Source organism: Myotis daubentonii, chromosome 12 (assembly GCF_963259705.1).
Source record: "Myotis daubentonii chromosome 12, mMyoDau2.1, whole genome shotgun sequence".
In the NCBI taxonomy this organism is placed as follows: Eukaryota; Metazoa; Chordata; class Mammalia; order Chiroptera; family Vespertilionidae; genus Myotis; species Myotis daubentonii.
The window spans coordinates 34,509,750-34,570,697 of NC_081851.1; the positions used below are offsets into that span (position 1 = coordinate 34,509,750).

The following is a 60,948-nucleotide window of genomic DNA, read 5'->3' on the forward strand; positions in this document are numbered from 1 at the left end:
AGAATTGGGCACAGCTCAGAGAGGGCTTCCAGCCAGGAGTAGCAATATGCCATTCTCAGGGAACGAGTGACACCTATTGCACTGTACTGCAACTGACCTGGAAAATCAGAAGTCTTCAAACCAGCCATGACTTATATACAATTTTAGTCAGGCACAAGATGTCATTGCAAAAATAAAAATTAAAAACAGTCAGAGTATTTTCCTTGGAAAAGTCATGATTTTCACACATTTAAAAATAACTTTTTCTTCATGTTCAAATGTAATGCAAATTAATTGTAGAAAATAACTATCGTCCAATAAAATCACTATCAGCACATAGTTTAGAGGCACTAACCCAGAGAATGTCATCATCACTCACAGTTCATTCTTCTTCTTTATTTTCTTTTCATTTCTTCTCCTCTCTCTCTCTATGCATATTGTGGTTTTTTTTAAAGGTAAAAATTGCCCAGCTGATGCAGCTCAGTTGTTGAGCATCTCCCTATGAACCAGGAGGTCCCTCGTTCAATTCCCAGTCAGCGCACATGCCCAGGTTGCAGGCTTGATCCCAGTGTGGGGTCTGCAAGAGGCAGCCAATCAATGATTCTCTCTCATCATCAATGTTTCTATTTTTCTCTCTCCTTCTCCCCTCCTCTCTGAAATGAATAAAAATATATTTTATAACAGGTAAAAATTATTCGTCAGGGATAACCATTGCTAACAGTTCTGTGTGTACTATTCCATACACTTTATGACTATGGAAATATATATTACAAACTCATGGGGAACTGTGGGACGTTTCAGGAAGAGGCTATTAGAAGGAACCTAGGGCTTGCACTAGGTGTTTGCAGGAGGCTCTAAGGAAGCAGGGCTTTGCTCTGGGTGGGGTTTTGCCAGGAAGTGGGGTAATTCTATGAGTGGGTGTCTTAGTAAGTCTCATCAAGACAGTGGGACGACTGGAGCAGGTGAAGGATTGGTAAAGCAGCAGCAGCCACTCCTCCAGCCAGGACAGGTGGATGCCTGGTCATTTTCGTGGTTTGGACGATGTTCCTGTTTTGTCTGTGTGCAGACATGATTATGGAGTGATCTTGTTTTTTCTCAGTCCATCACATCCCAGTGTGTCCTTAGTAGATGCTGGTGTCTTGTGAGGTGGGAGAATGCCAGGGCTGCAGACACTTTGTTTTGTCAACTAGGACACCTGGGAATTGCAAGGTGATCACAATCTATGAGGACTTACAGTATTACTAGAGGCCCGGTGCACAAATTCATGCACCAGTGGGGTCCCTCAGCCTGGCCTGCGGGATCAGGCCAAACCAGCTCTCTGAAATCTCCCTAGGGGTCCCACATTGCGAGAGGGTGTAGGCCAGGCTGAGGGACCCCACCAGTGCACAATCAGGAAAGCGAGAGTTTGGCAAGCCAGGGGGGAACTGCAGGAGGGCTCCAGGGAATGTCCGGCCCATCTCGCTCAGTCCTGACTGGCTGGACCCCAGCAGCAAGCTCACCTACTGGTAAGAGCATCTTCCCCCTGGTGGTCAGTGCACATCATAGCAAGTGGTTGAGTGGCCTTAGCATATCATTAGCATATTATGCTTTGATTGGTTGAACAGCCAACCTGATGACCAGATACTTACCATATTAGGCTTTTAATATATAGGATGATGAAATCACAGGCAAATTGCCTAAATCCAGTAAATCTGAGAGGCTATAGGTTTTGTTTGTTTGTTTTTTAATATATTTATTGAGTTTTTACAGAGAGGAAGGGAGAGGGATAGAGAGTTAGAAACATCGATGAGAGAGAAACATCCACCAGATGCCTCCTGCACCCTTCCCACTGGGGATGTGCCCGCAACCAAGGTACATATCCTTGAATGGAATTGAACCTGGGAGCCTTGAGTCTGCAGGCCAATGCTCTATCCACTGAGCCAAACTGGTTAGGGCAGAGGCTATAGGTTTTGAGTGTGATAAAATATTAATTTGGTGGCTATGTGTTGGGAGAAGCTACCTTAGGAGAAATGGCTTCTTCACTTTAGAAGAAGCCATTCAACTCTACCCTTCTACAGCTAGTTCTGTTCCCTCAGTCTATAGGCTAGTTCATAATGCAGACATCCAGACTCAGTTAATTTTAGAAATGCTGATATTAGTTACATTAGACATGAATATTTCTCTACAAACTCATAGAGGCCAAAAAAACATTACTTTATTTCTGTGAATCAATTTAACCTGAACTCCCAGTCACTTCAGAAGGAAAATATTTTATCTCAGGCATCTTGATGGTGGCCGTCTTTCTCCCTAGAATTGAATATGAATTCATGGGACTCGTGTGGCTCCCAGCAAAGGACAGAAGAGTCTGGGTCTGCTGACTGCTGCTGCTGAGAAGCTCATTCTCCGAACCACTCAGCCAATGGGCAGGCAGCTCCATCCTTTCACACTAAAGTATGGCATTCTTCGCCCTCATCCTCAAGGTCCTGACTGTCTCCAGCATCCACCCCTCCATCCCACAGAGCTTGTGTCACTTCTGGAGAAACAGCGTGGAAACACAGCACAGGTCTACGTCACTCAAAGACTAAAACAGCCATCCCCACTCTCACCTCAGGCAAGGGCCACTTCTGCCTCCTCGCTTCTTATAGAGGAAGGAATAGGAGCTTACCTATCATACGTGAGTAAGCATGTCTTGAAAGGAGAATACTAAAAATGTGTGTTGACTGTTTGCATTCCTGGGCTTGCAGGGGAGAACTCTAGGAACTCCATCTGAGGCTAATTGGAGCCCCTCACTTGACAGATACAACGTATGCCTATGCAGGCCTGAGCTTTCCCCAGGAGCTCTCTGCCTCAGCCTCTGACCAGAGAAATCTAACCAGCTTCCTCAACACTTACCCCTCAGAGAGTGCCTAGTGTGAACCTCAGTCCTGGAAGAACTTTATTGCCAGCCTCAACTCAAAGGACTTGCTTGAACCTGAGGGTGAGATGTTGGTCTTTGGATCCAGCATCAGTTGCTGATTCTTCCTGCCCCCAATCATGGTTCCAGCTGCAGGTAGTGAAAGCCTTTAGGTTGTGATCCAGCACTGCCAAGTCTCAGAGTGCCAACTCTGTCATAAATGAGGAGTGCCACACCCACCAGTGGGCAGGGCCAAGATGCATCTGTAGCCCTAAACCCCAGTTATTTCTCCACAGGGCCTGGAGCAGCCCTCTTAACCTGAACCCTGGCCCGATCTAACCTCCTCAGGAAACTAGACGCTTCCCTATTGTTTGCCATTCCCCACCTCAACCAGGACCTGTTGAGGCTAATTAACCAGGTGAGGCTAATTTGATGTATTTTTAAAAAATATATTTTATTGATTTTTTACAGAGAGGAAGGGAGAGAGATAGAGAGTTAGAAACATCAATGAGAGAGAAACTTCGATCAGCTGCCTCCTGCACACTCCCCACTGGGGATGTGCCCGCAACCCAGGTACATGCCCTTGACCGGAATCAAACCTGGGACCTTTCAGTCCGCAAGCCGACGCTCTATCCACTGAGCCAAACCGGTTTCAGCAACCTGGTGTTTTAAATCAGTCGAGATGAACCTGTCTGGAACCACACCTGTTGTCTACTGGTCACACAAGTTGCCATGTCACAGAGAGGCCTGTCCTGGGGCGTCCCAGGGAAAATTTTAAAACTGCAGGAAGATTTCTTGTACTTTCATTGCTAGTTTTTCCTCTAGTTGATAAAAAAAATCTTTCAAAATTCCAACTTTGCCTCTGCTACAACCAAAAAAGGCAAGTCTTATCACTACACCCTTGAGACAGGCAGGACCTGCGTATGGTTTGTTGCAGCCATGACTGCCTCCCCTCTGACAGAAGCAGAGTAGCCAGGACCGCCAGGACCCAGCAGATACCAAAAGGACTTTTCCCGCCATCATTGAGGCCACCATAGAAGTCTGGGGAAAGGGAGGGACTGGGGGTCGCCAGGGAAAAAATGTGAGTTGGCCTCCTGTTGGGTTAGGCCAGTGCTGTGCTAGAGCTCCCTTGGCTCATACGAACCAATAATGAGCATCTCTTTCTGGCTCTATTTTCAGTAAGGCGATGTGGGTAGCAGCAGACAATGATAGGAGTGACAAGCAGAGGGTATCAGTTTAGGGATCAGGGACCAGAGCCAAAAACAGAGGGGAATTTAAGAGGGAGGGCCAGGAAGTGAGGCACAAGTCCTGTCTTCACTCTTCTTTACCATGTGAAGCCAGCCAGGTCTCTGGCTGCCAGAATCCTCACAATTGTCCCTGTAGGAATCCTGCGCCCTCCTTCAGCTCTCTTCCCTTCCCACATCCCAAAGATAATGCTATTGCTCACATGATTTCTCTAGGGGCTGGCTTCACATTCCTGAGCTCTCACTCACTCTTGGGGCTTGAACTTTCCAACTAAGAGGTGATTTTCCTCACTTCATGTCTATCCCCATCATTCCTCATTTTTCCTACATTCCTCATCCCGTTTTCCTCAAACCAGAACCACTGCTCAAAAACTGAATGCTCAAATCCACCATGATTTCATCCAAGCATGTCAAACTCGTGGCCAGCGGGCTGCATCATGAGTTTGATATGTTCTGAATTCCTCCCCTCCCCCCACCCTTGGAAAACTCTTCTCCTCTCCTCCTCAGAGACCCCAGACCCCCCTGACATCTCCCCATCTCCTTTCCTCCCTCAAATGGAATTAACACATAACCTTGAAAGAGTAAAATGAGGACAAACACAAGAACACACACCTTCCTCCATTCCCACAGAGAAGGACTAATAAGGTCACTAGGGTCAGACATCTGAGGATTACAATAAACCACAGGCCCTGTCTCCCATGGGCCTTATACACTGACTGCTAAGATCTGGCCAGAGATGACATCTGTGTGAGGCTCCATCCACCAAATGGAGCTTAAAGTGATACATGTGTCATGGTTACCATTTGGTTAAGCTATATGATTATGGCAGAATAGTACAATTTTTAGACAGCCACCTCTACCTGGTATACATAGTGCTTTATTGTTTATATGTTCTCATTTAATCCTTGTAGCAACCTTGAGGTAGGTATTATTATCCCCACTCTACAGATGAGTAAACCAATGTTCCTAGGTAAGATTACTTGCTGAAGATCATACACTTATTAGGGCATAGCCACTGATAAGTCCAAACCCAAGGGGACTCTTTTGGGTAATTCACAGGCTGCCACCAAGGAAAGTAGAGCTGAAAACGTCAACTGGGAAGGGCTGGATCATTCATAGGAGCACAAAGAGGGTGAGGAGGGTTCTCCCACCAGGGATGAATGAGGCACATTTACAGGCCAAGACCAGAACTGAGCAGGAGAAGCCTAAAGCAAGTGCGAGCCGTGAAGCTGGAAGAAGTCTTTAAGTTTAGTGAGAGTTGATAGTGTCTTCAAATATGCACAGAGCTCAGCTTCCAGGGTCTGGAGAAATGAGATGGCATCCAGGAGCTGCAAGTCCAGGGGTTGGCCACAGAGCAGGTGGGCCGAGGCAGAGAGCTGCTGTCAACTGGCACCATCTCAGTTTGGCCAATGGAATCATGACTTGGGGGCAGTGGTCCTTTAACTTTGTTAAGGTATTGAGAATCTGAGGAAAGCCATAAAACGTTGCCCCCTAACGCCCCAGAAAAACACAGACACACATATACAGGCAACATTTTGCATATGATTTCAGGGAGTCCATGGACCCCCACTGGAGAACTAACTGCTTTAGGGCAAGGGTGTCAACCTGAGTAAAGTCACTGATACAAAATTATCTTTACACTGCTTGTATTTCCTGACTGTTCCCATTTTGTTGTTCCCTAATATTTAGAATGTTGTGAAATTTATTTTTAATGGGAGCCAAGGAAAAGGGGTCCAGCCTGCACTCGAGCCAGAGAAAGAGAGCAGCTGTGCATGGCAGTGGTGGCAGCCAGGAGGCAAAAACAAACTGAAATATGGGGTCACCTGTCCTGCTACCCTTCCCACTCAGAAGGCCTCTTTGGGAGTGTTTCTCAACTCAAGAGAAGGGTGGTGAGAAGTGATTGCGGGAGTGGGGGTAGTTGTTTATTTCCTTTTAGAAAGCCATTCCTTCACTGGCTATAGGGTCTAAAGTTCTGCAGTCAATCCCCCACCCCAACCTTACCCCTCCTTACCCCGATGAATACACCTGAGCAACAGCCCTGTCATTCATGCACATTTGGCAGGTGTCCTATGAACACTCTTATACACATGCTCTTTCATGGAAGAAGGAAAAGTGGGGTGGAAGGGGATCATGCACTCTCCACAGAATTAGACTAACTGGAAGAATCAGCAAAACCACTCCAAGGACTCAGTGCACATTAGCTTCCAAGCACCTCCATAGCCCCTCCTTCTGGCCAGGGTCCAACCAGAAGAAAAAGTCATAGTTATGTCCTATGCCCCTCCCCAAATTTATGGGCCCAAAATCATGGGCCAGGACTGAAGGGGTTACCGGGGTTCAGAGAGCAGGGATGGGAAAAGCCCTGATTCACTGCAGAGAGAAGTTCTGATCTCTCATGGGAATCAGGAATCAGGACACAGACAAAGGCCTGGCCTGGAACCCATCTAGGACCAGAGAGGGCTGACACTGAAGTCAAGTGATCACTCAAAGGCCAAAGAGAACTCAGAGGCCATGATGGTTTTCCAGGCCCCGTGACCCCAACATCTCAATGGTCACTCCATTCCAGTGACCCCAACATCTCAATGGTCACTCCATTCCAGTGGCCAGTCATGCACTAGTGGTCACTTTCCCAGCCCTGGATTGGTGTTTTATCACATGTGGCCGGAGGAGCCCCAGTTAACTGATTATGGGCTAGGCTCGGGCAAGGATCAAGCATAAAAGGTGGAGGGAAGCCACCAAAGCCACTGCCCCTCTTGCCTACAGCCAGAGGCAGCCGCTCATCTTCAGGAGAGAGAGGGAGGATCCTGGCTGTGGCTTGTGGTCCCAGATGGCGGCGCCCCCGGGTCCGAGCCCACCTTGTTTCTAGCCAGAAGTTCCCTCTGTCGCTGTTGCTGCTGATATCGACATATCAGGAAGAGAGACAGGGATGCTGCAAGAACCCCCAGTAAGAAGCCACCCAGTCCAGTCCCCATAGTGAGGGACCGTCTCCAGGGGACCAATTGGCTGCCCCATACCAAGCTATAAGCCGCTACCACACGGGCAGCCCCTCCCTCCTGACATTCACAAGAATAAGCACCCATGGCCCCTGGGGTTACCACCACCTCAAGCCCTTCCTTCCTGGGGGTAAAAGCAGTCACTCCACTGGGCTGGTGCCACACACAGGATGCCCAGGCTGAGTTTGGGGAACATGGCAAGACCACATGTGCAGCTGTAGCCACAAGAACTTCAAACACTACAGGGTGTTCTGCAGAGAAACAGCAAAGGCATAAAAGAGAGTGAGACTATAGTCCGGGGGGTAGAAGGCTGATGAAGAGAAACATACAGGAATATCAGATTTGAGAAGGAACCATGGGGGCAAAGCTAAAAGGAGATTCCCCAAAAGGGTAAGGCCCAGGTCACTGGCTACCATATCCTCCAGGATCCAACTTTCAAAGTGGGTCCAAAATGGACAATTTTCTAGCCTCTTTCCACCCAACTCCACCCACATTTCCCTAAGCCAGACAGACCTCCAGGCTCTTTAGGACACAAAGAAGAGACATCCGCTGACTCTATGTCTTGGACCAGCCTACAAAGAAGAGAATATTTGATAAATCCAGTGTCAATATTCCCTTCTATACTCCTCAGTGCCACAGAACATTCACTCACTCGTTATATCTCCCATTATCTCATTAATCACTCCTGGAATTATCAGTCAACATTCTCATCATTAAAATTTCCCCCAATACTCCTCATGACAATTAACATGTCAAATTCTACATATGTTCTAGCAGACCATAGAAAATTAAATCTGCCCTAGGTCTGTTGGAAGAATGTTTGGTGGTGTGCTTTAAAAAAACATTGGAACCTTCCAAGAAATATGGCTGACTGTCCACACCATGAGATTTCTCTGGAAAAAAATATTAAAACTACATGGTGGTCTGGGTGTTTTTTTTTCTGTTAAAAGAAAGTGAGGACTTCTCTATGAAAGTTAATCAAAATTCTGTGAGGGTCAGTGAGATGACTTTGTTTCATAATGCTGCTCATCTCTATATAGGAACTGTTTCATCAACAACTGTTGGTACCTACTGGCCTCTAACAGATCTGTTACAAATCATACAATCTTGGTACTTTCAGGATTTCAGTGGGCTGTGTCTGACAGAAGGACAGCAAGACAGGCTGCTTACTCTGAACTTCCTGGCACCACTACCAGAGGGAGGGAGGGAAGCCAGGGAGACCTCTAGTGGGCTGTCAGTGAAGACCAGGTGGAACACACAAAGCTTCAACCAATAGTAGATTCCATTTGAGTGTGAATTCCTTCAACATGAATTGGAGCCCCTGAAATAAGCTCTGAGACTAGTATGAATATGTTAAAGTCTCTGGGTAAAACCAAGTTTGCTTAGTCTAGCTGACAGTGGGGAACATGGGAAGGCCATAGATGTGGCTATAGCCACAGGAACTTCATGGTCTATGTTTTCTCCCTTATATGAATTAAGGTATGAAGGGTAGAGTGCACAGAAGTACCAGCTTGGTCATTTCTCACATTACTAAGAAGTATACTGGCATGTATGCATACCCCACATCCTACACACACATAGATATATATGTGGAGGAGACCCCAAGGCTCCAGTACACAGGATATCCAACACCAATTAAATTCTTATTTTAATGAATACTAAAACAATAAAGGAAAGAATAAAGCACTTGTTTTCATGTGAGATGTGTCAAAGTTCTCCCAAGAGAAACTAAAATACCAGATCAAAGTTCTTAACCAAAATCAATTCCCAAAAAACAAGTACTTTTACTTCTAAAATATTTGTAAGATTGGGATTTAGTAATATGCACAAATATACAGTAAATTAACTGGGCTTCAAAATAGGAATTCATGAAGTCAGTCTCAAAAAATACTTTCCAAGCAATCAATTAAAAATTACTCATTTGAAAGGAATCTCAACTAAAGATTAAGAGACTTAAGAAACATATCAACCAATTACAACTGATGGACATTATTTTGATCCTGACTTAAGCAAACTATCTTTAAGTATATGCAATTGGGAAAATCAGACATTGATTAGATAGTTGATGACATTGAAAAAGTGAGTTTGCAGTATGATAATGATAATATGGTTACATTTTTTAAAAGCCTTTCTGTGTTAGAGATACACACAGAAAGATTTAGGGATGAAGCGATATGATGTCTAAGATTTTCTTTAAACAATTGGGAGTGAGTGAAGATAGTGATCAAGCAAGACTGGTCAGTTGGTGGATGTTGATGCTGAGTGATAGATACATGGAAATTCATTATACTATATAGTTTTTGAATGTTTGAAATTTAAGAGAGTTCTTATCTGATACAGATATATAATGAAATATTGTAGATGAATATAATGTTAGGGATATGCTTCAATGTGGCACATGATTTTAAGTGAACTGTTGAGTGGAAAATGGATGATGGGATTCCCAAATGGACAAAGCAAGACCAATTTGGAGGTTATTGGAGTAATCCAATTAAGAAATAATGATGGCTAGGAAAAGAGTGATAGCAGTAGAGAAGGAAAGAAGTTGCTGTGGACAGAGGATATAACAGATGGAGCTAGAGTCAGTACCAAGCGCAATATAGTGTGGGCAATTTCCGGCTTGAGCAACTGGATTCACAGAGGTCCCTTCAGAGAACCATATGAAAGAACGAGAAAACAACAGTGCATGCTAAGACCTGCTAAATTTCAGCAGTTTATAAAGCATCCAAGTAGGCAGTTGGATAAGAAATTGTGTAGCTCAACTACAGATACACCTGTAGTTGTCAACAACACTCAGTTGGTGTTGAAAATAATGGGAAGAATATCACCTAGAGAGTGTGTAGATGTGTAAAATGATAGACTGAACCATGAGAAATATCAAAATTCAGAAAATGCATGGAAATGAATGAGTAAAGGGAGATGGCTGGTGAGACACGGAGGAAAAGTGGAAGAATGCAGAGTCCTAGAAGGCAACAGGAAAGAGTATTTCAAGGCAGGAAGGAGGGAGTGTGCATCTGTGGAAACACTTCTAGGAGCTATTATAACATGAAAACTGAGCAGTGTATGGCAACATGAAAATCAGTCACATGGTCTTGGGCGGGTCCAGCAAAGTGGCAGTAACATGGATAAGGCCGCATAATGGACAAACAGATGAGTTAGTAGGGACTGACAAACACAGTGACACTAAAAGAAACACACATGGCTGCATGAACAGATCAGAAACAGGCAGATATATGGAGAGGTCAGAGCTCTGTGACAGCAGGCAAGAGGCCAGGGCAGCCACACTCACCCTCCATGCTCGTCAGCATGGGCCACACACGCATATAGCCGGAAGCTCCAGGCACAGACAGGGTCTTGGGCCAGGATGCACTCTGAGCAGCTCTGGAGACGTCCACAGTTGGTTGTGTTCACTTGTATTACCTCATTATGGGAGCCAACCAGGAGCCAGCTCTAGAGAAAGTGAGTAAAAAAGAGGACTATGCTGCATCTCCCAGATTTCGTGGTCACAAGCTAGCTCAGATGTCTCCCCACCAGACGCCCCAAAATCTATGACTCACTTGACACAATTTCAAATTCTCAACTGGCTGTGGCTCTCGGAATAAGGCCAGATCCTCAAGGACACTGAGCTTGGCTCCAATCCGCACAGCTCTGTGGAGGTGTCCATCCTCTAGGAAGCAGGCAGAGGGCACGACACAATGACACACTGTACCTGTGCCTGGGACTCTCAAACCTGTAAGTATACAACCCTCTCTTTGACAAACGCATGTGTGCACGGGATGGGCAATGTACTTGGCTCCTAAACATACCTGTCCCCAGGTAGAGCACATCATACTCTTTCCCTGACAGGCTGGCCACCCTGTGGGCCACAACTCTGAGATAGACTGTATCTGTAGTGATCAGCAGGGAGTGGCCATCAGCTGGAAGCACTGGCCTGTACATGAGGGGGTGATCCCGGATGAAGGTGAGCACATGGTCAGGCAGGAAGAGTGATGAGTTAAACTGCTGGAATTTCGTGTTATTAGCGATACACTAGGGAAAAAAAGGATAGGTGACAACATTTCCCAGGGGCCCGGAAGTATCCATGATGCTTACTTGGGCTCTTGATCTAATGAGGCGATTCTGCCATGGGGTGAAGAGCAGCCCCAGACCCCTTACCTCTCCAGGTCTGGGCTGGGGTACCTCACTCTCCGTGACAGGCTGTCCCCTGTTGCAGACATCTTTCAGCTCTCTGAAGGGACCATTAAGCACTGTCCGAATGTCTTGTGGTCGGAAGGAACAGACAGCCGAGATGGAAGCCTCCTCCCTGGAAGAGACACAGGTTGGAGCCAGATATCAGAAGAGCATTAGGGAACAACTCACGCCCTGTCAAATGAGATGACTCATAAGAAATGCATAGGAGCCATGCAGCCGGCTCCTGGGAGAAGCCACCCCCTCTGTAAGAAACAGAACTGAAAGGTGCCAGCCCCATGTATCTCCCACCCTGTAATTCTCCTCCACACCAGGACCCCCTCACCACTGGGAGAAAAAGATGCCATAAAAGAGGGGGGCCTCCACTCCAGTCTCAGGTCGAAGAATAGCCATGTCCTGCAGGACACTAGAGGCCCGGCCATTTACAGACCCTGGACACCGCAGGTCAGCCCTCAGAAAGGTCGTCCACCTCTTTTGGAGGATCCTCCGGCCCCCAAGGTCTCCCTGGGGTGACAAGAGCATGGGCATTTCTCTTTAGAAGACAAACATTATAGCGAGAATGTAGAAACCAATACAAGTATCCCCAGACAAAGACAGATGGAGAGACAGACACATAAAAATTCAATGTAGAGATACAGAGTTAGCAGTAGGAAATGATACATGGGTAGATAGGGTCAAATGACGGGGACTAAGTTCATTGTTGCACTTACGAAGTACTATACTATGTGCTTTACATACATTATCCCATTTAGGCCTCAAACAACCCTTAAAACTAGGCATTATCAATATCCTCATCTATAAGGATGCTAAAGAACCTGCCCCAAATCACAGAGGCAGGAAGTAGTGGAGCAGGGTCTGGAACCCAGGTCTGTCCACAATTCCCACCTTTCACCTCTACACCTCCTAGGTATACTGTCACAAGGGTAGTCATGGAGTTAAAGGAGCTAGAGCCCTTTCCCCATACTGTTCAAGCTCCCAGAAAATAAGTCAAGACAGGGAAAATGGAGACAGAGGAGAAATGTAAAGACGGAGACCCAGAGAAGAAAAGACAGAGACCAGGCAGAGCAAGAGACAAGAGACAGACAGCTGGATTGAGAGTCTCACCGCACACACACGGGCCACCCGAGGAACTTCAAGGTGCTCGTATGAGTCAAAGGCTTGAGAAGTCTCCGTAAAGAAGAAGTAGATTTCCTTGTCTCCATCTTCATCTCCCCACTCAGCTGGCCTCAAGGCCATGGCAGCAACAAAGGCTGGATCTGGGGAGACCTGTGGCCTCAGATCCCACAGACTCAGTGTGGGGCCACCCAGCCTCCACCCACCCTCTCTGTCCCCAGAGTACCCCTCTTCCTCTCCCCACCTTCAAACCAGTATTCCTCTGTCAGAATCCAATCCTCAGCAGGGCCCACAGTCCGGGAGATAATCGACTCTGTCCCCAGGAAGTTTCTCACAGTGGCAGCATAGAGAACCCCCCCTGCAGGGAGACAGGGAGGAGATGAGCTGTGAGACCTGTTGAAGGAAGCAAAAGGGGTCACAGGCAGAGCAGGGATAAAGCAGGGGCAGGAAGCCTCAGGGGCTGAAGGCCCATTAAGTACAGGGCACTGCTAAGCACAGGAGAGGATCCCCTCATTTAAAATCATCCTGGATGGGAGAAACCAAGATGGCGGCATAGGTAAACACTGAAATTGCTGCCTCCTACAACAACTTCACAAATACAACAAAAAGACAAAACGGACATCATCCAGAACTACAGGAAGGCTGGCTGAGTGGAAATTCTACAACTAGAAGGAAAGAGAAAAGCATACTGAGAGTCAGGAGCTGCAGAAGTGCAAAGGTACGGAGGCTCGAGAGCAAGCGCGCGCGCGCCCGTGCCAGCTGTCTTTTTGAATCGGGAGGGAGTCACAAGCTCCCGACTGCTCTGAACTCCAGCTCTGGGAAGTCTCTGGGGACCCAGGACTCATACGGGGAGAAACTGGACTGTCTGGCAGCAGGCAGAACTCGGAACTCGAGGGCGGCTTTCCCTCAAAGGTGATTGCAGCAATTAAATTACCAGGACACTGAGATGCTAGGCCCCTTAGGGCAGGGCTGAGGATCTGCCATAGCTGCTTGCTCCGCCCTGTTGATTCCTTGAGACCCCGCCCCACCCAGGCTGCCACAGAGGATTTTGCATATGAATGCCCTGGCCCTTTGCAACCTGAAAATTACCTAACAAATTACAGCTGAGCCTGACAGACCCAGAACTTCCAAGAGAAGGCCCAAGGCCCCACAGCAGCTTGCATTGCTTTACAGCTGGGCCTCATCTGGGCACCTCCAAACTCCAAAAAAAGAAGGGGAATCTGCAGATCTTTTCGTAGCACCTGCTGGGTAACCTCAGGCAGAGACTAAATTAGCACCTCCTTAGATCCAAGAGCCAGTGTACCCAGTGGTCAGAGTGGGACCATCCAGATTACAACTCCTCAGATCCATAAGGGACACACTCAGGGGGCAGACTCAGTGAGCACCAAAGCCCCACTGAAGCAAGTCTTGCCCCAGAAGGGTGTCTTCAGCACAGAAGTTCTCCCACTGCAGACACAGCTGATTCTCACTGCCAATTGGCCTGGAGGTCAATTCCTCCCAGTGATACCTACAACAATCAAGGCATAACTACAACAAGACTGTGCACAAAGCCCACAAGGGGGTGCACCAAGAGTGTCCCTCTCAGGTAACTGGGGAGGCTGAGCCACTGGGCCCTATAGGACACCTAGCACACAAAACCACTCTACCAACACAGGGAAGCATAAAAAATGCGGAGACAAAGAAACAGGTCACAAATGACAGAAATGGAGGAAAGCAAAAGACTGGATATAGAAAGCAAAACCACGTTTATAAGGTTTTTCAAGAATTTTCTGGAAACAGCCGATAAATTTAGTGAGACCCTGGAGGATATGAAAAAAGACCAACTAGAAATTAAGCATACACTGACTGAAATAAAGAATAATATACAGAGGTCCAACAGCAGACAAGAGGATCCCAAGAATCAAGTCAACGATTTGAAATACGAAGAAACAAAAAATACCCAACCGATGAAGCAAAAAGAAAAAAGAATCCAAAAATATGAAGATAGTGTAAGGAGCCTCTGGGACAACTTCAAGCGTACCAACATCAGAATTATAGGGGTGCCAGAAGAAGGGAGAGAGCAAGATATTGAAAACCTATTTGAAGAAATAATGACAGAAAACTTCCCCTACCTGGTCAAAGAAATAGACTTACAAGTCCAGGAAACGCAGAGAACCCCAAACAAAAGGAATCCAAAGAGGTCCACACCAAGACACATCATAATTAAAATGCCAAGAGCAAAAGACAAAGAGAGAATCTTAAAAGCAGCAAGAGAAAGAAAGTCAGTTACCTACAAGGGGATACCCATACGACTGTCAGCTGATTTCTCAACAGAAACCATGCAGGCCAGAAGAGAGTGGCAAGAAATATTCAAAGTGATGAATAGCAAGAACCTACAACCAAGGTTACTTTATCCAGCAAAGCTATCATTCAGAATTGAAGGTCAGATAAAGAGCTTCACAGATAAGAAAAAGCTAAAGGAGTTCATCACCACCAAACCAGCATTATATGAAATGCTGAAAGGTATTCTTTAAGAAGAGGGGGAAGAAAAAGGAACTCTTACCATTTGCCACAGCATGAATGGAACTGGAGAGCATTATGCTAAGTGAAATAAGCCAGTCAGAGAAGGATAAATACCACATGATCTCACTCATTTGTGGAATATAATGAACAACATAAACTGATGAACAAGGACTGATCCAGAGATGGAGAGGCATTGATTGGACTGTCAGGCCTTGGAGGGAAGGTAGGGGAGGGTGGAGGCAAGGGGGAAAGATCAACCAAAGGACTTATATGCAAGCATATAGGCCTAACCAATGGACACATACAACAGGGGGGTGAGGGCATGAGTGGGGGAGGCGGTGGGGGGTAGGGGGTAACATGGGGATAAGGACACATATGTAACATCTTAATCAATAAAAAATATATTTAAAAAAAATCATCCTGGATATAAAGTGCTCCAGGGCAGAGTGGGGAACCAGTGTTTAGAGGAAAGTGACAGAATGTTAATGTATATGAAGGGAGAATGAAAGCTGCCCTAGTATCCTGAACAGTGTGGCTCAATGGGTGAGCATCGACCCATGAACCAGGAGGTCACAGTTCAATTCCTGAGGAGGGCACTTGCCTGGCTTGTGGGCTTGATCCCCAATAGGGCACATGCAGGAGGCAGCCAATCAGTGTTTCTCCCTCATCATTGATGCTTCTAGCTCTCTCTCCCTCTCTCCCTTCCTCTCTCTGAAACCGATATATATAGAAGAAAGATACCCTTGTGGAAATCAGGCTGTTTGGTTGGTTTGCTTGTGTTGTCTTTGTTTTAGGGATTTCTCTACCCTGTAATATGCTAATTATACTGCTACTCTCCAGGAAGGAGGTTTGCTTTGCAGCAAGTCCTAGTCTTACTTAAGTTCTCCCCCTGTGGTAAATGTCTGAAGGAACTAGCATTCTTTCTGAACATTAGTGGGTGTACACTGCTCTGGAAGTAGTCACAACTTTAGGGAATACTCCATCATTTGGGGAGTTGATCAAGATGCAGATTCCTGGGAGAGAAGGGAGTGGTGCAGCTCTGGGCTGAATGTGAGAGCATTATAGCCACTTGGAGTACCACTGCCAAGGGCTCAGACATGAGCCAGATAAAATGATTTGGGGGCGTAAAAGGTCACAACCCCCTCCTCAGATTTTTGTGTATCACAGGGGACGGCAGTTCTGGGGAGAACAGAGTGGCCTTACTTTATCACTTACTACATACAAGGCACTGTGCCAGGTTTAAGCACATCAATGCCCCCAGGAACCCTCATCTGAGTCTGTTTAATCAGGTGGATACCAAGAGGTGGGGATGCACAGACGTGTGCAGGAGCACAGAGGACAGCCCAGCCACATCTGACTGGGTAGCAGTATCTCAGAGGTGACACTTGAGCCAGGTCTGAAGAATGAGCATTTGCCAGGTAGAAGGGCTTCAGGGAGGACCATAAACATGTGGGAAGGAGAATGTCATGTTTAGGTATGTGGGCTACTCCCCAGGCTGAAGTGCCGATGGGATACAGGAGCTGACAGGCAAGCGAGCAGAGGTGCAGTTGGAGGTGCAGAGATGGGCACCCAATTATGATGACTCTGCTCTGCCAAAACCAGGAACGTGGACTTGATCTTACAGGTAACACCAAAACTGCAGAGATTTTCTTGAAGACAGGTGACTAATAATCAGTTTCAGTTTTTAAGAAGATAATGCTACTTACGAGGCCATTCACACAGTGCAGGCAAGAGTAGAGTGCCTGAATTAAGGCAGGGGCAGAGGAAATGAAGGGACTGGACTTGGGAGATATTTCTGAGGTAGAGTCCATTAACAAGGTTTGAAAATCAATGGAGAAGATGGCAGTGGAATAGGCAGATGCTTCCCAAGGCTTGTCCCGGAGCAAACAGAATGAGCAGCTGAAACTAAGAACACCCATCCCGAATTGACAAAGTATACTCAGCTGGTGAGACAGTTTGCAGCTGGGAAGGGCAGAGTTCCCCTGGAAAGGTAAAAACCAGGGATCTGGGCAGGAAAGTTTGCCAGACCTCCGAGCCCAGAGGGTCAGAGGGAGACCGCGGGACACACAGCTGCGTCTCTTGGGACAGGCACAGCCCCTGACTGTGGAAAGGAGATCCACGGGACTGTTGGCGCCTGGGGATTTGATATCTGGGTTCCGTAATTACGGAGGACTGAGCCTAAAGGGAGCAGCCTGAAGCGATGACCAGACCACACAGTGCCGGTAAGAGAGGAGCTTACAGAGACTCAGCCTTCCCCGTTTCTACAGCCAGCATTTATTTGTTTGTTTTCTTTTTCTTTTTTTTTTTTTTTCCTGGATCTTTATTTTATTTATTTATTTTTTTAGTCTGAACATTTATTTTTTTTTTATTGCTTAAAGTATTACAAAGAGTATTACATATGTCTCCTTTTTTCCCCCCCACCCTTGACAATCCCCTGGCCTCCCCTACCCCCCAGTGTCTTATGTCCATTGGTTATGCTTATATGCATGCATACAAGTCCTTTGGTTGATCTCTTACCCACGCCCCTCCTGCCCTCCAAACCTCCCTGGCCTTCCTGCTGTAGTTTGACAGTCTGTTCGAGGCAGCTCTGCCTCTGTATCTATTTTTGTTCATAAGTTTATAATGGTCTTTATTATCCAGAAATGAGTGAGATCATGTGGTATTTTTCCTTCATTGACTGGCTTATTTCACTTAGCATAATGCTCTCCAGTTCCATCCATGCTGTTGCAAATGGTAAGAGTTCCTTCTTTTTTATAGCAGCATAGTATTCCATCGTGTAGATGTACCACAGTTTTCTAATCCATTCATCTACTGATGGGCACTTAGGCTGTTTCCAGATCTTAGCTATGGTGAATTGTGCTGCTATGAACATAGGGGTGCATATATCCTTTCTGATTGGTGTTTCTGGATTTTGGGGATATATTCCTAGAAGTGGGATCATTGGGTCAAATGGGAGTTCCATTTTCAGTTTTTTGAGGAAACTCCATACTGTCTTCCATAGTGGCTGCACCAGTCTGCATTCCCACCAGCAGTGCACGAGTGTTCCTTTTTCTCCACATCCTCTCCAGCACTTGTCGTTTGTTGATTTGTTGATGATAGCCATTCTGACAGGTGTGAGATGGTACCTCATTGTTGTTTTGATTTGCATCTCTCGGATGATTAGTGACTTTGAACATGTTTTCATATGTCTCTTGGCTTTCTGAATGTCCTCTTTTGAAAGATGTCTATTTAGATCCTTTGTCCATTTTTTGATTGGATTGTTTATCTTCCTTTTGTTAAGTTGTATGAGTTCCCTATAAATTTTGGAGGTTAGGCCCTTATCAGATATGACATTGGCAAATATGTTTTCTCACGCAGTGGGCTTTCTTGTTGTTTTGTTGATAGTTTCTTATCAGCCCCAACCAATACGCTCAATTAATATTTGACAAAGGAGGCAAGAACATACAATGGAGTCAAGATAGTCTCTTCAATAAGTGGTGTTGGGAAAATTGGACAGATACATGCAAGAAAATGAAACTAGACCACCAACTTACACCATACACAAAAATAAACTCAAAATGGATAAAGGACTTAAATATACGATGGGAAACCATACAAATACTAGAAGAATCCAAAGGCAACAAAGTCTCAGACATATGCCGAAGCAATTTCTTCACCGATACAGCTCCTAGGGCATTGGAAACTAAAGAGAAAATAAACAAATGGGACTACATCAAAATAAAAAGCTTCTGTTTGTTTGTTTTCACTGAACTCTGTTCATAGGACATTTCGGATACAGACACTCACCCATGCTGAAGAGCGGGAGAAGGTGCGGAAGAGTGGAATCTGGGAGAGGCTAGGGAGAGAAGGGGGTCCAGGAGAGGTGGCAGCAAATTGAGTGCTGAGTCACCCCAGAGCCCAGGACTTGGGCAGCCATTTTCTCCTGAGGATATAAGGATAGGCCCCAGGCAAGGAATACAGCCACACCCAGATTCCACCCTGAATGGGATGAAGGATTAAAATAATCTGATTAGTCCCTGGGAGTTAACAGGGTCTGGCCTATAGAGGAGCTTTTAGTCCCAGCAACAACAACAACAAAAATCACAGACATTCCAGAAAACTGGGATCTTAAGACAGCCAATGGAATGACATTTCAATTTTTCATTTTTATTTTTTTATTATTATTTTGTTAGATTTTTTTTTTGCTTTTTTCTTTGTTGCTCTTTTTTCTTCTTCTTTTTCTTTTTTCTTTGTTCTCCTTTTTTTTGTTTGCTGCTTTATTTCCTACTTCTTTTCACATTATTTTTTCGACCACGTGAGCAGCAGACATGTGAGCAGCATGCTCTTGTCCAAGGAGCATCAGCCCCGTGAGCAGCCTGCCTCAGGCCTAAGAGCAGCAGCCTCATGTGGCCTGCCCCTGTCCAAGGAGCAGCAGCTGTGTGAACGGCCTGCTTCCCCGTCCGAGGAGCAGCAATCACACGAGCGGTCCGACCTGTCCAAGGAGCAGCAGCCGAACGAGCAGTCTACCCTACATCTGAGGAGCAGAAGCCCTGCGCAGCCCGCCCCCATCCGAGGAGCAGCAGCTGTGCACAGCCCGCACCCTGCACTAGTCCGAGGAGCAACAGCTGCTCAAGCATCTTGCCATCGTCCAAGCAGCAGCAGCCATACGAGCAGCCTGCCCAACCCGAGGAACAGCAGCTGTGTGAGCAGCCCGCCCCCATCCGAGGAGCAGCAGCAGCCCACCCCGGTCCAAGGAGCAGCAGCTACACGAGCAGACTGCCCACGTCCAAGGAGCGGCAGCCCTGTGCAGCACGCACTGGTCCGAGGAGCACAGCCACAACAGCCTGCACCTGTCCGACAAGCAGCAGCCAGGTGAGTGGCCCATCTCCGTCAGAGGAGGAGCAGCCATGCGTGCAGCTCACTCCCATCCAAAGAACAGCAGCTGCACAAGCAGCCCACCCCCATACGAGGAGCAGCAGACTTGCAATCAACCTGGCCAAGTCCAGGGAGCAGTAGCCCCACAAGCAGCCCACCACATCAGAGGAACAACAGCAGCATGCAGCCAGCCCCCATTCAAGGATCAGCAGCCACATGAGCAGTCCGCCCCAGTTCAAGGAGTAGCAGCTGCGTGTGTAGCACGCCCCCATCCAAGGAACAGCAGCCTCATAATTGGCACACCCTCTGTCTGAGGAACACCAGCTGTGTGTGAAGCCTCCCCTCACCAACCAAAGGAGCCACCACAGCTGTCAACAGCACCCACCCGGGGAGCTGCTGCCAACTAAGGAACAGCTGCTACCACAACCACCCGAGGAGCAACCACAGCCTGAGGAGCCACTGCCACCCAAGGAGCACCCCCTGAAAGACTCAACAACTAGATATGTTGGTGAGATCAAACATGGATAGACAAAGAAACCCCCAAAGGAAAGAAAAGGAGGACTCACCAGAAAAGCAGCTAAGAGAAACAGAAGCATGCAACATGACGGAAAAAGAATTCAGATTAAGGGTCCTAGAATGCATAAACCGGATGGAGGAAAAAATCAACAACTTCTGCAAGAATCAAGAAGAAACAGATGAAAAAACAACAACTTATGCAAGAATCAAGAAGAAACGGATGAAAAAATCAACAACTTATGTAAGAATCAAAAAGAAATGCACGAAAAAAAAATCAATAAATTATGTAAGAACCAAGAAGAAATGAAGAGTGATATAGCTGCAATAAAAAACACCACTGAAAGTTTCAACAGTAGACTAGGAGAAGCAGAGGACCAAATTAGCGAATTAGAAGACAGGGAAGTAAAACACAGCCAAACTGAACTGCAATTGGAGAAAAAAATTAAAAGACAGGAGGAGAGCCTAAGGGAGCTATGGGACAACATGAAATGAAACAACATACAAATAATAGGGGTGCCAGAACAACAGAAAAAGGAACAACGGTTAGAGAACCTATTTGAAGAAATAATATAAGAAAACTTGCCTGAGGTGGGGAAGAAAAAAGGCACACAAGCACAGAGAGTCCCAAACAAGGTGAACCTGAAAAGACCCACACTAAGACACATCATAATTACCATGGCAAATGTTCAGGACAAAGAGAGGATCCTAAAGGCGGCAAGAGAGAGATGGAAAGTTACATACAAGGGATCTTCCATTAGATTATCAAATGATTTCGCAACAGAAACACATTAGACCAGAAAAGAATGGACAGAAATTTACAAAATGATGCAAAGCAAAGGACTGAATCCAAGAATACTCTATCCAGCAAGGCTATCTTTCAAAATTGAAGGGGAAATAAGAAGCTTCACAGACAAAAAAAGGCTAAGGGAGTTTATCACCACCAAGCCAGCAATGCAAGAAATGCTAAAGGGACTAGTGTAAAAAGAAGAAATAAAAAGCTCAGAAAGAAAACAGCCACAAAAAATAGAAATGGCTACAAACAAGTACCTTTCAATAATAACTTTAAATGTAAATGGACTAAATGCTCCAAGCAAAAGACATCGAGTGGCTGAATGGATAAAAAAACATGACCCATACATTTGCTGTGTATAAGAAACCCACCTCAGAAGAAGGGACTCACACAGACTGAAAGTGAAGGGATGGAAAAATATCTTTCAGGCAAATGGAAATGAAAAAAAAGCTGGGGTAGCAATACTTATATTGGACAAAATAGACCTCAAAGTGAAGGCCATAACAAGAGATAAGGAAGGCCACTTCATAATACTAAAGGGATCAATACCACAAGAGGATATAACCCTGATAAACATATATGCACCCAATGCAGGAACACCCAAATACATAAAAAAAAACTCCTGAAAGATATCAAGGGAGAGATCTACAACAATACAATCATAGTAGGGGACTTTAATACACCACTGACATCACTGGATAAATCCTCTAGACAAAAAATCGGCAAAGAAACAGCAATCCTAAATGACTCACTAGATCAGATGGACTTAATTGACATCTTCAGAACATTTCACCCCAAAGCCACAACATATACGTTCTTCTCAAGTGCTCATAAGACATTTTCAAAAATAGACCACATGTTGGGTCACAGACAACGTCTCCCCAAATTCAAGAATATTGAAATCATACCAAGCATCTTCTCAGACCACAATGGCATAATATTAGTAATAAACTACAATAAAAACAACTCAAAATACTCAAACACTTGGAAGCTGAATAGCATGTTATTAAATATTGATTGGGTTACCAATGAGATCAAAGAAGAAATCAAAAACATCCTGGAAACTAATGACAATGAAAACACAACAATCCAAAACCTATGGGACACAATGAAAGCAGTCCTGAGAGGGAAGTTTATAGCTCTACAGGCCTATCTCAAAAAACAAGAAAAAATGATAGTAAATCATCTAACTCTACAACTCAAAGAATTAGAAAGAGAGCAAGAAGAAAAGCCCAGAGTGAGCAGAAGGAAGGAGATAATAAAGATTAGAGCAGAAATAAATGACATAGAGGAAAAAAAAATACATAAAATCAATGAAAGCAAGAGCTGGTTCTTTGAAAGGATAAACAAGATTGATGAACCTCTAGCCAGGCTCACCAAGAAGCAAAGAGAGAGGACCCAAATAAACAAAATTAGAAATGATAGAGGCGAAATAACAACAGACCCCACAGAAATACAAATGATTGTTAAAAAATATTATGGACAACTCTACTCCAACAAACTAGACAACCTGGAGGAAATGCACATATTCCTAGAAAAATACAACATTCCAAAACTCAATCAGGAAGAATCTACAAATCTCAATAGGCCAATAACTATGGAAGAAATTGAAGAAGTCATCAAAAAGCTTCCAGCAAACAAAAGCCCAGGACCAGACAGCTTCACAGGGGAGTTTTACCAAACATTCAAGGAAGAACTAAAACTTATCCTACTCAGACTATTACAAAATTTCAAGAGGAAGGAACACTTCCAAGCTCATTCTTTGAAGCCAGCATCACCCTAATACCAAAACCAGGTAAAGACAACACAATGAAAGAGAATTACAGGCCAATATCCCTCATGAACATAGATGCCAAAATCTTCAACAAAATCTTAGCAAATTGGATCCAGCAGTACATCAGAAAGATCATACACCATGACCAAGTTGGATTTATCCCAGGGATGCAAGGATGGTAAAATAGCCGCAAATCAATAAACGTGATACATCACATAAACAAATTGAAAGAAAAAAACCCACATAGTCATATCAATTGATGCAGAAAACGCGTTTGACAAAATTCAACACCTATTTTTGATAAAAATTCTCAGCAAGGTGGGAATAGAAGGATCATACCTCAACATAATGAAAGCCATATATGACAAACCCACAGCCAATATCATACTCAATGGACAAAAACTAACACCATTTCCCCTAAAAACAGGAACAAGACAGGGATGACCCCTCTCACCACTCCTGTTCAACATAGTACTGCAAGTATTAGCCATTGCAATCAGACAAGAAGAAGAAATAAAAGGCATCCAAATTGGAAAAGAAGAAGTAAAACTGTCTTTATTTGCAGATGACATGCTATTATACAGACAAAACCCTAAAGACTCCATCAAAAACTATTCGACTTAATAAATGAATTTGGCAATGTAGCAGGATACAAAATTAATGCCAAGAAATCTATGGCATTTCTATACACGAATATTGAACTTACAGAAAGAGAGATTAAAAAACAATCCCATTTACCATTGCACCAAAAAAATTAAGCTACCTAGGAATAAACTTAACTAAAGAGGTAAAAGACCTCTTCTCAGAAAACTACAGGACATTGAAAAAAGAGATAGAGGAAGATATAAACAGATAAAAGAACATACCATGTTCTTGGATTGGTAGAATCAACATCATTAAAATGTCCATACTACCCAAAGCAAACTATAAATTCAACGCACTTCCAATTAAAATACCAATGGCATATTTCACAGACCTAGAACGAGCTCTCCAAAAATTCATCTGGAATAAAAAAAGACCCGAATAGCTGCAGCGATCCTGAGAAAGAACAAAGCAGGTGGGATCACAATACCAGATATCAAGCTGAATTACAAAGCCACTGTTCTCAAAACTGCCTGGTACTGGCACAAGAACAGACATATAGATCAATGGAATAGAATAGAGAGCCCAGAAATCGGCCCGAACCAATACGCTCAATTAATATTTGACAAAGGAGGCAAGAACATACAATGGAGTTAAAATAGTCTCTTCAATAAATGGTGTTGGGAAAATTTTACAGATACATGCAAGAAAATGAAACTAGACCACCAACTTACACCATACACAAAAATAAACTCAAAATGGATAAAGGACTTAAATATACGATGGGAAACCATAAAAATACTAAAATAATCCAAAGGCAACAAAATCTCAGACATATGCCAAAACAATTTCTTCACTGATACAGCTCCTAGGGTATTGGAAACTAAAGAGAAAATAAACAAATGGGACTACATCAAAATAAAAAGCTTCTGCTCAGCAAAAGAAACCATCAACAAAACAACAAGAAAGCCCACTGCATGGGAGAACATATTTGCCAATGTTATCACTGATAACGGTTTAATCTCCAACATTTCTATGGAACTCATACAACTTAACAAAAGGAAGATAAACAATCCAATCAAAAAAATGGGCAAAGGATCTAAATAGACACCTTTCAAAAGAGGACATTCAGAAAGCCAAGAGACATATGAAAACATGTTCAAAGTCACTGATCATCTGAGAGATGCAAATCAAAACAACAATGAGGTACCATCTCACACCTGTCAGAATGGCTATCATCAACAAATCATCAAACAACAAGTGCTGGGGAGGATGTGGAGAAAACGGAACACTCGTGCACTGCTGGTGGGAATGCAGACTGGTGCAGCCCCTATGGAAGACAGTATGGAGTTTCCTCAAAAAACTGAAAATGGAACTCCCATTTGACCCAATGATCCCACTTCTAGGAATATATCCCCAAAATCCAGAAACACCAATCAGAAAGGATATATGCACCCCTATGTTCATAGCAGCACAATTCACCATAGCTAAGATCTGGAAACAGCCTAAGTGCCCATCAGTAGATGAATGGATTAGAAAACTGTGGTACATCAACATGATGGAATACTATGCTGCTATAAAAAAGAAGGAACTCTTACCATTTGCAACAGCATGGATGGAACTGGAGAGCATTATGCTAAGTGAAATAAGCCAGTCAATGAAGGAAAAATACCACATGATCTCACTCATTTCTGGATAATAAAGACCATTATAAACGTATGAACAAAACTAGATACAGAGGCAGATCTGCCTCGAATAAACTGTCCAACTACAGCGGGAAGGCCGGGGAGGGTTGGGGGAAAGGACTGGGGTGGGGGGTGTTAAGAGATAAACCGAACAACTTGTATGCATGCATATAAGCATAACCAATGGACATAAGACACTGGGGGGGTAGGGGAGGACAAGGGATAGTGATGGGCAGGGAAAAAAAGGAGACATATGTAATACTCTTTGTAATACTTTAAGCAATAAAACAATAAAAAAATAAAAGTAAAAATAAATGAATATCAAAAAAATAAATAAAAATAAAACAGTGGCTGACATGCAGAAAAAAAAGAAAAAGAAAATCAATGGAGTATGAGGTGTGAAAGAATGGGATAAAGTGTATCTCTAAGGTTTCCTGCTTAGAAGATAGATGATAGTAGATGGTGATATTATGAACCAGGGAATGACAGGAGAAGGCCCATAAAGGAGGTGGCTGGAAAAGAAATGAGCTTAATTGTTGGACATGCTAAGGGTGAAGAACCTTCAGGAAATATGGTCACAGATATTGGAAGGCAATCCAACAGAAGGAGTCAGGCAACCTGGCCACGACTGGCTAACTGGGAGTCATGCTTAAGTCATGATGTTAACGTCTTAGACAGGAAAAGCGAGAAGAGAGCCCTAGGATATCACCCTCTAAGAGGAGAAGCTACTGAAGGCAACTCAGAAGACCAAGTCAGAGAGGATGTTGAAGCAAGAGAGGCTAGGGTGCCAGAAGTCAGTGCACAGAAACCCCAACAGGAGCCATGGGGCTCAACCACTTAGAGTAGCTTTAGAGTAGAGCCACTACAGGGAAAACAGTCATGACAGAGCAAAGCTGCATGCCTCAGGCACCAGAAAGATCACCACTATTTTTAAAAAGTTATGCAGAGCAAAATAGAGTAAGGAACCCTCAGAGGGCAACAGTAGAGGGTTAGAAACAGTGGAGGAAATGTAGGAGAGACTATACTCTCTCTTGTGATTTGTGATTGTGATAAGAATCTAAGCATGTTGGAGCCAGGGAGTTTTGAGTTTAAACCCTGAATGCTTGCTTACAGGTAGTATGATCTTGGGTAAATTAACCTTCCTAAGCCTCAGGTTCCTCAGAGCAGCGCTGAGGCTTAAATGAGATAAACACAGAGCCCAGGTAGGGCCTGGCCCAAGGCTAGCATTCAATACATGTTGGGGATAGCTCCTTATGAACTCTCAAGGGGCCATGTGCTTCAATTGTTGCCTGAGGTGGAGGGATTATAAAATGGATTTATTTCCTTGCAGTAGTTTCAGGAGGGAGTAACCAGGTTTAGGGCACAAGTCCTGGTACCAAATGGAGCAGCAAATAAGCCAGTCCTCTGTATTTCCAAGGGGAAATAAAAGTTGATAAAGAAGTCAAAATTGGAATGAAAATTTCCCTAAGAGTGTTGTAAATAAAACACTCTAAAACCAAAAGTCTGGTAGAAGTTGTGTCATGGATAACCTGAGAATGAGAATGGAGGGAGATTTTGTGGAGACAGTTATAAACATGTTGATAGCATGGTTTGTGGTACCTGTGTGTGTAGACAATCATAAGTATTCTGCAAACAGTAAAGGACCTCTGTTAACCATGCAAGGACCCAAGGATAGATAAAGGTAAAGGGTTCAAAACTTTCTAAGAGATCATCAAAGGTACTCAGGAACTCTGGATCCTAGATTGCTGAGGATCACACTCAGGATGGAATAGCGGAGGATCACTGACACTAAGGGACTACAAAAGGGATCAGACACTTTGGGAGGAAATAGTAGGGTTTCAGGTGAACCAAGGAACTTGCAACAGTCTTTCAAACACAGAGAAAGCATAGCGACCATCAGTTGATGAGGGCAAAAATCTACAGAGGACACAGGATTACCCCATGTCCTAGATTCTCCAGGACAGTCTCACTTCCAAATATTTTGTTGTACTATCCATATCCCTGAATGTGCAGTTTTTGGTGGATTATTACTGAATAGGTCAAGTCAGTAGACATTAAAATATACATCTCCTACTGGCAAAAGATGATGTGCAAAAGAGAAAGATGCCCACAGTGTTGAGTTTAGGGAAAAAGCTGGTTAGAACAAAACACTGGGTACAATTCAACCCGACGTTTAAAGATATGTATACATGTCTATAGATGTAGCAACAATTGTTGAAGGAGCTATAGCTCTACAGTGTTAGTGAAGTTTGTTTCTGACTAATGAAATTATAAGTGATTTTAATTTTCTCCTGTATACTTCTTGTGTTCACTGAATGGTTTTTATAGTTAGCATCATTTAATTTTATAATACAAAAAATGGAGATATTTTCATTTTGGTAATACAAAAAAAAAAGAATGAAAGTTGCAAAAGATGAAGAATCACAATTATTTGTGGAAGTCGATCCACCTCTCTACCTGCCCAGATGTAAGCCTGTGAGCACAGGCTTCCCAGATGTGTTAGAACATAACACTGATAGACTAGGGTAAGTGTCATGGCAATGAATATTTCATTCCCCTGGGATTTCAAGTTTTCACTTTCTTATCAAAATGCTCACCTTTAGAGATTTACAATAGGAATTATCATTCATTAGCTTTAAAACAATTTTAAACAGCCCTAGCTGGCTTAGCTTAGTGGATAGAACATCGGCCTGTGAACTGAAGAGTACAGGGTTCGATTCTGGTCAAGGGCACATGCCCTGGTTGTGGGCTTGATCCCCAGTGGGGGACATGCAGGAAGCAGCCAGTCGATGATTCTCTCTCATCATTGATGTTTCTATCCCTCTTTCCCTCTCCCTTCCTCTCTGAACTCAATAAAAATATATTTTAAAAACAAAAGGATTTTAAAAATATCCTGGCTTTCCTACCTCCACCTCCTTTTCTTCTCATGATCAGAGCTTTGCAGGTTAAACAGCTGCTACCCAAATAGTCTACATTTCCTTATCTAAGGACTGGGGCAGCTAGATAATTTTCTTTAAAAACACAGTCTATTATCAGGCCATAATTAGGTAGTTGGAGATGTGGCATTTACCTTTTTTTCTGTTGACCTGGCCCTATAGCTGTCCTGTTTCAGTGTGTGAATGCTAGCCTTGGGGCAGATACACCTGGATTTAAGAGGTGGACTGGCAGCACCCAGTGCATCTGGAACGTTTGCAGTATTACTTGGCAGATACAATGATACAAGATGCAATGAGACCAAAAGAAAATGATATAAACTCAGGACAGGTTCCTAAAGAGAAAGAGCAAAGCTCCCTCCCTCTGCTCTTCCTGATAAAACCCCCTCTTTTTTATAATAGGATGTGATAGGAAGACCAGAGATGACTGCTATCTCTAGCTTAGGTACCTGGGTGGGTAAGCACTCAGCAGAGGGAACACTGATGAAGGAGCAGGTTTGGGGGAGGTGAGTGAAAATGATGAGCTTTGGAACATGCTGACTTTGAGACTTCTATGGGACATTCAAAGGAGATGTCTGGAAGGTAGTTGGAAGTGTGGTCAGTAGCTCCAGATAAGGTCTGGGAGGCATCAGGAGGCAGTGAAAACAGAATCCACAGGGCTGGTTGAGTTCATAACCACACAGAATGAGAACAGAAGAGGATCCTGCATGGAAATCTAATGAGCCCCAACATTGATGAGCAGAAGATAAAAACACTACAAAGGAGATTTGGAAGGAACTGCCGATGTTTTAGGCCAGGGGTGGGCAACCTTTTTGTGATTGTGTGCCAAAAACAGCAAAATCTCTGACTCAAAATTCTTCTGCATGCCAACCCTAATTTTTTTGAGAACATGTTATGCCTATTTGATATCTCTCAAGGTGTACATATGTGGAGAACCTTGAAGAAATAATAAAATTCATTCGAGTGACAAAAATACAGTATATGATGATGAAAAATACATTTATTTTTTAATGTATACATGTACACTGATCGTCTGACAGAAAACTTTATGACTCCGTTTGATATCAACAGTGGAACTTTTGCTGCTGCATCACTGATGACAGAGATTTTACATCAGGTTTATATTTTGTGACCTTCAGAGATATGCACGAGCTACTACTTTCATCCATCAGGCTACTCCTATTATGAGACTTTAACAAAATTCATCACTGAGAACAAAGATTCACAAGCACATGTGGATGAAAACATGGAGAGTAACGCTGTTGCAAAGTTTTGTAAACAGAAACAATTTTTTGGACTGGCATTCCAAGTCCTCAATAGTTCGTTGTTGACACTTCTCTCTGGTACTCCTAATTGTTTTTTTCAATGTTTTCCAAGTCAACTCTAAGGTCAATAAATTTCTGCTTCCAAATTGAACTACTCTGAAATTCAATCAACTGCATTTCAAAGTCAGCCATGTCTATCCATGAAGACATTTGTAAGTTTATTTCCTCCAGTTTCATGCTGTCTGGAAACCTCATGAATTTTGCTGTCTTTTCCAGTTCTCTGAATTTTGCAAATCTTGAGAACTGCTCAATAGTTGACTCAATGATGTTTAAAAACAGCTTTTGAGGGCTTTGACAGTTTGTTCTGTCATCTTTTGGGCAGCCTTTGATGTGCCTCTTGAGGTTTGATAAATACCTAAATCTCTCACCATCCACATCCCTCTTAAAGACTTCCAGTTTCTTTTCAAAAACCTTTATGTAACCAAACATCACATCAAGTGTCTTACCAGTTCCTTGTAATTTAACATTTAAGTCATTCAAATGTTCACAAAAATTATAATGGAAGGTTATAAGAGAGGGTTTCATGTGCCAGCAAAAGTTATTGGTGCGCCATGTTTAGCATGCGTGCCAGGGGTCGCTCACCCCTGTTTTAGGCTAATCTGAAAGTTACTGTCAAAATATTTTACAATATTTCCCAATCTGAACAGTGCAATTACAGACACTGAGATCATTTTGTTACTTTTATCTAACTGTAGTATACATAAATGTCATATTTGAAGACATGATTTTGGAAGCTTTTCCCAAAAGAAATACAAGTACTAATAAACGAATGAAAAGTTGTTCAGTCTCACTAGCAGACATGGAAGTAAAAAATACATCAAGCCGTAACCAGTTTGGCTCAGTAGGTAGAGCTTCGGCCTGTGGATTGAAAGGTCCCAGGTTCGATTCCAGTCAAGGGCATATACCTTGGTTGCGGGCACATCCCCAGTAGGAAGTGTGCAGGAGGCAGCTGATCAATGTTTCTCTCTCATCGATGTTTCTAACTCTCTATCTCTCTCCCTTCCTCTCTGTAAAAAATCTATAAAATATATTTTTTAAAAATACATCAAATTAGCCTTTGGAGGAAGTCACTGTTTGTATGCTTTATTATATATATCACTTGGGACTGACAAGGATGCAGTGAGACAGGCCCTCTCACCACAGTTGGTTGAACTAAATAGAAAGGAACTTAGATAAACCTATCGAGCACCATAAAAATCTTTACACCCTTTGGCCCTGCAAGTCTACTTTTTGGGTTTACTCATATGCAATTAATGACATTTCTGTGAAGAATTTATGTAAAAAAATGTCTCCTACAGTCTTATTCATAAAAACAATAGATTTTAAATCTGCATGTATAATTTTATAGGAATTATTAAATTATGCTATGCCATATTTATATGATGGAATAAATGTTATGTAGTCTCTAGAAATCATGTTTTGAATAATTAATTTCTATAACAAGTAAATGTTTAGTATACAATACTAAGTGAAATATGCATAATAATTCCAATTTATTACAAATACACACACAGAAAAAGTAGTCTAAGATAATAGCAGTTACCTGGTAATCATAGAATTGCAAAAAAAACCTTTCACTTTCTGCTTTAACATTTTTACATTTTCTCAACTTTCTACAATGCACATTATTCATTTTATAATTTAAAATGTTATTTTATTATATTCTATTAATAAATATTATAGTCTAATAATATTTTCATTACCAAAACTTTTTATTTTAAAATACCTCTATTATATTTAAGGACATTTTTATATCTCATAACTAGGAATTTTGGTTCTAGTTCCTACCGAATGTTGGCACTATTTCTATTTCACTGTTTTCAAAACAGAGGATAGCACAGCAAAATAGGTCAACATTGAAAGTTCCAACTAAATACTGGCACCTATTCAGATCAAGAAAAATTTTAAATTGTAACCCTATAAAGTTTAGAACTTGACAGAGAAATTTATATTGGTATTGACTATGACATGGAAATGAGACAGAAAGAGACATGGAGGCTGTATGTTAACTGGTAGAAAGTGATTTCTGATCACTTCCATCAATTATCAGATGAAAGCCAACATCATTATCTGGAAGAAAAGACAACTTCATTATTTGGAAAGAAAACTTGAAACCTTTTTGAAGATGTTACTCCTTTTTGAAATTTTTCTTTATCATGCAATGATCTCCTTTAAGAAATCTGTGCCCTTGAACCACATGCTAATGCAAATTCACTGGCTGACTGGAACACTGAGAAATTACAAGCAGAAGGTTGAATGTACTTAAAGTTTACTGCTTGAAAAAAAGAAAGTATGCTAAATGATTATTTTAGATTGTTGCAATAGAGACATCATGTGTTTGATAAGCAATTATGTAGAATCAAGACACATTCACAGCCCTGGCTGCTGTAGCTCAGTTGATTGAGCACCATCCCATGTACCAAATGGTCTCTGGTTTGAATCCCAGTCAGGGCACATGCCTGGGGTTGCAGCCTTAATCCCCAGAAGCTGACTGATGTTTTTCTCTCACGTTGATGTTTCTCTCCCTCTCCCTTTCTTTCTCTCTAAAAATCAATCTAAAATCGTTTGTTTTTTTTTAAGAAATTCACAAATGGGAAATGTCTGTAATACTCTCAACAATAAAATTTTTTTTTTTTTTTTTAAAAAGAGACATTCACCATCACTATCTCTTAATGTTGCCAATGACTGGATCAGAATTTTGCCACACATGCTTTATAAAAAGTCAAGAAAAATAAACCATCGATTAAATATTCCTTAAAATATGTTTGAGTATAAAAAAGGTCTCATCAATATCGACTATTGATGAATGATAGAAATGGTAACCCAACCCAAATATTGTATTTATCATATATATATACTTCTGTTCACTTTCAGAACATTTGTTATTTCTTTTCAAAAAAAGTAAGTCCTTAATTATCTCACTAAAATTTATTTAATTTGTATAGCTTTTATGACTTTTCCTATGAAGTCCTAAATAAGAAAAAATTTACTGTTAGATCTTACATTCCAATTTTTTTCATAAAATATTACACAAAAGTATAGATAAAAATTAACTTTATAACAAAGTTCATAGCTAAAGTCAGTGAAGAAAGAAAAAACAGTATGATGAATGAGTCAACTGATTAGCTAGTTGGGAAAAATTGATTTAGGTCTCCATCTCATGTCATTCATCAAAATAAGTTTTAAAAAAATCAAAATGTTAAGTGCTTGTGGAAAAGAATTTAAGAAAAAAGTTTTTATCTGCTCTTTAACTGAAGAAGGAATTCGCTTAAAAAATGTAATTAGAAAGGAAAATATGTAGATTGAAACCTTAATATCCTACCTGGCAATTGACCCAAGAAAGTAAGCAGAGGACTTCTGAGAAAAGAAATCAAAATAGTACTAACACATGAAAAATGTTCAACTTCACTAATATTCAAAAATATACAAATTAAAACAAGGTACTATTTTAGTCTCAACAATCTTTTTTTCCTTTTTTTAGATAAGTTCATTGGTTTTGAGAGAGAGACACACAAGGAGAGAGAGAGAGAAAAAAAACATCGATGTGAGAGCACATTGATTTCCTCCATCACAACCCCACCAGGTATCGAGCCTGCAACCAAGGCATGTGCCCTTCACCAGGAATCCAATCCATAACCTCCTGGTGAACAGGGTGATACCCAATTAACTGAGCCACATCAGTCAGGACTCAAAGATCCTTTAAAGTGACAACATTATATTTTGGTGAAATTTATGTGGAAAAAAAAGCACTCTCATTTACTGCTGATTTAGGGTGTAAATTGGTGCACTCTTTCTAAAAACCCAATTAGGAACAGATAATGAGCCATAAAATCCTCACACCCTTTGGTATAGTTATCTCTTTCCACAAATCTTAAGGAGACAATCTAAAAGAAGGACAAATATTTATACACAAAAGTGTTCATTACAGAATTAATGGATAATAGCAAAAACTTAAAATAAAATTAATTTATAGAAATTATTTGGAGTTGCTTCATTAAATTACCGTATGTTTACAGGATGAGTAATAGCATGATGTCATTAAAAATTCTCTTTACAAAGAATTTTTAAATTATACAGAAATGCCTATGATATAAAGTTACATAACAGAATTCAAAATTATACCCATGTAGCATGACATTTAAAAGTTTTCTAATATACACACACATAAAATATCTACTAACCTGCTTGTTTAACACTATCATGAGAAAATGGCTAGATCCTCACTGAATTTGGAGGGTGCATGTGGAGTCTTCTATTCTAAAATACACACTGTGTGGGGCACAAACAATTCACTTTGTAGCTACCAAAGAATTAAGCAGTCACTCTCCAGAAAGAACCACTCAACACTTGAGCAACTGTATATATATGGCTTGTTCAAAGAAAGTAACAGCAGGAACTTACTGAATAGTCATTACTGACTCATCTGCGCTACAAAGGACTGGCCAGTAAAATATGCGCTTGCATACACATTACAACAAGATAAAAGGAAATATCTTAAAATATTAACAGTGGTTTTCTGAGTAAATAATCTAGACCTTTGCTAATATAGAAGCGACTATACACATGTGACTATTTACATTTAAACTGAAATTAAATACAACCAAAAACCCTTTTCTTTAGTCGTACTAGTCATATCTCAAGAGCTCAAGAGCCACATGTAGCTAGTGGCTACTTTTGGACAGCAAAGATACAGAGCATTCCTATCATCACACAAAGTTCTTTTGAACAGTTCTATTCTAGAAGACTTCATATGTTCTTTATACTTTTTCCAAGTGTATTACTATATGCATTGTAGCAGAGTCCTCTTATGAACAGAAATAAAATGGAGAGGGGAGAGAAATGAGGTTAGCAGAGGAAACACATTTGCTGGGGAGAATAGGAAAGGCTAGAAAGAGACATGGGAATAATAGACATTCCGAGGAAATGAAAGAAAGGACACAGAAATTCCAACAGCAGGAGTGGGGAAGGCAGCAATTATAGCAAGAAGTCACAGGTTCTTATCTCTCCCACTCACCAACAATTACAGCTGCTGACCGCTGAGCTGGTCCAAAAGGACATTTCCCCCGGCCACTCTCAATTCCTTCAACCTGCTGGAAACTGGACACGGCCTACAGACCAGAAGGGGGCAATTGGTTTAGGGGTCATAGGGTTCCTGATGAAAATCACAAAGATGTTCAGATGAAGGAAAAGCCCAGTTCCCATTCCTCTGCTACCATCCCCATATTCCCAGTCTGTTACTCCTGTTCCCCTGCCCATTCCTGCATTTCCCATTTCTGCCATCCCTTTTTCATTAGTTTATTCTTCTTCCTTCAATCCCCTAATACCCAAACACCACATGCTCTAATGAAGGAGCACCTAAGATGGCCCTAGATGACACAGAGAGGCTGAAAGACAGATTTTTCCTCAGAAATTGTAGGGTTTGCAACTGGCTGGAGAATGTGCTACAGGACAAGGAGGATGAGAGCAGGCCTGCTGAAGTCTGAAGCCCTTCAGAAGATTAAAGAAGAGACTGATACAGGACCATCTGAAGCCCAGGAATCTAAAAGAAGGGCCATCCTTTACCCACACCCACCCCAAGGATAAAAGATAGCACCAGAGCCAAGAATACAGAGAAGGGGGAAGAGACTCTGCTTCAGCTCAAGTCAGAATTTGAGGATTTGCGAATTTAATGCCTTCCTCACCCAGAGACTCCAAGTGGAATGACCTGGGTGTGGGCGAAGGGTGTAAGAGCCAGCCAGAGTTACCTTAGCTAGGCATCATACACTAAGAGAGGCTTCAAGATAACTAAAAATAGAAATCAAGGATGATTTCAACCTAGGACTAATAGGAAATGTTAACTGTGGCTGGTTGGGAATCAAAGTTATGGCATGGAAGTGTCAGGATATCTCTGGCTCACAAACCAGTGTGCACAGATGGTGTTGCTGGAGCCTAATAACCTGGACGGTAGTTGGAGCTGCAATGCAGATATATGTCCCCTGAGTATAAGTACACTCCTGGCCCATTCTGACTGCTTGTGTATTTGCTGTAATTGGCAAACGCTATTTTATTTTATGGAGAGAGTCTTGGACAAGGCCTGTTAAAAACAGCTGTCATATGAGATTCCCAAAAGTGAATACTGGGTCAAAGAGTTTTCGGGAATGGAGGACTAAGCACCTTACATGTGTGGCAGTGGGAGCATCCTACCCTGAGGAGAAAGATGACAGTTCAGTAAGAGATTACCAAGTTGTGTGGGCACTTCAGGGACATGGTTAAAATCTGCTATGTCCCCTCTTACTCAACTATGGCAGTAACCCCCTTTCTGCCACACTGCCTACCATCATCCTCAATTTACTCTACATATCCACCCCAGAATAATATTCCTACTCTATCAGTCACTGATTACACTAATTTTTGAGCAAGAGAATGACAAAATGGCTCACCATTGCCTGGGGTACAAACACTTTAGGCCAAATTAGTTATTCTCTAATACTTCTTAAAAGGAACTCTTTCTTCTAACCAAACCTGGATCACCTGTTATTCCTAGAAAACAAATTATGTTTTCCCATCTCTATGCCTGAAACTACTCCCTTACATTTCACCAAAGACAGAAAAGATGAGCCTTTTCTCAATTCTCATTCTCTTTAATCTTTAGTTACTTTTTGTTACATTTGACCCACTCCCCCCTTGAAATATTTTATTTCTTGACTTTCTTCCAATTATACCTTTCTAGAGTCCCTCCTCTTATATAATTATTGATTCTCTATTTCCTCTAGTTGTTTCTCTTCTTTCTAGCCCCTAACTATGAATCCTATAAAACATATACTTAGTCCTTTTCACATATACTTTAATTTTGTTGTCAGCCAGGTCTATGGAAATCATTCCCCAAACTCTCCAAGTCTCAGGTCTTCCAACTCTAGTCCACATTTGCACTTGACTGCTGGACTTCCTCACAGAGATGGCTTATCAGGCCCTGCAAACTCATCAAAACTAGTCCTCTTCCAGTTTCCCCAAATAGCATCATTATGTCATCTAGTTTTATAGCCTTTGAGCAAGTGAGCCTCCTATTAACTAAACAGGTTATGATTACTGTATGGTCAAAACTGCATTTAATAGGGTCTCAAAGGGGCAAGACCACTCTATTACATTCTATCTCTGAATGTAGAGCTTCTTCATTGTATCATAATTGTGTGAATGAACATATCAGTTGTGGTGAAGGCAAGTCCCAGAGCTAGGTAGGATGGCTCTCACTGAGCTGTGGGGCTGGAATCCATCCTTCTGTCTTGGCAAAGGGCCTTTCCCAGGTGGTTGGGGTGGGAATGAGGGTGGGGAGAGATGGTCCGTGTTACATGAAACAGGTCAACTGTCACAAGAAATTGAAGCCAGGTCAGGACTTCTGTATTGCAGGTTGGATTAAAGGGTGGGAGTAGTGGAGCAGAGCCAGACAAACCTGGGTTTGAATCTTGGCTCTGCCTCTGCTAGATATATCATATTAGACATGGTACCTACCTTTTCTGAACTTAGGTTCCACTGACTGTAAAATGGAAGGAAATAATACCTAAATATTATAATGGGGTAATGAGAATTAAACTCATTCCTGAATGTCAAATACCCAGTACCAAGTCTGGGATAAAGCAGATACTCAATTCAATGTGAAGTCTTGTTGTAATGTAAGTCTAACATTTTTCTCAGTTAAATGCTGGAGTTCCCTCAACAAAACAAATTAAAACATTGACCTCCAAAAGCTAATGAGCTATCACTGAAGGGCAGCACTCCACGTTACTGGAACTGATAGGTCCAGTGCTTGAACTCCTTTTGTAAGAACCTTCATTTCTCTGAGCAAGCTGTTGTGTCTGGAGCAGCTAGCTAATCAAAGTTCTCAGAAAATAGTTATGAATAGTCTCAAAGTCATCAGTCTGGAATATGAGAGTCTCAGAATTAAGGATAAGGCAAGAACTTGCTCAAGCAGATAGGCATGGGCAGACAGGAAAAGACAGGCAGGTAAAAGCAGAAGAGAGCATCCAGAAAGTCTTGAGGGCAATCTTGGTATGTGGCATGAAGGGTTAACACAGCTGATCTTTCTGTGCCCTATATTCTCCTAAAATAAGCCTCGACAAAACGACAGTCCTTCATTTCATGAGCCTGCTAGATAGAAGGTACAGAAAAAAGCTGAAAGAAATGGGGCTGCAGAACACAGAACCCTGATTTTGCTCTGGGTGCTGATGTTCCTTGAGAGTTGACAGGGGTCCAAGTCACGCCAATCCTGACAGGTATGTCCAGAGCATTTTCTGTCTAGATACCTAACAGCCATTAGGGTCCAACCTCAGAGAGCCAAGGAAGGATAGCTGGGAGATTAGCTGGGAGTAAGTCTATTCTCTGTAAGCAATGGTTGATATTCATACCCATGGGCTCCCTAAGCCTGCACAGACTCAAAAAGGACAAAAATGGCAATGACAATTCTACTGCTACTTTGTGAGCTTGTGAGGACTATTGGAAAACTATAGACTCAATATTACCTGATAAAATATAGAGATTTTCAATACCACCTGCCCTAGGAAACCTTCCCAGGATGACAAGATGAGGGAGCTATCCACACCCAGCAGGGAGCCTATCATTTGCATTATGAAAAGGACTTGGCATAAGCCCAAGGGCAGCCCACAGGGACTGGCTATATATTGAGTATATACAATTATAGCATTCTAAGCCAGAGATCTGAGGATGGCCTTTAACAGAGAGAGGTTTGGAGATAAGCACTGACTAGACCCAGGTGGCAAGGATTACTGAAGATTTCACAAGGGTGAAGTCAAGATGCAAGTTAAAGATCAGGGTCAGGAAAAGGAGTCATTGCACTCCCCCCTATTGCTTCATGGAATAGGAAGGGAAGTCATTGGAATCAAAGGATGTGTGAGGCTTTCAACTCATCCTCGGGCCTTGTCACAAAGGTGAGCTACCAGAGGACCAATAACTGACTACTGGATAACTGATGGGAAAAGATGAGGATTCAAAAACATCAAGATCCTTCCTGAGATATCAAGTCCCAGGGACTTTTGTTGCCAGGACCAGCCTAGATGTGACTAAGGGTAAATATGTACCAAACCTGCCAGGGTGTGAGGGTGGAAATGCCAGGGCTTCAGCGGCAATGAACAGGACCTGGAAGAAAACATGGCTGACAGAGCAGCCACCTTGAAGGCAAGATCGATCCAGAGTATGGTGCCAGCAGATGCTAATTAGTGGGCAGTGACCTCAGAAACTCATGAGAGGAGAGGGTCGCAGCCCATGTACATGGAAGTTGGCAGTGGATATGGGAGAAGGTGGTGAGAGTTACATGCCATGGAAGGAAGAAACAGGCATGGACAGTGCTGATTAAGAAATGGACCCAGGCTCCTGGACAAAACATACATAGGACAAGGGAAACGCGAGTTACTAACTCTGAAGTTTCTCCTGTATTTCTCCTCTCCCTGGTTCAGCTGGCATCCCTAACTTCCTTCACTGTCCCACTACATATCCCATTAGACTTTATATAACTTACCTTCTACAGACAACCTCCCTCCCCACCCTTTCGTACCTCCTCCAGTGGCAAAGGCTCCACCCTGTGAGGACATCCCTCACCCCCAATGCTTATCATGCACAACAATTGCCTTAAGCATGCCCCCCATCATGGTCACTCACAGATGACCCTTCCCATCCTCCCACCCCTATCACTCACAATAAACCCGCACTTCGGATCAAAAGAGAAGGTGCCACAAGTGAGGAGGTGAGAGTCATTGGCAATGGCGAGAATCTGGACAAAATTGTGACATTCATCCTGGGGGTCAAAGATGGTTAGAGAGAATCAGAAGCAGCAGGTACAAGGAAAGGTAGGGTAGTGGTAGTGTCAGGCCAGTTAGATGCAGCTCTGGGGTCAGTAATGGTGGGTAATGGTATGGTGTTAGAGTTCCTGCCTGGGCCCATTGGGATGGCAGCACTGCAGGGGACTGACAGAGTCAGGGCTGGGCCAACATTTCAATTGCCACTCAGGACAGGGCCCAGATTTACACCTACCTCCACCTTGCCTTTCTCCCTACAGTTCTGTCTTTCTCCCTCAGGCACCATCCAGTCAATCTGAGAAAGGAGGAATGACCATTTCCCCCTGATTATCCCCAAAGTCCTCCCGAGTCAGGGAAGATAACACAGTTCCACAACCTCCATCAATTTGGGAACTGCAGAGACACCCCTCAACCCCAGAGCACTGTTTTTAAAACTGGAGGTACCCAGCTATTCATGAGTAATAAAATCAATTGTGAAATCACAGCCAACATTACTTTTAACAAAATATATCTGAATGTATCTCATATAGGAGAGTAGATATTGGTTCAAGTACACACTTTGTGTACGGAGTCAAAATATACCATATATTTCTTATTAAGGGCTGGTCAAAGAACTTTGAAAGCTATTGTCCTAGATTAATGTGATTCAAATTATTTCTCTGCCCATTATCACCTAAAAACTGGTCACTATGGCCTCCTTCTGTCATATGAACCTGCCTCATACCCTCCCCCATCACCATGACCCTCCAAACGCCCTCAGCTGGGATAATGTACTTGATGTCCTCCCCTATTCATTTTCACTAACCTTTCACTGCCTACCACAACACCCCTCCCTGACCTCCCATAAAACCATGGATCTAATCACATGCTCTGGGGTCTTCCCCATTCTCATCTCTCACCCTTCGAGGTCTCTCCCCTGAGAAGGGCAGAGATAAAGCGAAAATGGTGTCCCGGGCGCCGACATAAAGTGTATGGGAATCAGGATCCACAAGAAGAACAGAGTAATTGTATGTCTCAGGGTCGCTGAACCGGGTAAGATAAGTGTCAGCCTCTGGCAGAAAGAGAGGGAAGAGTGATATCAGTGATCGCTAAAGAAGGGTTAGGTCCACAAGGCCAAAAGAGCCAATTTTTGTGTTCTTCCATTTATTTATCAGCCAACAGGGGAAAAAGACAGAGCCTGACAGGCCATGTAACTTTCCCGGAGATAGATAACTGATGAGGCCAGAATATTTAGCACACAATGCAGTCAAGTATGCTTTTTCTATAAAAATAGAACACTTTATTAAAATAACAACAGAAATATAAGTCTGTAAAATCTATTCATAGCAACATGACACACAATTTGAAAATATCTATAAAAGCGTCAAGTACTCTCCTCTATAAATTTCCCTTTTTAAAAAAATACCCAAAACAACAACTACTTAATAATAACTTCCTTTTACTTAGAAGGGAAATGCTACATTCTTTTCACTAACACATTAGACTACCATTTCTCTCTCCCACAACCCTTGATCCCTCCCACCTCCATTCTATCCAAAAAGCTAGAAGGTATACAGCATCTGTTCTCAATCTGTGGGTCGCGACCCCTTTGGCGGTCGAAGGACTCTTTCACAGGGGTCGCCTAAGACCATCCTGCATATCAGATATTTACATAACAACTCATAACAGTAGCAACATTACAGTTATGAAGTAGCAACAAAAGTAATTTTATAGTTGGGTCACAACATGAAGAACTGTACTTAAAGGGCCAGAAGGTTGAGAACGACTGGTATAGACCATAGTAGGCAAGAGTATATGCTTTAGAAATGGATCAGCCCAAGGTTAAATCTGGCTCTTTCATTTACCAGCTGTATGATCTTAAGTTATTTGCCCTCTCTGAGTATTACTTTCCTCTGTAAATACCGCCATCCAGGGTGGTTGACAGAATTAAATGAAATAACATGTGGAAGCATCTGACACATAGTACAAATCATTCCTTTCTTCCTTCCTTAAGTATGAGCTCTGTTTGACCTAATGTAAATCGCACATCAGCATTCAAAATTCTTATCTATTTACCTCACTCACATCTATGTTTCCCTAGCTTCCTTCTTGCTCTCTCCCCCGCTCTCCCTTCCACTCTCTCTGAAAAAAATAAAAGAAAGAAAGCAATTGGGGGGATATACTCTAATCTATTTAAAGATTATAACAAATAAGTTAGCATACCCTCTTAGCTCAATGTCTGGCTCCAGGGTTCCTTTGGCCCCACTAATACAACTCTATTCTACCTGTTTCATCTGCTCAGCGACCCTCAAACTGATAGAATGCCCAGCATATCATTCCTAGATATACAGAGCCCCACCCATCTCCCTACAATCATATTCATGACTGCGCTGTCTCTCATGCTTACAATAAGCCCTGGTTCCCTCAACCTCCTTTTGTATCCCCAGCTCTGCTCCACCTTGCCATCTGGACCTGTCTGGGTCCCTGGACATCAACCCAGCCTGGTAATCACAACTCTACGTAGTGGCTATTGCTCCAGCACAACCTGAAAGCCCATACTCCAATCATCTGTCCTCTCAACTCAAAACATCCTATTTGTCACTGATCTGAAGTTAAGACTAAATCAAAATCAATTAGTTGAGAGCTTTTGCCAACAGGTTGTACTCTCAGCTTCACTGGTTCTGTCTGCCCAAAGTGCTAACACTCAATGCCCACTGAGAAGAAAACAAGACCCACAGCCACACTCATGCCCACCTCAGCAGAAAGCCTCTAAAGCAGTGGTTCCCAACCTTCCCAATGCCTCGACCCTTTAATACAGTTCCTCATGTTGTGGTGACCCCCAACCATACAATTATTTTCATTGCTATTTCATAACTGTAATTTTGCTACTGTTATGAATCGTAATGTAAATATCTGATGTGCAGGATGTATTTAGGCGACCCCTGTGAAAGGGTCATTCAATGTCCAAAGGGGTCGCGATCCACAGGTTGAGAACCGCTGCAAGTGTGAATCACTCCAATGACCACTTTTAACCTTGTGGCATCCCCTGGCTTCTTGCCCAGCTTTTGAAAGGACCACATCTCCCTCCTCCTTTTTTCTTTCTGGAGACTTTAAAAATCATTTAAACAGAATTTTAAGTCAACTCACTGAACGGGTTCCCAACATTCAATGGAGGAAACGGGTAGAGAGAGCAGGCAACGTTAGGAAATTGGGGTTGTGATAGATCGGATCCTGGGGGGATGGGAGCTGGTGTCAGAGATGGAAGGGAACTGGGAAGTGGGTGGGGAATATTAGGGCTGTGGGCAGGACAAACGGGGGTGGGGATAGAACTAATGAATGATGTGCGAATGAATTTGAGAAGTGGGCAGAGGGAAATGCTGAGCTGGTCACCAAAAGAATGGGTGGGTGGAATAGAATGGAATGGAAGATCTCCGGGTTTGGAAGCCAGGATGGGTACCAAACTGGCGTGACCGACACAGGTGCATGTCTGGTAGGAGGATAATAAGGGAGAGAGAACTGCGAACAGATGGCCTCCTGCAACTCCCAAACCCGCCCTGGGCCTCAGTGCCCATGTCTGCACCGCGACGGACTTAACCCTCCCGCGGTTCTGCGAATAAGGGGCCGCGGGAGCCGCCTGGGCGTGTCGCGGGGGCCGAGGCGCGAGGCCCTGACGGGATGCCATGGAGCAGCACCGCGAGGGAGTCCCGCCTGGTCTCGGGCGCGGATGGCCGTTATGGCCGGCGCGGAGGGGCCCAGGATGCGGCTGCCTGGGTCCGGGGAGCAGGAGGTGTAGACACCCGCGGGCGGCGCCTGGGTGCGGCGCAAAGGGCTGAGGGCGAGGGCGCCCGCGCCTTACCGGAGACGGGAAGCGAGGTCCTGGGCACCGAGCGGGGAACCAGACCGCACACCGGGCTGCTCAGCACCGCCAACAGCAGCAGCGGGAAATGCGAGCCCGGAGGCGGCCTGGGATCCTGGTGGAGCGGCGCGGCCAAGGCCGGCATCTGTGGCTCCGCCTGGCCGCCGGGTGGGGCGCACCCTACCGTTTCTGCTCAGGGCCGCGGCGCCGCGGGCCTGGGTCCCACTGGTTCTCCTCAGCCAGGTTCGGCCTCCAGCGGGCGGACCGCACGCCACCCGGCCCCGCCCCTTCAGGAGGAGACCAATGGCGGTGCTGGTTTTCTCCTCCAGCCAATCGGGGTTGAGTGCAGCGCGGGCGGAGCGGAGGTGCCCCGCCCTGTAGGGGCGGAGCCAGGCCCAGGTGTGGGCGGGCGTTCTTTCCCCACCTTGGGCTGGAGGCGTCCTCTCCTGCGGGAGCGCCAGCGCTGAGCAGAGGAAAATTCCTGGCCAACCAGGTAGAGTTGGAGACCCAGGTGTCCCGCTGATAGGACCGGGCACTCCTGTCCCAGCTGGGTTTTGTCAAGGGGACTATCGGAATCTACAGCAAGTGAATGAAAATGGAATGAGGAGCGCGGGGCAGAGCCGCCTGCAATGGTGGAGGTTTGAAAAGACTTCCCAGAGCTTCCCAAGGGAAGACTAAACTCTGACTTCCATGAGGGCAGGCGCCATTGTGTGTGTGTCCACTGTACCCCAGTCCTAGCACAGCGCCTGGCACAGAGTACGCCCTCAGCAAATATTTATTGAATAAAAGAGTGACTGACTCAGTGAATGGATGAGTGAGTGAGTGAGTGAGTGCGTGCGTGAGTGAGTGGATGATGGAGAAGAGAAAGGTTAAAGCCAAGAGCACAATGCAAGTACCACTGGAATGTTCCATGGGGGTAGCTGACAGGAAGTGTCAGGTGTAACACTCTTCTCCACGGAGATCCAAACCTCTACCCACACACCTCACCCCCCACCCCGCGGCCTTGGAGACCGAGCTTCTGGGGTGCAGCCTGAGCTGGACCCAGAGGCGACTCCCGCCTCCAGCCGCCAACCAGAGGGGGGCGCCTTCCGCTGCGCAGGCGCATGCAGGGAGCCCAAGGGTGGCTGATGGGTCTTGGCCTTCCCCCAGCAAGTGGGGACCCCAGCGCTTCTCCACCCCTCAGGGCAGGAGAAGGGCTAAGGAGACCCGAGGGAGGAAACCAGGAAAACAAGAAGCCACCTGGGCTTTGGCCGGCTCGCGCCCCAGGCGGTGTTAGCAGCTCGGGCTGGGGCAAGAGGGCGGCCAGAGGCCCAAACCCACCGGGTGCGGGTGCAGCTCAGCCTGGCAGGCTCAGCCCTGGCAGGGGGATCTGACCAGAGGACCGCAGACGCCTTGTCTCCTGAGGGCTCTCCCAAGCCTGGGCCCTGGGCCACCCATGTGTCAGGCACGCTGAGCGCCGCCACACCTGTGACCCACGACTCTTTGAGGGGCCCACGGAAATGTTCTGACTTCTTTTAAAGTCAGGAAAAAAAATGAAAGAATCAAAGAATATGTTTTGATTTTTTTTCTTACGTCAGAAAAAAAGTGAAATTTTTAGGGCCTGCAAAAAAAATCTATTCATTAATTTTTATTTTTAATGAAGAGAGAGTCTGGGGAGACAAAAGTGCTCAGGATCGCCCCTCCCGCATTGCTCGGTGGTTTTCTTTTTTTGTTGTTGTCTTTTTTTTAAAATATATTTTTATTTATTTCAGAGAAGAATTGAGAGAAGGAAACATCAATGATTAGATAGAATCATTGATAAGCTTCCTGTTGCACGCCCCCTATTGGGGATCAAGCCCACAACCTGGGCAGGAATAGAACCTGGGACCCTTCAGTCCACAGGCCAATGCTCTGTCCACTGAGCCAAACCATGAACCAGGAGATCACGGCTCAATTCTGGCTCAGGGCACATTCCCAGGTTGTGGGCTTGATCCCCAGTATGGGCCATGCAGGCAACAGCCAATCAATGATTCTCTCTCATGCCCTCTCCCTTACTCCCTGTAATCAATTTTTTTTTTTTTAAAGTAAATTAGGAGATAGCTGTTTTTCCTTATGAGCCTTTTGGCATTGTTTAACTTTTAAACAATGTAAAAGTTACATAAGTAAATATTAATAGATAAAAGTAAATATCTTAAATGTGCTTCTTGGATAAAAGAAAGACTTAATTTTGAGAAATTATTATGGCTGTGGTAGAAGTGGTCTGGGAACTTTCTCGAGAGCAGGAACATCTGCATTCTGACCCTAAATTAAAATAAATCATTGAGCTATACTCTTTGTCTTGTGACAGGCAAAATAGACCAGCCCCTTTGAAATGGGAAACCAATGACTCCTCTGGCTGGAAAGGACCACAGAGAAGGCTGGGAGAAGGACCCTGCTGTGCACGCCTACTATGGTCTCTCTCTCTCTCTCTCTCTCTCTCTCTCTCTCTCTCTCTCTCTCTCTCTCAGCGTGTTGGTCAAGTCCAGGAACAGGAGGCTACGTTCTCTATTACACGGAGCAACAAAGGGGGAATGAGTGGTTCGATAATGAGGCCTGATATCTGTCTCACACAGAGAAAGCCTGGGCCTCCCAAAGGCTTTAGGTTACAACCTAGATGGCACTTATCAGGGTTCCTAAAGTTGCAACTGGGACATGAGGAAGCCACAGAAGATGCAGGATGAGTATTCTTCTCAAGCACAAAGACCTGCAGACACATTAAACAAAGATTCCCAGGTATGGAAACGGATTGGTGGGGGGGAAATAAGAGATGTGTCTATTTTTATTTTTTATAGATTTCAGAGAGGAAGGGAGAGGGAGAGAGAGATAGAAACATCAATGATGAGAGAGAATAATTGATCAGCTGCCTCCAGCACGCCCCCCACTGCGGATCGAGCCCACAACCTAGGCATGTGCCCTTGACCAAAATGGAACCCAGGACACTTCAGTCCACAAGCCAACACTCCATCCACTGGTCCAAACTGGCTAGGGCGAGATGTGTCTCTCTTTAAATCTTGCTCTAAATTTCAGGTTGCCTTGTATGTAGAGTGAAGATTAAAAATTGTTTAATTGCTGTTGGGCTTTAATGAAGAGTTTTATTTTAGTTTGGGAGGGGGGGAATATGGGCTGGGTGGGGTGCTATAGTTTGTGACTGCTGTCAATACTTAGGAAATGTCTGTCTGCTTGGATCACAAGCCCGCAATTCACATGGGCAGCAGGTTTATCCGGGTTGGGAAATTTACTTGGGCTACAGGCCTTGTGCCTAGGAAGAGAAATCCCCTTTGGCCTCACCAACCTCAACCTGGGAATTGATGAAAACAGCATGTCCCTTTTGAGCCTGTATTTTCAACTGAGGTCATCTCGAGCCAGATCTGATTATCTGTATGTTAGTTCATCACAAATTCTGATGGAGACATTGACATTTACTTGTCTCTAGAATAGAGTACATTACATCTCGGGTATGTTTTGATAACTATCACATTAAGATCCTTTGAATGTTTAGTAGGAATAGTTGAAGATCTACAACTAGAGCTTAAGGTAGTCCTTTCTGAAGAGGTATTCCAGACTTTGGTCGGTTTTTATTACAGATTTTATTAACCAGACCCTAAATCCTCTCTCCCCCCACCCTCAAAGAAAGAATTTGATTTGACTCAAAGAGACAAATTATAGATATAGGACATAAACACAATGTTTGAGTGAATGCGTGCTAGAAGGAGAACACCTAAACTGTCAGAGATGTCACACATAATTTTCTGTGTTCCAACAGGTTGAAACCCCCACCTCAAACCACAGAGCTCTCACCTCACCAGATAATTTGTGACAAAACCTCTCTTTATGATTGATGCATTTTGGAGTTCTCCTGGTCTCTGGCTACAGGGGCTGGTCTGTTAGTCAAGAAATAGTCAGGGATGCCCTGACTGGTTTGGCTCAGTGCCTAGAGCACCGGTCTGCGGACTGAAAGATCCCAGGTTCAATTCCAGTCAAGGGCATGTACTTTGGTTGTGGGCACATCCCCAGTAGGGGGTGTGCAAGAGGCAGCTGATTGATGCTTCCCTCTCATCGATGTTTCTAACACTCTATCCCTCTCCCTTCCTCTCTGTAAAAAAATCAATAAAATATTTTTTTTTAAAGTAAAAAAAAGAAGAAATAGTCAGGGCTGCCCAGACAGTGTAGCTCAGTGGTTGAGAATCCACCTATGGACCAGGAGGTCATATTTGTATTCCTGGACAGGGCATATGCCCAGGTTTCCTGCTTGATTCTCAGTAAGGGGCGTGCAGGAGGCAGCTGATCAATGATTCTCTCTCATCATTGATGTTTCTATCTCTCTCTCCCTTTCCCTCTGAAATCAATAAAAACATATTAATAAAAAATAAAAAAAGAAATAGGGCACTGTGGGTGCTTCCTGGGCAGTTCACGGTGAAGGAGGACGTCAGCAACATGGCCGTCCACACCAGCAATCCTTGCCACGTGTGAGAATAAAAGCTCCTGCCTCACTCCCCCTTGTTTCCTGCCTTCCAACTTCCTCTAGTAACAACATGCTAGCAACACAACTGTCCCACTCCTAAGGAGACAAATACTACTCAATTCCAGCTGATACCAGCTACCATCTATGGAGGGGTTACCACGCACCAGACACATTACTTATCACAGGCACAATCCCTGTGATAACCTCTAAAGAAGATGGTACCATTTTCCAATGAGGAAACAGAGGCTTTAAGAGGTATTCCCACATTGAGCTGGTATTAAACTTACACGATGTGAGCAGATATCTTGTTTCTATTCATTTTTGAATATGTGAGTTGGGTTTCTATCTAATACAAAGACCAGTCTGACCGTGATGATCATCCAGGGAAAGCGGAAACCACCAAGCTGCAAGGGCAGTCGGTGAGTCTCAGGGGCCCCGGGAGGGGCGGTGCACAGGCTCCAGTGCTCCCTCGGTGCTGCTTTTGCTGTCTCACATCGAGTGGTCAGTGGTATGTTGGATTAGCTGCGATTTTCAGCCGGTGCGTGCCACAAGAGATTGAAAACATGCAATGCCTGACTATTTAGACAGGGGCATCAACCTCTTTTACCTTAGATCAGCGGTTCTCAACCTGTGGGTCGCCAACCTGTGGGTCGCGACCCCTTTGGGGGTGGAATGACCCTTTCACAGGGGTCGCCTAAGACCACCAGAAAACTCACATATAATTACATATTGTTTTTGTGATTAATCACTATGCTTTAATTATGTTCAATTTGTAACAATGAAAATACATCCTGCATATCATGCATATCAGATATTTACATTACGATTGATAACAGTAGCAATATTACAGTTATGAAGTAGCAACGAAAATAATTTTATGGTTGGGGTCACCACAACATGAGGAACTGTATTAAAGGGTCGCGGCATTAGGAAGGTTGAGAACCACTGCCTTAGATCTTCAAATAAAAAAAAATGACAATAGCCAACACAATAGCCACTCGGTGTGAATGAATCAAAATTATACCACCTGGCCAGCCTGGCTCAGTAGTTGAGCATCAACCTATGAACCAGAAGTTCACGGTTTAATTCCCGGTGAGTGCACATGCCTGGGTTGCAGGCTCAGTAACCAGTGTGGGGCATGCAGGGGGCAGCCAATCAATGACTCACTCTCCTCATTGATGTTTCTATCTCTCATTCCCTCTCCTTTCCTCTCTGAAATCAATAAAAATTTATATTTTAAAAAATTATACCTATTCTTTGTCATATCAGCAAAAAAATTTATTTTTTGGTGTGCCACAGAATTTTAGTAATTAGTTTATGTATGCCATGAGATGCAAAAGATTGAAAATCACTGGACTAGTGTGATTATTTCTGAGATTACAAGTGATTTTAAATGAACTTTAACACCTTTTTATCTGTTCATTTAAGTGTTTCTGCAATAAATATCTATTTCCTATGTAATTTTGTAAAAGGTAAGAAGAAAAGAAAAAAAACAACCTCTGAGCGCTCATTGCTCATCACCACTTGCTAGTAACTGCTCCCAATCCCAGAAAATATACCATGCAGACTCCTGGATGCCAGAAGTGAACTAAATTTTCTTTCTCCCTCTCATTTTCTCTTTCCCTTTTCCTTTCACCCCAACTTGAGGGGTAGCCTGCACTGCCTCAGGGGAAGTATTTAGTGGGACAGAAAACAAAATAGCATGCAAAAAAAAGTTGACCCTTGAACTATTCAGGGTTAGTGGGACCCATCCTTGTGCAATGGAAAATCTGCACATAAATTTGGACTCTCCATCCTGGCAGTTTGGCTCAGTTGGTTGTGTGTTAACCTGTGCAGCAAAAGGTCACCAGTTTGATTCCTGGTCAGGGCACATACCCAAGTTGCAGGCTCCATCTATCAGGGTGCATGCAGAAGGCAACTGATGGATGTTTCTCACATCCATGTTTCTGTCTCTTACATTGATGTTTCTATCTCTTTCTTCCTCTCTCTCTCTAGAAACCAATTTAAAAAAATTGGACTCCCCCAAAACTTAATCCTCCTTTGGCATCGCTGAAAATGGTTGGAGGGTCCCGCTCAGACACCAAAATTTGCATATGCTCAAGTTCCTTATATAAAATGGCATAAAACAATGCAGCCTTCTGCATCTATGGATTCCCAGTGAGCTGTAAAGTTAAATACTGTTTAACTTTAGATGGAAAGTACTATCTTCAGTCCTAGATTGGTTGAATCTGTGAATTCAAAACCCATGGAAACAGAAGGCCAATTGTATGTTTACTGGCAGGCGGGGGGGGGGGGGGGGGGGGTGTTGGCGGGACAGGGATTGTATAAATGGATTTATGTATTTCAGATCAATGGTGTTCAAGGAGCAATTGTACTATCTTTCCTGGCTCTTATTTCTCTAAGTATAAGTTCCAGAGAGATTATGGGTGGAGGCAGAATATGTGGGAAAGCATGAATAGAAAAAGATTTCCTCAATTCTAGAAAAAGGCTCCCCTGGGAGAAGAATAGGAGGCTGATCATTTCAGAGCATTGGCACCAAAATTAAGCTTTTTCTTCTAACATTAAATAATTGTCTAAAAAATTAAAACAACTTTTTACTAACTTCTACAGTGAAGAACATAAAAGTACACATGGAAAGCATTGACATGGGCACTATTTTAACATCAATAACAGAATCTCTTAAACAGGCAACCCCACCAAAAATTTCAGGAAGCTTTAAAGTAAGGGAAAAACCCCTGAATCAAGGGTCTGAAATTGTCTCTACTTTGAAGCCACTTTTTTAACTTTACTGCTCACTAGAGACGGAGATTAAGCAACAAGTGAAGTCCTATAAAGATATTTTTGGTATGCTGCTTTCTTAAAGAACTTAAGGGAATTGCACATTCATGTTTTTTGAATGCTTGGAACAGAGTACCTGACACTTTTAGTGACATAAAAAAATCTAGCGATGGCTTTGCTAACAATTTTTTCATCAACATATTTTTGTGAGACTTTGTTCTCAGCATTAAATAGTATTAAAATGAACAAAAGAAACCAGCTAACAAATGAAGTTAGTGGTGCTTACTTGGCCTTGAAGTGCACCAAGTATGAACCTGCAATCAAAGAATTAGCAGACAAACTTCAGCACCAAAAAAGTCATTAATTTCTAGTTTTCGTACCATTTGATTATCATTGTTTTATTATTATTTTTTCCAAAATGTACATTGTTTTTCTGTTTTTGTTCATTTTATACATATTTTTGGTTGATTTTTCTTTGTTCAATGGCATTTAAATATATAAAATAAATATCAAAAATATAAATCATTTTTTAATATGGTAGCAAATATCAAAAAAAAATTATGAATATTTCTGTATGTGACACAGCACCAGAGTTAAGTTAGGGTTTTTTCAATATTTTGACTAGCCGAGCTCAAGAGGTTTGCCATCACTGCTCTAGACCCTGCAAATATCTAGAACTACCAGGTATTAAATGAAAAAGGGCCAGTCCATGGCCTCAGGAAACATCAAAGACACAGCACACCAGGTTTTAAGGTGAATTTGAACTAAAGATTGTTTCTGTCTTCTTGCTTAAGCTCAGACCCTAGAGCCAACCTTCAATATACTATTCTCACTACATGACCTGCATCTCCCCAGCTCAAAATTCTCCCCTCTTAAAATGTTCTCAGTGGAATATAAAATTCATCGTTAAAAGTTTTGTTCTGAATATTTATCTTTTGTATTGCTAAAAAAAAAAAAAAAATAAAAATACTCTCCAGTTCATCAAGACATCAATCTTACATCTGAGTTACACTCCAGAGCAGGAGAGGGCAGAAAGAGAGTGCTGTCTCACCCCTCTGTGCCTCGGTTTCTTCATCTGTCAAATGGAAATCATGGTAACTACTTCTCATCCCAAAGGATCACTCTGAGGATAAAATTAGAACTGACCACCTGGTAACCCACATCCAAAGCCATGTCAAGCATCGGTGTCTCAAGAAGGGCAGGGAAGAGCTAATTTGGGGTGAGAGACACTGGTACTCTGGACTGTGTATCATGCACTAGCTATGCCAAGGTTTTAAGTCCCCATGTTACCCAGCATGTTAGCCTCAGGACTAATGGCCCTCAATTGATGCCTTCTGGTATTTACTCAAATGATGAAAGAAAATTTAAGATCAATCCAAGCAGAACATAGTCTGGGAACAGCTCTGCAACAAAGACTAACTCTTCTACTCTGTTTATGTGGAAGGCAATTTGCAATATCTAACAACTCATGTGATGACCACACAAACCCATTTCTGGGAATTTATCCCACATGTAGGGAACACCTACATAACTATGAGATGACATATATACCAAATTATAGGGTAAACACAAGGATTAGAAATAACCCACGCATTTATAAATAGGGACTAGTGGAATATACTATGGTACATCCTTATAACTCAATATCTTAAAATGGAACAAGGAAGCTTCCTATGCATTGATGTGTGAAGATCTCCTTGAAAAACTGTGTTAGAAAGAGTGGGAAATAAGAATGCACTTTTTAGTACTTCTTTATTTGCTTGTATTTTCACAAAGAGTCTCTAGAAAGACACATAAGAAATTTCATGAGAGGTGGGAGGGGGGCTTTTCAATTACACCTTTTTATATTTTTACTTTTAAGTCATGTGAATGTTTTAACTTAGCAAAAAATAAATTAATAAAGGGGGGGGGGAACCCTCTAGAATGCATTCCAGAGAGGCAAAGAGTGCTCACTGGGTGACTATGACCCTGGCTGGGCCTCTGACCGCCCTGAATTTCCTCAACTGAAAGACAGGAGACAGTAGCCCTGTGGGCTCTCAGTTCCTTCCAGCCCCACTCTTCTATAAATAAGATTCTTTCCTGGATCGCTCCCTGTTTTATATCATCGCTACCTTCTGTGCCCTTTTGCTTATACAAATGATTGCAAGTTGACTGAGCACCATTGTCCAGAGAATTCCCAGAATCTTACAACCCATATTTGGTTACTCCTCATTCTTGGATTACATTTGGCAATTGTCCATGACCCTGTGATTCTCTCTTAGGCTTTGTTCAGAAGCTTTTATTTTTTTATTTTTTTAAATATATTTTATTGATTTTTTTACAGAGAGGAAGGGAGAGAGATAGAGAGTTAGAAACATCGATGAGAGAGAAACATCGATCAGCTGCCTCTTGCACATCTCCCATTGGGGATATGCCCGCAACCAAGGTACATGCCCTTGACTGGAATCGAACCCGGGACCCTTGAGTCTGCAGGCTGATTCTCTATCCACTGAGCCAAACCGGTTTCGGCAAGAAGCTTTTAAATTTGTACTTTAACTTGGATTACTCATTTTAGAAAGCAATTTGGTCATATAAAGAGTAAATGCAGCATCCTGTTTCTTGGGTAATCACTTTCTATACGACAAAGTCCGGTACTGCTCGATTGATTCATTTGGCAGTACTTCTGTTAAGGGCAATGGGAATGCAATAAAAACCCGTGAGTACAGCACATGGAAACTGCATGAGCTGGGTTGCCCTGCTGTGTCATGGGAGACAAGGGCAAGTCTGGGATTGAAGAGGAGCCAAGAGGGCAGTGCACTGTGCCTGTGGCTTTTTGGTGCTGCTGTCCCCTAAAGGGTGCACATTGTAGGAGAGAGTGGAGAGAAGGCTAGGCTAAAGGCTAAAGGAAGAGGGAGGAGTTTTATGAATGTAAGACACCAGCTCCAAGATTGGGTCTGGGCCCAGCTATAAGAGGAGATGACTCTGCTGTCCCATCTGGCCAGTGCCTGATGCTGGTGTAGACAGTGTTGGCATAACCCACTGAGACACCCAGATATCCCAGGAGCACAATTTTCTTTAAAAATCATTTTTGTCCAAAAACTTCACATTTTTAAATTTAAAAAAAATTCTAATTACTCTCCTCCAAACACAACTAATTTCATTTATCCATGTTTACTTCCAAGCTCTGATGATAAGAACTTTCTTTTCCAGAAGTGGAATACTTGTGGGGGTCAATTTCTGCTATTGTTATGTAACATGACTTTCTAAGCCTGTGGCCTTAAAATCTTATAATGATTATTTTGATGACTGAATACTATTTCATTGCATGTATCCCCTATGGGTTAGCTGACCACTTCCCTATTATGTTGGAGCTCCTCAGACACTTAGCTTCTCCAGCCTTAAGAAGATTTTCTTTCAAATAAATTCTTAGGAGGGAGATAACTAGGCTGAAGGATATGAACATGATAGACATTTTCATTACTTTCATTTTTTCCTTTCTTCACCTTCTCCTCTCTCCAGACATGGAGTTTACTGGACCATCAGGCAGATTATCGGTTTATATTGGTGACCAGTATTTAGACTCAAGGTATTGTTTTCTTTTTTTTTTTTTTCTCCTTTTTGTTTTGTTTTTTGTTTTGAACATGAATAACAAGCTACTCTTTTTCCTAACATTCCTACACTAATTTTATGTAGAATTAGCTCCCTCTAGTGATAACAATCAGGTCTTTCACCAAGAAAGCAAGAGGCTTTCTTGACTATGTAAAATCCTTTGGAATTGCTGTGGAGATCAACTTTTATTGCAAATACTATAAAAATTATAATAAACTCTCAGGTTATTTTTCAACGGCCTTTCTTAATCTATCATTATTTCAAAAACATGATAACATGGGAAATGACCTTGGTGTCTTCCAATTCAAATTGTTCTGCTTGTTCCTGGGAAAGGCAGGCCCAGACAGCTAAATCAACTGTTAACATTCAATAAGAATCAGTTTACAGCTTAAAAAAATAAGTCTATGATTCTATGTAAACATATGAAATTTTAAAATGCTCATTTCTATACCTAGACATATAGTTATTTTTATCTGTATTTTTAACATCCAATTGCTTTCTTTGCTATCACTGTGGATGAAAACTTAAATGCATAATTTTAGCAAGATAAAACATCAGACAGCTGTTGAGAAACGGACTCCTCACTGGAACCCGGGATGTTCCACTATGGTTGGTATTATGTCAATCAGCAGTTGGTAGGTTTGCTAAAAAAGAGGACCAAATAGTAAATATTTGTAGCTTTACAGGCGAGATGGTCTCTCTTGTGGCTATTGGGCTCTGCTTTTGTGGTGGGAAAGCAGCCGTAGATGGCACGGCGATGAATGAGTGTGCCTGTGTTCTGTTAAAAGCTGACACAAGTGGAGCCATTTTACAATGAAGCCAGAGCAGCCATTCCAGAGGAGCTGTTTGCATGTGTTGCTCCTTAAACCTTGGGACTGTTTGAACTGGGCAAAATAGCCTTTGGGCTGTGCAAAAACAATATTGTCTCATGAACAACTGTTTGCAAAGCTAACAGGAAAGCCAACATCCTGACCACGAGGACCGAAGATTATGGACTCTTTCTGAACTAACCAGCCATGTAGAGCCAAAGAGTCACTCAGCTTGTTGCACCAGTAGATATTTCTCTCTTCTGTTTGAAACAGGAATGGAGGAAGCACAGGGCTGCAGAGCAGCAGAAGGTACATTTCCATAGAATGAGGAAGCTTGGAACAGCAAAAGGTCTATATTTACAATATAAAGAGAAGGAAGCCCTTCATTCAGAAGGAGAAGAAGAAAGCCCAAAGGGAATAGGAAAACAATAAGGAAGGAGGGGGAGAGAACCTCACATGTCCCTTGTGAGGTTCAACCTTTGAGCCCAGGATTTACTATAGTAACCAGTCTAGTGGAATAGTGACCAATCAGAGGGAATATCAAGGCATCAGGATCTGCAGCCTTTATAAGCCATACGGAAAGGGAACTCAGTGGGACCCTTACTCCCTCCCTATGTGGGAGTCCATTCTGTGGGACTCTTTCCCTCTCCCCATGTGGGAGTCTGTACTTGTTCTTCAATCAATTTCCACCTCTGCTATACTACTTGCTGTCCGTGGATTCATGTGGGGACCCCAGCAGGTCCAGGGGTCCCCAAAGGTGTGGATGGAGTTGGCGAAGAAGGAATGACATGGAGACAGCATTCAGTTGACCAGCAGCCTAGCCAGGATCTCCAGCCAAGTTCTGTCCAAGGTATTGTTTTCTTATTTAAATAAGATTTTTTAAACTTGAGTTTATATTACTGTAACCATTATTTTTTATCATTGAATTAATGCTTGCTCATTGTAAAACATCGAATGCTTTTATAATGTTTTATATAATCAATTACATCTACACATATAATCTTATTGTATTCTTATTGATGTTAATTCTTTTTTGAAGTTTTCCAATATTATCTATCAATCTTTTTTTATCATTTTTGCTATAGCTTCAATTCTTATAAAGTTATTTCTCCACAATAGAAACAAATACTACCATGTTGCTACTTTTCCCATGGCTTGATTTGGATGGTTAATGAGCTATAGACTTGACATTTACTTTAGTGTGTGGTGTAGGAGTGGCAGGAAGGAGTAGAACCCAGACTTGATTGATTGTATTGATTTTGTAAGGTATTTAGTCCCACACTTGGGACGTCACTTTGGCAAAATTATCAGGTAGCAGTACTTATTGTTAAGGATTACCAGTCAACTAACACATGTTTTTGCAAGCAGAGACTTCAATTTGCCCAGGTATGAGCCTTGCTTTACACTTCTATATTTCCTACATGAGGCTAGCAAGCAACTAGCCTCATGCCTTCCACAGGGCAGGTGTTCCAGAAGCATTTGTTCAAATGGAACTAGCAGAACAGAGCTATTATTTAAAAGAATAGTCCAGAAGATGAGAGTACTGTCGTTAACCATCAGGACATATCCCCACGGGTCAGCCTTTCCCAAGTCATTGTTAGATGCAGAATGGGAATACTGGAGGGGAAAACAGCTTTATCATTATTTCCAGATGATGGGATGTTAAGCAATAGAGGATTCATTAAAATAAGAAATATCAGTCCGACTAGTGTGGCACAGTGATTGAGCGCCGGCCTAGCAACCAAGGGATCATGGTTCGATTCCCAGTCAGGGTACATGCCCCAATTACAGACTTTATCCCAGGTAGGGGGCATGCAGGAGACAGCCAATCAATGATTCTCTCTCATCATTGATGTTTCTATCTCTCTTTCTCCCTCTCGTTTTCTCTCTGAAATCAATAAAAATGTATTTTTAAAAAAAAAAAAGAAAATAAGAAGTATCAGGCAATAGGATTCTGTACAGCTACCACAGATGATGGTGTAGAACCACATGTATTGTTGTGGGAAAGTGTCCAAGATAGAGTACCAAAGGGAAGAAGCAGGTTACAGCCAGTTTTATACCATGATTTATTTATTTTTTTTAAAAAATATATTTTATTGATTTTTTTACAGAGAGGAAGGGAGAGAGATAGAGAGCTAGAAACATCGATGAGAGAGAAACATCGATCAGCTGCCTCCTGCACATCTCCTACTGGGGATATGCCCGCAACCCAGGTACATGCCCCTGACCGGAATCGAACCTGGGACCTCTCAGTCCGCAGGCCAACGCTCTATCCACTGAGCCAAACCGGTTTTGGCTATACCATGATTTAATTTGAAATATACATGAACATACTATGTTGAATATATACTTAGAGAGAAATCAGGAAGAAAATTTCCAAAATATTTTTATAGATTATGTATCTGGCATATGGAGTTCCAGGTGGTTCTTATTTTTCTATACTTTTCAGGATTTTCTGAATCCTTCATAATAAGCATATTTACATAATTGAAAAAACAATAAATCTCTATTACTCACAAACAAACCCACATGGATGTGCATGCAAAACTCATTTCAAGTTCATTAGGAGCTGTGTTTCTCCCAAAGTGGTTAGTGTTTGTGACATAAGGCCCCTTTCCAACCCATCCCCACCTCCCTGAAAAACCAGAATTGTCTGCTCCACCTAGTTCCTTCCCCTAGAAGGGGAGCCCTAGATCTGTGGATTCCAGAAAGACCTAGTCTGGGTCTGATTCCCCAGGTGACCATGGGCCCTGGCATCAGCACCCACACCTAGTCCTAGCTTCATCCTCTAAGGCTGCCCACCTTCTCCAAAGTTAACAGGGCTCTTCCTTGTGGTCACGCAGAAGAAGCTTTTCCCTCCCCAGTGGGTGGATTTGGAAATCACTCTGGCAGCCTCAAGCCTCCATATGCCAGGCTGCTCTGCCCCACTACTGGGCTGAAGGTCATGAGCAGAACTTGCCAGGTCCAGTAACCTGATCCCAGGTCTCTTGGGGGTCTTAAATATCCCTCATCTGTGCCCATCCTGAGGGTCTCACACTGTACCTCAAATGGCTGGTTGAGCTCATTCTGCTACCTCATTCCTGTTGGCCACAATTTTGTGTCTGAACCTACATCTGCTGTTGCCCATCTCATTGTAGAAACATTGCCTGGCTATATGTGGTGTATTCAGTCCTCTGCACCCCAAAGGTTATAAGAAGGTCCTTATTTGGTCTCAATGTCTGCTGGAAAGAGGACTGGATTTGCCATCTCACTGTTTCAACTTGAGTCATAATCTAGCAGCCGCTCCCTGGAGCCTCTTCTTCTAATCTCTCCTGGGCCAGAGACCACCACTCTGTGAGAGGATGGTCAGGTCAGCTCCATATGGCTGGACTCCCTCCTTCCAGCCTGGAGCATTCTTTCCAAATTGCCACAGCATTGGAGTGAGCAACCAAGTCTCAGGGTGACTCAGTAGACTGAGATCAAGGCTGGCCTTGATTATCTTGAGACTTTTAAAATATTGGTATAGTCATTCCTCATCTCTCCAAAACCAGCTCCCTGTCAGAATCATCTTGGTCATTTGCTTTCTAACTCCATCACATTTGAGGAAGAGCAAACAAGAAAAAAGGAAAGCAGCATCTACAAGGCAAGTATCAGGAAGTGAGATTCTGAGAATGACCCCATGTAGGAACTGGAAAAGTGTGAGACCTCAGAGGGGAGAAGCAAACAGCCCCGTGTGTCTGATATACCTCGGAGTACAATAACTGATGCTTTTAATGTAAAGCCCACCTCACAGATGAACATGGGTCCCTTTCAGCATGCTCCCCAAGAGTGCCAGGTGTTTTCAAAGAAGTCCCAGACATCTGAAGACTGCCTACCCTGTCCCGGTGAGGAGGGCTCCTTTTTGCCATGCATCCATCAGAAGCTTTCGCACAACCACACTGCACAAGCAGCATGGGTCAGCTCTCATCATTTGAATGGCATTTCTCAGAAACTAATCCAAATGTATTTTTACTGTTGATACATTTATATACCAATATATTTAAAGCACAAGGAGTATTCTTTTACTGCATAGAACTAACCAATGGAGGGCAAAGAAAACTGGACCAAGAAACTATTAATAACTTCAGTTTTCTATTTAACTTCATTTTCCTCATCTGTAAAATGAAGTACATATACCTGCCTGAAGTACTTCAAAAGACTACTTTGAAGATAGGGTGGCTATGTGAAAGCTCTGCCTATAAAAGGAATGTGTGTTTTACTGTAGTGATAATTCTTCTTATCTAAATTGGGTTAAAATTACAAGAGGAAGGAAAGTTACAAGTACATAGCACTTATAATTACAAGTACTATGTAAAATTACAAGTACAAGTGCATAACTCAAAGATTAGACATTAGGTATATCTTGCAGACAGGTAATTGATCTAGAATTGGGCACAGCTCAGAGAGGGCTTCCAGCCAGCAGTAGCAATATGCCATTCTCAGGGAATGAGTGACACCTATTGCACTGTACTGCAACTGACCTGGAAAATCAGAAGTCTTCAAACCAGCCATGACTTATATACAATTTTAGTCAGGCACAAAATGCCATTGCAAAAATAAAAATTAAAAACAGTCAGAGTATTTTCCTTGGAAAAGTCATGATTTTCACACATTTAAAAATAACTTTTTCTTCATGTTCAAATGTAATGCAAATTAATTGTAGAAAATAAAGATCATCCAATAAAATCACTATCAACACGTAGTTTAGAGCCACTAACCCAGAGAATGTCAACATCACTCAGTTCATTCTTCTTCTTCATTTTCTTTTCATTTCTTCTCCTCTCTCTCTCTCCGTGCATATTGTGTGTTTTTTAAAAGGTAAAAATTGCCCAGTTGATGCAGCTCAGTGGTTGAGCATCTAACTATGAACCAGGAGATCCCCAGTTCGATTTCCAGGCAGGGCACATGCCCAGGTTGCAGGCTTGATCCCAGTGTGTGGTGTACAAGGGGCAGCCAATCAACAATTCTCTCTCATCATCAATGTTTCTATTTTTCTCTCTCCTTCCTTCCTCTCTGAAATGAATAAAAATATATTTTTTAAAATGTAAAAATTATTCATCAGGGATAACCATTGCTAACATTCTGTGTGTACTATTCCATACACTTTATGACTATGGAAATATATATTACAAACTCATGGGGAACTGTGGGACATTTCAGGAAGAGGCTATTAGAAGGAACCTAGGGCTTGCACTAGGTGTTTGCAGGAGGCTTTAAGGAAGCAGGGGTTTGCTCTATGGTGTTTTGCCAGGAAGTGGGGTAATTCTATGACTGGATATCTTACTAAGTCTCATCCAGACAGAGGGATGACTGGAGCAGGTGAAGGATTGGTAAAGCAGCAACAGCCACTCCTCCAGCCAGGACAGGTGGATGCCTGGTCATTCTCGTGGTTTGGACAATGTTCCCATTTTGTCTGTGGGCAGACATGATTATGGAGTGATCTTGTTCTTTCTCAGTCCGTCGCATCCCAGCGTGGCCTTATCAGATGCTGGTGGCACTGTGGGGTGGGAGAATGCCATGGCAGCAGACACTTTGTTTTGTCAACTAGGACACCTGGGAATTGCGAGGTGATCACAATCTATGATGACTTATAATATTACTAGAGGCCTGGTGCACAAATTCATACACTGGTGGGGTCCCTCAGCCTGGCCTGCGGGATCAGGCCAAAACCAGCTCTCAAACATCCCCCTAGGAGTCCCAGATTGCAAGATGGTGCAGGCCAGACCGAGAGACACCACAAGTGCACAATCAGGGAAGCGGGAGGTTGGCCAGCCAGGTAGGGACTGCAGGATGGATCCAGGGGATGTCTGGCCCATCTCGCTCATTCCTGACTGGCTGGACACCAGCAGCAACAGTCAGAGCATCTTCCATCTGGTGGTCAATGCACGTCATAGAGAGTGGTTGAGTGGCCTTAGCATATAATTAGCATATTATGCTTTGACTGGTTGAACAGCCAACCAGATGACCAGACATTTAGCATATTAGGCTTTTATTATATAGGAGGATGAAATCACAGGCAAATTACCTAAATCCAGTAAATCTGAGAGGCTACAGGTTTTATGTGTGATAAAAGATTAATTTGGTGGCTATGCGTTGGGAGAAGCTACCTTAGGAGAAATGGCTTCTTCACTTTAGAAGAAGCCATTCAACTCTACCCTTCTACAGCTAGTTCTGTTCCCTCAGTCTATAGGCCAGATCATAATGAAGACATCCAGACTCAGCTAATTCTAGAAATGCTGATGTTCCAGTAGACATGAATGTTTCTCTACAAACTCCCAGAGGCCAAAAAAACATTACTTTATTTCTGTGAA

At 43.0% G+C, this 60,948-nt stretch overlaps 1 protein-coding gene across 1 annotated transcript; it reads right to left on the reverse strand.

Moving 5' to 3' along the window:
* Window positions 1–6,660: 6,660 nt before the first annotated feature.
* LOC132213957 (semaphorin-4F-like) lies at window positions 6,661–43,109 on the reverse strand. The gene is given in 15 exon segments (XM_059660817.1): window positions 6,661–6,884; window positions 6,886–7,336; window positions 7,599–7,657; window positions 10,375–10,535; window positions 10,643–10,752; window positions 10,892–11,114; window positions 11,241–11,388; window positions 11,599–11,777; window positions 12,378–12,529; window positions 12,631–12,744; window positions 34,362–34,455; window positions 39,030–39,128; window positions 39,365–39,424; window positions 40,029–40,180; window positions 42,965–43,109. Coding segments are annotated over 15 exon segments (2,325 nt in total). The 3' UTR covers window positions 6,661–6,706.
* Between the last annotated feature and the right edge of the window lie 17,839 nt (window positions 43,110–60,948).